The sequence below is a fragment of the Vicia villosa genome, linkage group LG5 (genome assembly GCF_029867415.1).
Source record: "Vicia villosa cultivar HV-30 ecotype Madison, WI linkage group LG5, Vvil1.0, whole genome shotgun sequence".
NCBI classification, from domain to species: Eukaryota; Viridiplantae; Streptophyta; class Magnoliopsida; order Fabales; family Fabaceae; genus Vicia; species Vicia villosa.
Genome location: NC_081184.1, coordinates 127,331,781 through 127,403,869, shown reverse-complemented (window position 1 = coordinate 127,403,869; position 72,089 = coordinate 127,331,781). Strand labels below are relative to the sequence as shown.

General features: G+C 36.2%; 4 protein-coding genes and 2 pseudogenes across 5 annotated transcripts; all 6 read right to left on the bottom strand.

The window, feature by feature from the left end:
* Positions 1–11,110, bottom strand: part of LOC131605391 (uncharacterized) — a 13,334-nt pseudogene extending 2,224 nt beyond the window's left edge.
* A 1,804-nt stretch (positions 11,111–12,914) lies between these two features.
* LOC131602417 (disease resistance protein RUN1-like) lies at positions 12,915–17,509 on the bottom strand (annotated as a pseudogene).
* A 10,548-nt stretch (positions 17,510–28,057) lies between these two features.
* Positions 28,058–31,621, bottom strand: LOC131602419 (disease resistance protein RUN1-like). Of its 2 annotated transcripts, none has more exons than XM_058874525.1 (4): positions 30,991–31,621; positions 29,813–30,920; positions 29,430–29,702; positions 28,058–29,308 (listed from the first exon to the last, which is right to left on the bottom strand). In XM_058874525.1, the coding sequence occupies exons 1-4, from the start codon at positions 31,479–31,481 to the stop codon at positions 28,193–28,195; spliced, it is 2,988 nt and encodes a 995-aa protein (XP_058730508.1). In that variant the 5' UTR covers positions 31,482–31,621; the 3' UTR covers positions 28,058–28,192. The 2 variants fall into 2 exon arrangements, with proteins under 2 accessions (XP_058730508.1, XP_058730509.1); XM_058874526.1 differs by having other exon boundaries at positions 30,987–31,223.
* A 6,977-nt stretch (positions 31,622–38,598) lies between these two features.
* On the bottom strand, positions 38,599–42,344 carry LOC131602422 (disease resistance protein RUN1-like). Its single transcript, XM_058874528.1, has 5 exons — positions 41,482–42,344; positions 39,901–40,996; positions 39,722–39,796; positions 39,548–39,635; positions 38,599–39,401 (listed from the first exon to the last, which is right to left on the bottom strand). The coding sequence occupies exons 1-5, from the start codon at positions 41,994–41,996 to the stop codon at positions 38,782–38,784; spliced, it is 2,394 nt and encodes a 797-aa protein (XP_058730511.1). The 5' UTR covers positions 41,997–42,344; the 3' UTR covers positions 38,599–38,781.
* A 3,652-nt stretch (positions 42,345–45,996) lies between these two features.
* LOC131605389 (uncharacterized) lies at positions 45,997–46,521 on the bottom strand. The gene has a single exon (XM_058877750.1). The coding sequence runs from the start codon at positions 46,519–46,521 to the stop codon at positions 45,997–45,999; it is 525 nt and encodes a 174-aa protein (XP_058733733.1).
* A 1,052-nt stretch (positions 46,522–47,573) lies between these two features.
* Positions 47,574–58,853, bottom strand: LOC131605388 (uncharacterized). The gene is made up of 9 exons (XM_058877749.1): positions 58,214–58,853; positions 57,041–58,139; positions 56,667–56,936; positions 55,303–56,585; positions 54,138–54,227; positions 51,846–52,367; positions 50,647–51,745; positions 50,267–50,545; positions 47,574–50,139 (listed from the first exon to the last, which is right to left on the bottom strand). The coding sequence occupies exons 1-9, from the start codon at positions 58,702–58,704 to the stop codon at positions 48,835–48,837; spliced, it is 6,438 nt and encodes a 2,145-aa protein (XP_058733732.1). The 5' UTR covers positions 58,705–58,853; the 3' UTR covers positions 47,574–48,834.
* Positions 58,854–72,089: the final 13,236 nt, after the last annotated feature.

The following is a 72,089-nucleotide window of genomic DNA, read 5'->3' as shown; positions in this document are numbered from 1 at the left end:
TAAATTATCTTTCAAATGAATGAAATAAAACAAAAAAATTATCTTTTTATGGCAAATCAATTCGTAAACTCTCTCGTTGATTAAACTAAAATTTTTATTTATCAATATTTTTAGTTTTTAATATAAGGAAGAGTGACATAAGAAAAATTAAAATTAAAAATATTAGTAAATTTTTTTTGTAAACATAAAAAATTTATTTCTATTAAAAATATGAGTTGAATATAATTTTACTTCATATAAAATATTCATGTTTTATTTTTTATATAGGGTAAGGATAAAAGTAAAACATTATCAAAATAAAAAATATATTTATTTTAAAATTAAATATTAAATTGATATTATGATTAAATAAATAATTTATTTTTTTAATTTGTAAATAACAAAATAATTAGGAAAAATGTCTCACCTGCAATTGCAAAAAACTAGGATTTATTTCATCATCTTAATGAATGTAGTTGTGGTTGTGTCTCATCTTCAATTGCCAAAAACTTGCGCTTCAGAGGATGCATTGTTGTTAAGTTGAAGTCTTGTAGATCCTGCTCATATACCCAACGATACCCGCATTTCTTAAACTCCACATCTACGCCTTCATTGCTACTAGTATCAGTTAGAACTTGGAAAAGATCATGCAGTGACGAAACATCATAGGAGTACTTCCTATGTATATAGACTAGCCAGATGTGATTTGAATTGACGGGATTTGAAGAGACAGTAAGATCTCCTCCATCGACAGTTACTTGAAGCTGTACTCCGTAGCTGAGTGGTGCATGCATTACTATAACAGATGTCAACTGAGAACTTGTCATTGTTGGATAATGAGGTGCTAAAGAAAATACTACACAACATAAAATGCCAACCATATTATTGCGCTTGTCCTGCATAAAGGGAGATACGATGGGTATTGAATTACCAGTGCTCTGATTTTTAACCCAACTTGGTATGTCACTTCCTGTAATGACAATACTAATGTAGAAGAAGGCAGGGTATTCTTTATTCACTTGAATGAATTGTGTCATCCATGAAAATGTCAGTCTACTGCATCGTTCCTTATCACTTATTTTAGGACAGTTGAAAATTAACAATCCTATAGTGCTCCAGTATATGCTCTTAGCAAGATCCTTCTTGTTAGAAGTAGGGAAAGGAAGCTCAGGCAAAGATTCCAACCGCTTGCAATTCTCCAAGTTCAAATATACAAGTTTGGAAAGCTCTCTAAGGCTAGGCAGTGTCACAAAATTATTCCCCCCAAGATTTAACATTTCTAACCAACGTAAACATCCAATAGCCTCTGAGAGTTGGCTTAAACCACAATAGCTAATATCAACTTCAAGCAAACAATATAAGCTAAGGAAGGAAGGAAACATTACTGATTTTGTTGTGGGAGTTGGTAACAAGGAATGGTAAGGCTTTGTGGCCCATTTGCAGATGGAGGACGTTGATTGGGAATGTGATGCACTTTCACATATATTCAAATGCCTTGTTTTGTTAAACTCTTCAAAGCTATAACATCCCGACATAGATAGATATTTAAGAGAGCTGAGACCAAATATGTTGTTTGGTACGCTTACTAGACTTTCGCAATCTTTTAAATTCAAGTAAACAAGCTTTATTAGAAGCGCAATAGATGGATCCAACTGCACAAGTTTAATACATCCTTCCAGATTTAGCTGCTCAAGATTCGGGAACTCTGCAAAATCTGGCATTTTTATTAGATTTTTGGAGTGGCTCAGATCCAAAATTCTCAGTTTGGGCAGATTCTGTGTGAAAGATGAACAAAAGTAATGGCATTACGTTCTTTTGTTTGCAGGTTTACCTTCAAAATGAGGAAAGAAATGAATTGTTTCAATTTCTGAGGAAAAAAATATGAATATTTAAAATACCTTCTTGCCTTCCCAGAGTTGTTTGATGCTGCTACACTCCAATATCAACTCAACAAGTTGATTAGGCTGAAAACTTGATGGCAAATACATGAAAGGATATGCACACCACTCAATATATCTTAATTCGTTAGAAAGACGATTGAGGCTTCCAAATACTTTCTTATTCTTGATGATGAGCAATCTAAGATTTGAAAAGTCTTCAAATATCACTGCCTCCATATCTTTATGAACCTCACTATATTCTTCATATTCATGATCCAAAACTATGGCTTCAACATTCTTTTCCTAAAGCATAGCAGAAAATTAAGAAAAGAGAACTTAAATAACTTTCAAATACAGTTAGTGTTTAAAAATGGAAATAAGTTTTTCATATCCAAACAACAACTTTACCATATTTTCCCTTATAACATCATAGAATTGTTTGTCGAACCACAACTTTCTCCATTTTCTGGGCTCTTTGCTTGTGTTTTCTGTAGCAATATTTCTGCCTAGCTCTTCCAACAAATTATGCATTACAATGCTTTTAGCTTTGATGCTTACAAGTGATTTATCAATGAGAACCCTTAACCCAATGTCAGTATGAAATTCACAACAATTTAAAACATTTTTAACATATTTTTCCATATAGTTGTTGAAAAAACAAGCAATATGAAGAAATATTTCTTTTTCTGTCTCCCTTAGGTCATCAAAACTTAATCGCAACACATCCATCACATCTTTTTCTGGACTTTCCCTCAATCTTGCCAATGCACTGCTCCATTCAGATATATCTCGACCATACAAAAATGAACCCAATACATTAATTGCCAGTGGTAGGCCATTGGCATAATGTAGTATGCCATTAACCAACCCTTCATAACTACTCAAAATATGATCAAGTTTGAAAGCTTTTTGACACAATAGTTGAAGAGAGTTCGGCCAATCCATGAGAGGAACTTGGTAGACTGCATCCACTCCATACTGTTTCAATATTTGCTCATCTCGGGAAATGATAATGATTCTGCTACCGGCACCTAACCATTCACGATGCACAGCTATTTTTTCTAGTTGTTGGACTTGACCAACATTATCAAGAATGATAAGGGCCCTTTGGCGACATAGCCTGCGCCTTATGAGATTAGTTGCGTTGTAATGATTGCATATCTGAAGGTTCTCTTGGCCAAGAGTTTGATCTAGAATTTGCTTTTGTGCACCGAGTGGACCATCATGTAATCTATAAACTTTGCTTACATCATCAATAAAACAACAAGCACCGAATTGTTTAGAGATTCGATCATATAAAGCAGTAGCAAGAGTTGTCTTCCCTATTCCTCCCATCCCGCAAATTCCTATCACACGAACATCATCAACCAAGTCCAAAAGTAAAATCTTTTCTAACTCTTCGGTAGGAGAATCCATTCCAACTAAATCTTTCGAAACACATGAAATTTTGCAATCCAATATAATAATTATCTTTTGAACAATCTCTTTGATCTCTGCGGACTGTGGCCTAAAAGTTTACACGAGTTGACACATGACACCAAATCATCACTTAAAGAAATCAAAACAAAAACAAAAAACAGTTTTTTTTTTCTTTTTATATGCATGTGAGAAGAAGGAGGATTACTTACTTTTGACGAACATCCCAACCGGAGAGATTGGCAACTTGTGTTAAAGCTTCCCTCCATCTTTGCACCATCTGAGAGTCTTGTTGAAATCTTTGTTCATGTTTGGAGAAGGCTTCAGCATAGCTTCCTTTTTGATGTCTAACATCAGAAGGATCAACATCATAGAAAATAGGCAAAATTTGTTTTCCAAATAATTGACTTAATTGAAGGATCTTTTCTAATTCTCGCAAGCACCATGTTGAAGAAGCATAGTTTATAGAGAAGACCACAACGAAAATCAGTGAGTTTTCGATTGCACGAAGGAGTTCGGGTCCTATGGATTCTCCCTCTTCAAGATCATTGTCATCCCTGAATGCAGCGACTCCTATTCTTTCCAAGGCAGCAAAAAGATGATCTGTGAAATTGAAGCGGGTATCTTTACCTCTGAAACTCACAAACACATCAAAATTCTTCCTCAACGGCAGTGTTACCAGAGCTGAAGAGGAGGAGTTGCTCCTGCTCGCCATAGCCATCTGATTTACATTTTACAGAAAACTTGCAGCATCTTTAAAGTACTTGTATCATTCATTGTATGGATTATGGAAATTCAAAAGTCATAAAAAGCAACCATGAATTATAGAAGCGGAAAACGACTTGAGGGACACTTTGTTTATAGTTGATTTTTCAATCCTACTTTATTCTAGACTTCACACACGGCTTTCAACCATTCTTGTAGGCGTAGCCCCACTTCTTATATTACACTAGTTTTCTCTAATTCAACTAAGAGTGTTGCTAAGTGTACACCAAAGTCTACACGGTATGTATCCTTTTTTATTTTTTATTTCATTTTTGGTACACGACACAAAAAAATATAGTTTTATCTTTTCGGTCCATACAATTTCAAACTATAATATAGTTTTATTTTTTCGGTCCATACAATTTCAAACAATTTTAGTAAGTCAAATTTATGTTTTTAACTAATTTAAAAAAAACGGGGATAAAAAATCAATTTTATATATTCTTACCTTTTTGTCTAACTTTTAAATTTTAACTTTAATTTTATGAATTATTGATAACGTGATTTATTATATTTTATTGATCTTGACCTTTTTGAACAAATTACTTTTAAGTTATAACTAGTAACAAATCTTTGCATACGTACGGGTTCTGTTCGGTTATGCGAATTTGGATACATCATTTATTTTAAATAAAAGTGTTTAAAAAAAATAGATAAATAATTGATTATTTCATATATAAAAATGTTTAGATTAATAATAGATTTTTTCTCGTATACGATTTTTAGTTTAAATTTTTTTTAAAATTATTTTATTTTACATAATTATAATTGGTAAAAAGTTTGGCGGGAAGGTTTTGGAGAGAGGAAGTTATGAGATTATAATTTAGTATGATGATGATGATGTTTTATTATCATTTCAATAATATATTTCCTTCTTATTATTTTTTTATCAGTGTAATTATTTTATGTTATTTTTATATATGAAATATAGTAAATAACTCAGATTTGGATTTCATTAGATATAACCAAGTTTCACAGGAATAGTCGTTGACAAAAGTAACAAAATACTTACAACAAAACTTTGAGGTTACTGGACAAGGACCCTAAACATCATAATGAATAATGTCAAACAATGCTTGAGCCCTTTTATTTTAACGAGCTAAATAAACACTACAATGATGCTTAGAAAAATGACACGATTCATAAGACAAACTCGATATTGACTATAACTGAGTACACAATCTTTTAAGAACTCCTAAAGATGGATGTCCAAGCTGGCAGTGAAACTGAAAAGGTGACATGTTGCAAATTTTGGAAGTTGTTGATGCTTGTGATAGTCCTTCTTCAAGCAGATACAATCTGTTAGATACTCGTCCTCTACGAGTAGTCCTATGTGTCAATAGATCCTGAAAATACACAAGAGTTAAGGGAAAAGTCACAACAATTTAAAGAATTAGTTATTTGACTAATTGAAAAAAGATTATAGGGGAACTGTGGTAAAAATAAGACAAATGACACATGTAAGGTTGAAACCGAGGTAGAACACACATTTCGTTTAACATGGACTTTGGAACCATTAACAAGGGTAATAGAATAATGATTACTAGAATGATTGAAAGGTGAAAAGATGCCTAAATACCCTATCATATGATTAATGGCGCCATAATCAATAACCCAATGCTGAGAAGAAAATGATAGACACATAGTAGGATTACTTGTTTGGACAAATGTGGTTGTAGAGAAAGATGGAGATGGTTGTTGAGAAATATGAAATTGTCTATATTAAATTCTTCATCACTCATAACTATTATACACCTTTTATTTTGTGAAAACTGAGGACCAGGCTGAGACATTGTGTTAGTGAAGTAAGGATTAACTTGTACATGGGGACAACAGTTTCGGTAGTCACCAAATTCTTCACAACCAAAGCACTGGACTAAATCACCACGACCACCACCCACATGAACAACGCCACGACCTCCACGAACTCCTCTACCTCTATTATGAAAAACACTACGACCCCCAGATTTCAAATCTAAATCTAAGCGGTCAGAGGAATCATTGTATGTAGTAGTAAGGTGTGCTTCCATAAAGAATGATTGCATAAGCCACGAGAAAACATTAGTAAGGTTATCAACCTGCTTACTGGAATTTTTTTTGGATTGAACCACCTAATACTATGAATCAAGACCAGAAAGGCAACTCAAGGCTATACGTTTCTTCTGTTGAGTTAACATCTCTTCGACAAATTTGCACGATATAAGAGAAGTAAACTCCTCGGTATATCTCTTAAACTTCAAAAATTAATCCATCAACTTATGTTTATCATGTTTAGGGCGGAAAATCTCTTGCACAAGAGCATAAATGAGATTCATATTATCATATTTACCAAAAATAAATTTCAAAAAATCCCACAATTTTTTCACAGTCTTGCAATGAGTAATAACCAATTGAACTCGCCTACCAATAGAATTCACAAGTAAGGCTAAACTAAGTTTATACTTTATCCTTCGTATTCTAAATTTTTGTTTCCTTTATGTAATACCCATACATAACATATGTCTAGAATAATGGCAAAAGAAGTCATGTTCCATAATACCTAATAATACAAAGTTTTGGTACATGAGCTACATAAATTCCCAAAATGAACTAAGAACATCGCAACGGATACCCAAAAGAAACATCATCTGCACCACAACTTTCAAGTTGCTTTACCTTTTCCTTTGTCCTTCTTCGAGTTTCCTGAAAATATAAACAACAACATTGGCTTAGATACTAATTTTAGTGTATTCCCATATCTTATGGATCCACGAAATTCCCTGCTGCGATTTTGAAAGCCCAATCCAGTCTAGAAGATTGGTATAAATATAAGGAAACAAACCTAATTGAAGTGTGGAACTTACGTGTGTTTTTGCTAGGGTTTATGTGCGTTAATTGTGAGCCTATCTAATATCATCTTGATATAAGAGTAGGATTGTTTCTATTATGTTGTAAGTTCAATCATTCATTCACAAGCTTTTAAGAATTGAGGGATTGTGTGTCACTCATATATGTTTTGATGCATTGAGATGACTGTGTGTAGCTTGTTTATCAAGTTATTGTTCTTGATCGAAGCTTTTAAGCAAGATCTCTCTCTCATATATATTTTTGTTTAGATATCTCTCTCATATATTTTTGCTTTCCCATTTCTCTGAGACTAACTTCAACTAGATACTTCTATTTCACGTAGTTCACACCATCCCCACCAAACTTGATGTCGGTGAGTTTTATGGAAGTTGATATTATAATAAAAGAATTATCATTGTTTTTTATTTTAAATTAAAAAAATAACTAGGAAAAATATCTCACCTTCAATAGCAAAAAACATAGGATTTATTTCATCCTCTGAAGAGTGTAATCGTGGTTGTGGTTGTGCCTCATCTTCAATTGCCAAAAACTTTCTCTTTAGAGCTAACACATTTCCGGGATGCATCTTTGTTGAGTTGAACTCTTGTAGATCATGTTTATATACCCAACGATACCCACATTTCTTCACCTCCACATCCAAGTCTTCATGGTTATCAGCTTTGACATATAAATCATTATACTGCTCAATATTGGATGACTCCCAAGGGAAATAGATTAGCCAGATGTGATTTGATTCGACAGTAATATCCATATCTTCATCGATAATAACCGGAAGAGATGCAGCGATACTTAACGGTGTATACACTGTCATCTCTACCCGAGGTCTCCATCGTTTACTTGTCATTGTTGGATAATAAGGTTCTACAGAAAATACGATACAACATAAAAAGCCAACCATATTATTGCCATTGTCCTGCATAACAGGAGATACTGGTATTGAATTACCAACTCTCTGATTGTTGAACCAACTTGGTATTTCACTTCCTGGAATGACAATACCGATTTCAAAGAATGCAGGGTTTTCTTTGTTCACTTGAATGAATCGTGTCATCCATGAAAATGTCATTCTACTGCATCCTTCCTTATCATTTATTTTAGGACAGTTGAAAATGAGAAATCCTGTTCTCATCCAATATTTGATATTACAAAGATCCTGCTCAAGAGTCGTTGGGAAAGGAAGTTCAGGCAAAGATTCCAACTGCTTGCAATGCTCCAAGTTCAAATATACGAGTTTGGAAAGCTCCCTAAGGCTCGGCATTGTCACAAAATTGTTGCCCCCAAGATTTAACATTTCTAACAAACGTAAACATCCTATAGCCTCGGGGAGTTGGCTTAAGCCACAATAACTAATATCAACTTCACGTAAACAATATATGCTACGCGAGGAAGGAAACATAATTGTGTTTATTGTGGGACTGGAAAACCAGGAATGGAAAGGCTTTGTGGTCCAATTGCAGATGGAGGATGTTGATTGGGAATGTGAAGCAGTTTCACTTATATCCAAATCCCTTGTATTGTTAAACTCTTTGAAACAACATCCAGAACACCCAGACATATTTAGATATTTAAGAGAGCTGAGACGAAATATGTTGTTGGGTATGCTTACTAGGCTTTTGCAACCTTTTAAATTCAAGGAAACAATCTTTCTTAGACCCCCAATAGATGGATCCAACAACACAAGTTTAGTACATCCTTCAAAATTTAGCCGCTCAAGATTCGGGAACTCTCCAAAATCTGGCATCTCTATTAGATTTCTGGAGTGGCTCAAATCCAAAACTCTTAATTTGGGCAGATTCTGTATGAAAGATCAACAAAAGTTAAGGCATTACTTTCTTTTGTTTACAAAATTTACCTTCAAAAGGAGGAAAGAAATGAATTGTTTCAATTTCTGAGAAAAAAATAATATGAGAATTTAAAATACCTTCTTGCCTTCCCAGAGTTGTTTGATGCTGCTATACTTCAATATCAACTCAACAAGTTGATTGGGCTGAAAAATTGATGGCAAATACATGAAAGGATATCCACTCCACTCAATATATCTCAATTTGTTAGAAAGGCAATTGAGGCTTCCTGATACACTCACAAGATCCATGATGAGCAATCTAAGATTGGAAAAGTCTTCGAATACCACTGCATCCATATCTTCATACACCAAAACTATGGCTTCAACATTCTTTTCCTAAAGCATAGCAGAAAATGATGAAAAAATAACTTAAATCATTTTCAATACAGTTAGTACTTAAAAATGGAAATAAGATTTTCATATCCAAACAACAACTTTACCATATTTTCCAATGTAACGTCGTAGAGTTGTTTGTCGAACCACAACCTTTTCCATTTTCCGGACTCTTGCTTGTGTTTTCTGCAACAATATTTCTGCCTAGCTCTTCCAACAAATTGTGCATCACAATCATTTCATTTTCAGTGCTTACAAGTGATTTATCAATGAGAACACTTAATCCAATATCAACATGTAATTCACAACAATTTAAAACATTTTTAACATAATCCTTGTCACGACCATTGAAAAAACAAGCAATATGAAGAAATATTTCTTTTTCTGTCTCCCTTAGGTCATCAAAACTTAATCGCAACACATCCATCACATCTTTTTCTGGACTTTCTCTTAATCTTGTCAATGCACTTCTCCATTCAGATACATCTCGACCAAACAAAAATGAACCCAATACTTTAATTGCTAGTGGTAGGCCATTGGCATAATGTAGTATGCCATTAACCAACCCTTCATGACTATTCAAAATGTGATCACGTTGGAAAGCTTTTTGACACAATAATTGAAGAGAGTTAGTTCTATCCAAGAGAGGAACTTGGTAAACTGCATTCGCGCCATACTGTTTCAATATATGCTCATCTCTAGAAATGATAATGATTCTACTACCGGCACCTAACCATTCACGATGCACACCTATTTTTTCTAGTTGCTCGACTTGACCAACATTATCAAGAATCATAAGGGCCCTTTGGCGATATAGCCTGCGCCTTATGAGATTAGTCATATTGTAATGATTGCATATCTGATGGTTCTCTTGGCCGAGTGTTTGATCTAGAATTTGCTTTTGTACACCGAGTGGACCATCATGTAGTCTACAAATTTTGCTTACATCATCAATAAAACAACATGCACTGAATCGTTGCGAGATTCGGTCATATAAAACAGTAGCAAGAGTTGTCTTCCCTATTCCTCCCATCCCGCAAATTCCTATCACACGAACATCATGAACCGAGTCCAAAAGTAAAAGCTTTTCTAATTCTTGGATAGCAGAATCTGTACCAACTAAATCTTTTGAAATGCATGAAGATTTGCAATCCAATATATTGATTATCTTTTGAACAATCTTTTTAATCTCTGCGGACTGTGGCCTGAAAGTTTACACAAGTTGACATATGACACCAAATCATCAATTAAGGAAATCAAAAGAAAAACATAAAACAATATTTTTCTTTTTATATGTATGTGAGAGGAAGGAGGATTACTTACTTTTGACGAACATCCCAACCGGAGAGATTGGCAACCTGAGTTAAAGTTTCCCTCCATCTTTGCACCATCTGAGAGTCTTGTTTAAATCTTTGATCATGTTTGGAAAAGGCTTCAGCATAGCTTCCTTTTTGATGTCTAACATCAGAAGGATCAACATCATAGAAAATAGGCAAAATTTGTTTTCCAAATAATTGACTTAATTGAAGGATCTTTTCTAATTCTTGCAAGCACCATGTTGAAGAAGCATAGTTTATAGAGAAGACCACAACGAAAATCAGAGAGTTTTCGATTGCCCGAAGGAGTTCGGGTCCTATGGATTCTCCCTCTTCAAGATCATTGTCATCCCTGAATGCAGCGATTCCTATTCTTTCAAAGGCAGCAAAAAGATGATCTGTGAAATTGAAGCGAGTATCTTTACCTCTGAAACTCACAAACACATCAAAATTCTTCCTCAATGGCAGTGTTACCAGAGCTGAAGAGGAGGAGTTGCTCCTGCTCGCCATAGCCATCTGATTTACATTTTACAGAAAACTTGCAGCATTTTTAAAGTACTTGTATCATCCATTGTATGGAAATTTAAGTCATTTTAATCTTTAATTATTTTTTAGCCAAAAGTCATAAAAGGCAACCGTGAATTATAGAAGCGGAAAACGACTTGAGGGACGTTATGCTTATAATTTTATAAGTCATCTTGGTAAATACCTCCAATTTATTGAGTGATGATCAAAGAAAAACCTTCTCACACGTATTTTTTAATAAGCTATATTTTAGAAGATGAAGATATACTGAATATATATAATAATCATAATTATTTTATAAAACAAGCATATCTTTTACCGTTGATTTCTTGGCACCTTTTTACATTTTGAATTTTCATTCCTTGTTCTAATCTTTATGGCATCATCAATGTTTACCAAGTCTCTGTAAGTATTAAAATATTTAATACATTTGCATTTTTCTGTAAGCATCTCTTATTCAATTTTTTTTTTAAAACAAGTTGTTGTTTGTATACATATTTTTCCAACCAAAAGTCATAGCAGGCACCCATCAGTGATAGGAGCAGAAAACGACTTGTAGACAGCTAACAAGAGTTTTTTGTTGACAAAATAGTTTTTTTGTTGCATCAACTTTGATTAGTGAAATGATTTTCAGACGACCAAATTTAGACAACTTTCACGATAATTTGTCTAGTGGTTAACTCTTTCAAATTAGTGGTTAATCATGTTCGGTCGATGGACGGTTCTTATATATATCAAGTGCCAAAACTCATTTACTAACCATAATTTTCAAGTGTTCATCGCGTCTAAACTCTAAATACATGATTAATAAAGTTAAAGGGATGGTTAATGAGTTTCAACACTTGATATATTCACTGAGCCAATATGATGAATGTTATTAGCCACGTATTTCACATGGTTGTAAAACTTGTCGAATGATGATATATTTTGTCCTCCACAAATTAACAACCGAATCAAAGGACCGTGATCACCTTCATGCATTTCAATTCTAGTTGGACTAGCCTAAACAGACTTTACTTATTAGACTATCTGTTTCTATCATATTAAATTGTATTATTGAAACTACACAGGAGGATACAATGGATTAAATATCATTGAAAATGAAGGAAGAAACAGCTGAAGCTGAAACAGTTAAAACAGAAAATAGATAACAAACAAACTAACAAGTTAATTCTAATCCTAACCCGAATAAGCCCCCCTCAAGCTGAACGATGGAGATCATAGAGACGGAGCATGGAAACAAGAGAATGAAAGAGGTTTTGGTGAGAATGTCGGTAATTTGAGTTGAGGAAGCAATCATAAGCAGATGAATGATGCCATTTTGAGTCTTTTCTTTGACAAGATAGAAATCAATCTCAATGTCTTTGGTCCTTAATGAAATATTTGAGTTATGAGCCAAGTGGGTAGTTGATACGGTATCACAATAAACCACAAATCTTTAAGAGAAAGAGACATCTAGTTCTTCAAATAAGAAATACAGCTATTGGAGATCACAAGTCAAGCTTGGCCAAGATGCAATATTCAGCTTCGGAGGTGTAGCGCGAGACCATGGATTGCTTATTTGATTTTCATGAAATGAGGGATGAACCAAGGATCACACAGTATCCAGAAACTAATCTGTGAGTGGAGGGGCAAATTGCCCAATTTGAATATGCTAATTTCCAACAGTTTAATGTAAGAAACTGAAATAAGAAAAAAACAAACATTTACCTTGAGAATTTTGAGGTACGGAAGAATGTGAATCACAGCTTGATACTGAAGTTGCTTGGTAGAGCAACAAACTGAATTCATTGTTAAACAACAAATATTACCTGTGGCCGAGTGGTGGACAAACAGAGAAGTCTACAAGTGAGTTTTCTAAACGAGGTTTCATCAAGGTATTTTTTTTATTGATTTATATGCTACTTGGTAAAAAGTTTTGCTACTTCATGACCAAGAAATATGTAAGACTTCCAAGATTTTTTATTTATTTTGAAGGTGTGATCGAGGAACTTTTTGACATTATGAATTTCATAATTGTCATCGCTAGCTAGAACAATATCATCTACATAAACACACAGAGCAGTGAGTTAACAATCCTTGATATTAGTAAACAAAGAAATTATGGTAAAAGGTTGGTTATAGCCATAAGAAAGTAAAGCATTATACATTTTAGAATACATTTCTCAACTTGCTTGCTTTAAGCCAAAGGGATTTATGTAAGCTTGGCTAAGAGTTTTTGGTTCAAAAATGGAATAAATATAATTTTTTATACAGGGAATTACAATGATACTAAGCCATCTAAATTGTATCATTTACAAAATATACCAGAAACTGTATCATCCTTTGGTAAACATTACATTCAAAATTGGAAGAAAAAAAGCAATGCCACTTGCTGACCCTGATAACAGAGATCAAAGTCACGTCATTATGGTCGTGCCTCTTCTTGAATCGCCAAAACAGTTTCAGGTCCAAGCTTATGACTTTCCTCTTTCTGCAACTCATCCATCATTGTTATGTGAGCCAAATGGTTGTTGATCCTGTTTAAATACCCAACGGTAGCCACAACTCTTTACCTCCAGAAGCAAGCCTTGGCCATTCGCGACGGAAACTTCCATTTTGATATGATCAAGTTCACATAGTGTATTATCTTTAGAGCTCAGAAAACTGATAAAATGTTCCCGATCAAAATAGATTAGCCACATGTGATTTGATTTGACCGAAATAAGATATCTAAAGAGAGTTACTGGAATGACAACATAATTGCTGTTGGCAGCACTGCTGCTCTTAAAACCTAACCGTATTACAGGTCCCCATTCATATCTTGTCGTAGACGGATCAAAAGGTTCCACAGAAAATATGGCACAGCAAGCAATGCCAATTATATTTTTGTCATACACAAAGGGATATGGGTCTATACTTATTGATCTATCCATTCTCCGATTGTTGAACCACTTTGGAATTTCTCTTCCAGGAATAACAATATCAATCTGACGAAAGGACGCAGAAGAATATTGGTTTGCTTGAATAAAGTGCATCGTCCATAAAAGTATCATGTTACTGCACTGTTCCCTCTCACCCAATTCAGGACAGTTGAAAATAAGCATTGCTGCTCCCTTATGTTTATCCTGTTTGATAGCTGCAAGTGAAGGGAGCTCAGGCAAAGATGTCAACTGCTTGCAATGCTCCAAATTTAAATATTCGAGTTTGGAAAGATCCCGGAGACCAGGCAATGTGACAAAGTTGTTTCCTCTTAAATTTAGTCTTTCTAAACAAGTTAGACATCCAAGAGCATCAGGGATTTGGCTTAGACCGCAAAAACCGACATCAAGTTCACTCAAACAAGAGAAACTAGGCAGGGAAGGCAACAAACATCTAGCAAAATCTTCACGTGCATTGAGATTGTCAAAGGCTTTGGAACAACCGCAAAGATTTAAATATTTAAGAGAGGTGAGACCAGATACTTCGTTGGGTATGCATACAAGATTTTCACAATTTTTCAAATTCAAGAAAACAAGCTCTCTTAAAAGACCAATAGATGGATCTATCTGCACAAGTTTTATACATCCTTCAAGATTTAGCCGCTTAAGATTTGGGAACTCCCCAAAATATGGCATCTTGGTTAGATTTTCAGAGTAGCTTAGATCCAAAGTCCTCAAACTGGGCAGATCCTGTGATATGAAAGACCAAAAAATGGAGGTATTAGTTTATTTTGTTTACAGTTTTACCCTCAGAAAAGGGGGCGAAAAGATGATTTTTCTTTTATTTGATTATGATTTTAAAAGGAAAATATTAGAGAGAGAACTTATACTACCTTCGTGTCAATCCATAGTTGTTTGATGCTACTATCCACCAAGATCAATTCAACAAGTTCATTGGGCTGAAAAAATGGTGGCAAATACAAGAATGGATATTCATCCCATTCAACATATCTTAATGTTTTAGAAAGATAACTGAGGATTCCTGAAAATTTAACTTCCTTGAGTATGAGCAATCTAAGATGATTCATTTTCGACAATGTTTCAGCCTTCAGTATTCCCTTTTCCCTTTCAGATCCATACAAAACCACGGCTTCAACGTTGTTTTCCTAAAGCATTGCCAAAAAGAAAGAAATACTTCAATAAATTTCAATATTTACTCTTACAGAAGTGAACATAAGTTTTCGATTTCAAACAACTACTTTACCATATTCTCCAACACAACATTGTAGAATTGTTCGTGCAGCCACAACCTGCTCCACTTTCCTGAATGTTCATGAACAATTTGTTTGCCAAGCTTTTCCAACAAATCATGCATTTCAATCTTATTTTCATTCGTTATGCTTATAAATGATTTCTCAATGAGAATAGTTAATCCTTTTTCAATAGAAAAATCACAACATTTTAAAACATTTTTAACATAATCCTTCTCACACCCATTGAAAAAACAAGCAATATGAAGAAATATTTCTTTTTCCATCATATCTAGCCCGTCAAAACTTCCTAATAATCTAGGCAACGCCCCTTTCCCTTCAGAGATAGAGATATCTTCACGAGACAAAAGTGAGCCCAATACTTTAATTGCAAGTGGTAGACCATTGGCGTAACTTAGTATGTTATGCACCAACTCTTCATGATTACTTATAACATGGTCGTGTTTTGGAAGTATTTGACAAAGTAGTTGAAGAGAATTAGCTTGATTCAAGAGTGGAACTTTGTAAATCATATTCACACCATACTCCTTCAAGATATGAGCATCTCTACAAACTATAATGATTCTACTCCCTGCAACTAACGATTCAAGATTCACAGCAAGTTTCTCCAACTGTTTCCTATGATCAACATTATCAAAAACTAATAGAACCCTACGAAGCCATTGTCTACGCGGCATCAAATTAGTTGCATCATAAATCTTGCTCACATCATTAATAAAACAGCATGCATCAAATTGATGAGAGATTTTGCCATATAAAATCCTAGCAAGAGTTGTCTTCCCTACTCCACCCATTCCACAAATTCCAACAGCCCGAACATCATCAACGGAGTCCAAAAGTAAACACTTTTCTAGTTCTTCAATACAAGAATCCATCCCAACTACATCATTTGGAAGTAAAAACTTTTCTTGTTCTTCAATACGAGAATCCATCCCAACTACATCATCATTTGGAAGTAAAACCTTATCTTGTTTTTCAATATGAGAATCCATCCCAACTACATCATCATTTGGAAGTAAAAACTCATCTTGTTTTTCAATATGAGAATCCATCCCAACTACATCATCATTTGGAAGTAAAAACTTTTTTTGTTTTTCAATACGAGAATCCATCCCTACTACATCATCATTTGGAAGTAAAAACTTTTCTTGTTTTTCAATAGGAGAATCCATCCCAACTACATCATCATTTGGAAGTGAAAACTTTTCTTTTTCTTCAGTACGAGAATCCATCCCAACCACATCATAATTTGGAAGTAAAAACTTTTCTTGTTTTCCAATACAAGAATCCATCCCAACTACATCATCATTTGGAAGTAAAAACTTTTCTAGTTCATCAATATGAGAATCCGTCCCAACTACATCATCATTTGGAAGTAAAGGCTTTTCTTGTTCTTCAATACGAGAATCCATCCCAACTACATCTTTTGGAACGGTTGAACCCAAATCCAATAGATTTATTATCTCTTCAACAATCTCTTGAACAATCTTTTCAATCACTTTATTTTGTAGCCTGAAAAAGAATCAAGATAGTCTAACTTTGTATCTATTTAATTTATGCATCAATCTCTTAGATAAACTAAAGTCAGCAAATAGTAAAGGTAAACAACCCATTTCCAAAGAGAACTTACACCCATCCAGGGAGATCGACGACCTTTCCCAGAGCCTCTCTCCATCGCCGAACCTTGTCATAGCCATGACGGTATTCATGTTTGGCGAAGGCTTCGCCATAACTCCCACTCTGATTTCGCACCTCAGAAGGTTCCACATCATAGAAAACAGGCAGAACACACTTTCCATTTAGGTTATTAACGCATTCAAGTATGTATTCCAATTCTTGCAAACACAAAGTTGAGGAAGCATAGTTGTTAGAGAACACCACAATGAAAATCTGAGAACCTTCAATTGCCCGAAGGAGCTCAGGTGTTAGGGATTGACCAAACACAGCAATGTTTTTTGTCCGGAGAGCATGGAAAAGATGATCGGTGAAATTGGTGCGAGTATCTTTGCCTCCGCAGCTGACAAACACGCAATAAGGATTACTACTACTCATGAGAGCTAAATTTATGAATAATATGAATGGAAAATGTGTTGACAGAAAATTGGTTCAAAATCAAAAGACTGGATGGATATGCTTGCGTGTCTTGTGTGGTAGTTCCCTGACTTTGAAGCTGGGAAAGTCAGGGTGCCAATTTTGACCATTCGATTAATCCAGTGCACCAAATTATGCCACATCGTGCTCTTTTTTGTTCTCTCTATTTTCTGTGTTTTTGCCTTCAACAGTAACTTTCTTCATCTAATTGAATTTTTTGTAAACAGATACTTTGACGATTTTCATAAACAGATACTTCTTTCCCTCCAACTTTGATCAAACATTAAACTGACAGAAAATATCACTGGCGGTGGTGAGTCGACGACAACATGGTGAGGAAGAAGGCATCTCAGGCTTTGTTTAAACTAATTCTATTACATTTTTTTTTAAGTGTTGTGTGGTTCAAATGTGGGGGAGTGGAGGGGGAGGGATTTTAATGGAGGGAAGGGAAAAGGAGAGATTTTTTTAAGGCTTAAATACACTTTTCGTCCCTGTAAGTTAGCGTGTTTTTGATTTTCGTCCCTGTAAGTTATTTTTTTGGGTTTTAGTCCCTATATTTTACTTTTTGCTTGAGGTTTAGTCCCTAAAGCCAAAATCCGCAGGAAAATCTGCAGGTTACCTACGAATTTTCTTGTGAAATTTCCTGCGGATTTTGATTTTAGGGACTAAAACGAACGCGAAACTGAAATATAAGGACTAAAACCCAAAAAAATAACTTACAGGGACGAAAATAAAAAACACGCTAACTTACAGGGACGAAAAGTGTATTTAAGCCTTTTTTTAATTATATATATATGTTTGGTTCAAACGAGGGGAGGGGAGAGGAGGGAAGGAATTTCGTTTAAAAATATGTATGGTTCACTAGGGGAAAGGAGAGATTTTAATAATAATTTACAATTTTATCCTTGTAATTTTATATAACTGATATGATATTCAATTGTAAAAATTTCATAAATATTTTCTTGGAAATAATATTTGTATAACTGAGTGATTAACAAGTCATAACTTATCGCATAATATTAAAAAAATTGAGTACTGTTGATTCGTATTATAACTATCAACACAAAATAAACTATGCGTTGATAACAACTTTTGAATACATAAAATAAAGGGTTAAATGCAATTCACCCCCTGCCATTAGGGCGTGTTTCAGATTTGCCCCCTTGAATCTTTTTTTTTTTAAGAAGACACCCTTATAAAAGTGTAAACCCAGTTTCACCACACCCTTTTACTACCAATGCTGACTGGGCTTTGACTGATTGGATGACGTGGCAAATGAATTATTTTTAAAATTAAAATTCGTTAACATGTCTTTATGTTTACCCCCCGTGAAATAGATTTAGCTAGGGTTCATTGTTTGTGTTGGAGAAGACGACTTGGAAGCACAAGAAAGTGGAGGAAGACGAATCAATGGACGGCAATGGCGAAAGTTCAGAGGTTAGTTCCATTAATCGATGTCTGTAACTTGTTTGTATCATGGTTTTGTAAACTTTTTTCTTACATTACATTTAACATTTCAGAACAATGTACTGTTTAATGTTGTGTTTCGACATGGAGGAGAGTTTATTGATAATAATGGTGAAACGATTTACAAGGGTGGTGTTTCTACTCTGATTTCTGGGGAACATATAAATGATTGGACAATGCATCATGTTCTTAACTTAGTAACTAGGTGGGAGTACTTAGAAGGTTCTTTTAGGTTGTGGACCAAAATATTAGACATAGACCCTAATTACTTTCAGATTAGAAATGATGGGGATGCCTATGATTTTATTGCTTATGGTTGTGCGATGCAAGTGGATGGGGAAATTTTTGTGGAACATGATCCAAGTGTAGTTGGTAATTGCCCTAAGTTTGAGTCTGATTTAGAGGTTAGTGATGAAGAGGTTGTTGAAGGTTTTAATGATAGTGAGGATGAGAGGACAACTGCCATTGTTGATGGGTTTGATGAGCTTGATGGTATTGATGTCACTGTACCAATTAGGGAGGGTCCAGTCATTGCAGGTTTGTTACCATGTCCAAAGAAGAAGAAATATGATGATGATGAGGAGGAGTACCTTAGTGAAGAGCTTCATAGTTCTGACCCTGATAACTCAGAAGATGACAAAAAGCCTAAGTTTGAAAAGTTTAAGAAAGAACAACTTACAAATGATTTTAAGTTTAAGTGGGGTATGGAGTTCACTTCCCTAGATGACTTTAGGGATGCTATACGTGAGTGGACAGTTTTAAATGGTAGGGAAATAACATTTGTAAAAAATGAGGGGTATAGGGTGAGAGTTGAATGTAAAGCCAAGTGTGGTTTTTTAATGCTTTGTTCCAAAGTGGGCCACAAGCATACTTATGCAATTAAGACTATAAAGGACACCCACACATGTGCTAGGGTTTTGGATAACAAAACTGCAAATTCAAAGTGGGTGGCCAAGGCAGTTGTAAAGAAAATGCAGACTTGTGACAACTTGAGGATCTGTGATATTATTCAAGATATGAGGCAAAATTATGGAGTGGGTATCACTGTAGGCAGGGCATGGAAAACAAAAATGATAGCAAGACAAATGATAGAAGGGGATGCAGACAAGCAATATTCAAATTTGTGGAGGTATGCAGCTGAATTGCATAGGGTGAGTGCTGGAAACACTGTAAAGATCAACATTGAGAGACCATCACCTTCCATCCAACCAAGGTTTGGTTCTTTCTATTTCTGTTTTGAGGGATGTAAAAAAGGGTTCATAAATGGTTGTAGACCTTTTATTGGGGTGGATGGCTGTCATCTGAAGACTAAGTATGGAGGTCAGTTGTTGATAGCAGTGGGAAGGGACCCCAATGATCAATATTTTCCACTGGCCTTTGGGGTTGTTGAAACAGAAACAAAAGAATCTTGGAAGTGGTTTATACAGCTGTTAATGGAAGATATTGGAACAGAAACAAGATATGTATTTATCTTAGACCAGCAAAAGGTATTGCCTCCAACATTTAATTATATGCTTTGTTATTTATGTGTTTTTAAACTGATTATGTGTTATCTATCATTGTTACAGGGTTTGGTGGCTGTATTTGAAGAAATGTTTGAGAGGATTGAGCACAGACTTTGCTTGAGGCATTTGTATGCAAATTTCAAGAAAAAGTTTGGTGGAGGAGCACTTATAAGAGATCTAATGATGGGAGCAGCCAAGGCAACATACCATCAAGCATTCTTGCAGAAGATGACTGCATTAAAGGCAGTAGATCCACAAGCTTGGGCATGGCTAATGGGAGTGCCAACTAAATCTTGGTGTAAGCATGCTTTTAGCTTTTATCCTAGGTGTGATGTTTTAATGAATAATATCTCTGAATCCTTTAATGCAACAATCTTATGTGCTAGGGATAAACCCATATTGACAATGTGTGAGTGGATTAGGAAATATCTAATGAATAGGTGTAGCCAATCTACTTTGAAACTTGATAAATGGCCACACAAAATCATGCCAATCCCTAGGAGGAGATTAGATGCTGAGGTAGCTATGAGTGGTCAGTTGTTACCAACTTGGGCAATGGGGGAAAAATTTCAAGTCACACATTCTTTTAACAGCCAAGAACTTATAGTTGACATAGCTAAAAGGTCATGCTCATGTAATTTTTGGCAGCTAGTTGGTATACCCTGTAGGCATGTTGTTGCTGCCCTAGGCTTTAGACAGCAAAATCCAGAATTGTTTGTTCATGAATGTTATAGCAGGGAGAAATATGCTTTATGCTATGGTTTTCCTATTAGTCTTATAAATGGACAAAACATGTGGCCTATAGTTGAAAGTGAAGATCTCTTGCCTCCTGACTTCAAAAGGGGTCCTGGTAGACCAAGGAAATTGAGGATTAGGGAGACTGGAGAGGAAGGTGCTAGGAGGAGGCTACCTGGTGTGTCTTACAGGTGCACTAGATGTGACAAGATTGGGCATAATATTAAGTCATGCAAGAGCAAGGTGCAAGATCCAAGTGCCTTGAAAAGAAAGGTATGATCTTAATGGATATTGATATTGCTTTTTGCTTTAAATTCTGTTACTGATAATGTAATTATGTTGCAGAAAAAGGGACAATTGAGAACTGCTACTAATGCAAGTGCAGTCACTCCAAGTGCTAGTACAGTCAACACAAATGAGGTCAATGAGGTCAAAGCAAATGTGGTCAATGAGGCCAATCCAAATGAGGTCATTAAAAGTGAGGTCAACATAAGTGAAGGCAATGCAAGTGAGGGCAATCCAAGTGAAGGCAATGCAAGAGAGGGCAATCCAAATGAAGGCAATGCAAGAGAAGGCAATCCAAGTGAAGGCAGGCCAAGAGAAGTCAAAATCAGTAAAGTCAATCCAAGTGAAGTGAAGACAAGTAAAGCCAAACCAACTCCAGCTGAAGTCAGTGCCAAAAACAAAGGAAAAGCTCAAGTGAAACCAGTGAGAAAGAGGGTCAGTGAGAGAATTAAGGAAAATTGGTTTAAAAAACCAAAACCTTTCACAGGCCCTGGGTCTGCACCAGAACAACCATCTTTGATAACAAAAGAAGAAGATAACAATGCATCACAAAGGAAGATGAAGACTACTCCTAAGAAGAATTTGAAGAAGACCCCAAAAAAGAAGTCTATCAATGACTTGTAATTTACTATGTCTGTTTACTATGTCTGTTGTACAGTTTGGTGCCTTTTGTAATGAACTAATTATGCACTATGTCTGTTTACATATGTGCTTTTGATGGTTTTCTGAATTGTGCACTTAGGTGCTTTTTGTATTGACTGAATTATGCACATTTGTGCATTAAGTGGTTTTCTGAATTATGCACATTTTGTGCTTTTGGTATCAACTGAATTATGCACATTTGTGCTTTTTGTATTCTGAATTATGCACATTTTTGCTATTGGTAATGAATCAAGTATGGATTTGGGTTATTTATATATGATTTTGAATTATGCACATATGTGCTTTTGGTTATTTCTCAATTATGCAGTAGTGCTTCTCAGTACATGTACCTCAGAAAATTGAACCAAATAAAACTGTTAACAAAATCAGCACACTCCTTCCATTAAAAACATGTTTCCAATATATTACACATCATCGAAAATTACATCATTCAACCCTAACTAAATTAGAGAAATTACATGAAATTGTAAATAAAACCAACAATCATACAACACAAAACAAGTGCTATCCTAAGCTGCATATTTTTCCTTTTCTGAACTTCAACCTTCATCTTCACTTTCTCCAATTTGTTTGACACTGATTCCAGTTTCATTTGTAGTATATCACACTTCTTGCAAAATGGTGAAGTGACAGTTTCTCCTTTGTTGAAATCGACAATTTCATCATCCCATAGAAATAGTTCACAGCTGTTCTCAGTCTACACAAAATGAGATGGAACCTGAGTTAGCATATAGAAGAATCAATATTAGATGATGAGATAATCATACTCACCCCAGCGCTTTAACATTTCCAGAATTTTCGGTTGGGGTTTTGCACTGTGTTGGCTCTCCACATCTTCATCGTTACACCACACCCACATTTGGGCAAATCATGCGATGATACTGACCCAACCGTGCTCATTCGTGAACTGCATCCAACCATGACTACGCGATGATCGAATTGAATGGACGAGGAAGAACAGGGTAAGCACAGGGATGGAATTGAAACTGGTTCGAGCAATTTTCAGATTGGGGGAGAAAGAAAACCCTAGAAATCTATTTATTTTTAAGAAGATAACACAGTCAGCATAATTCATTTGCCACGTCAGCCAATCAGTCAAAGCCCAGTCAGCATTGGTAGTAAAAGGGTGTGGTGAAACTGGGTTTACACTTTTATAAGGGTGTCTTCTTAAAAAAAAAAAAATTCAAGGGGGCAAATCTGAAACACGCCCTAATGGCAGGGGGTGAATTGCATTTAACCCTAAAATAAATTATAATAAAAAACAAAAAATTATAGTAGTTATAATTTTTATTAAATAAAAAATAAAAAATAATTTGAAGGTGAAGAATAATTATAATAAGTTGATGAAAGCAATAGAGAAAAAATCACAAAAAGAGAAGTAGAAACATGAAAGAAAATAACATTTTTAAAATAATAAAATAAAATTGAGGATATTTTAGTAAATATATTAATTTAATTAATATTAAAATTCAGATCCCCTCCCCTCCCCTTGTTGAATGCAGTATAGGGCAAGCAACAACAAAAGATTTGGAAATATTGATCCGGGAATTATCGTCCTCAGAGATGGAGAGATGCCATTCAATAGTTTCTACGGTTTCGAACTTTGGATTTGAATGACAAAAAGTAAACAAAGATATAGACAGTAAAAGAATAAACACATTCTTAGAAGAGAAATAACTTATCAGGAATGTAAATATATTCACTCTTCACAAACATACACTTACCAACCCATTATACTCAACCTACGATACTCATCTATGTCATCACGTATCTCTCACATAAGCGTCCATCTCTGGAGCACAAACGAGATCATCTCACAACTAAGGTTATCTCTAACGCGAAGTCGCGAGAACATCCGTATTCTCGCGTCGGCGATCTCTCGCACACCGCTCAAACACGAAAGCATTAAGTACAGATACCCACAGTGAATGCTAGCTCTAAATCTATCTCTAGAGTTTAAAACCAACAGATTATCATCCTAGATAAGGATTCAAGACGTTTATCTCTAAAGCAACCCAAATCCCCAGCATAGAGCAAAAATCCAGAATAATATCAACACAAATTTGTAAAGCAAGTTAAATATAACATTATAATCGGTAAATATACATAAGATTCAATAAATATACAAACAAACCCAACACAAAAGAAATACACAAAGAATAGAAGAGATAAACCAAACATCTCGCGGGTTGTCAGCTCCGGTTGATGAGAAATCCACCTCCGATCTTCCAAGTGCATGACCCGGTGTTGTTTTCTAAGCCAATTCTACTCTAAGAATGAAAATGATGGAGTTGGAACTAAAACTTTCCCAAAACCATACCCTAGAAATGTTACAAATGAAGAAATATAAAGACAATTTCTGCTACGGCCGCTTAGTGGTCAAATCTCGCTGAGCGGACTACACGTATCACAAAAATATCAAGAACAGTAAACAGGCCTCCGCTTAGCGGCCAGAGCTGCCGCTTAGCGGCCAGGGAAATTTGGTTCGCCCCTGGAAAGCGCGCTTACACGCCGCTCAGCGGCGCTCTCTGCACAAAACTTGCTTATTTGATCCAAAATCGCGCAATCGGAGCCGTGCCTTCGACACTTTATTCCTCGAGGCTCCAATAAGCATGAATACCTATAAAAACAAAGGAAAAACTATTAAACGGTATATAAAACATATGAAAACTAAAGTATTTGAATATATACACAAAAGTGGGGATTTTATTACAAAAACGAAATGAATAGAATCGACAAGTGCCACAATTATATACTCAAAATAACAACATTTTGGCACTTATCACCCCTCCAAATCCCTCCGATTCGGGGGAACGCAAAAAGTGTCATTTGGAGGGATTTTGCTCCCCTCCCCTCCTCTCCCCTCTTAAAAGTTGAACCAAACACATTTCATTTTAAATATTCCCTCCCCTCCCCTCCCCTCCCCTCCCCTCGCTCTACCTCGAACCAAACACACCATAATACTCCGCTTATTGAAAAATTTAATAAAACTGAAGGACGAGTGGTGAAATGTGGAACATGGATTAATCAAATGGGTCATATTAGCTCAAAATTAGCTCAACTTTCCCGCTTTAGAGTTAGGAATCCGCATCCCCCACTTTGAAGCGATTCTTATGAGATCGAGCAAAGACTATGTTGAATATTTCAAAACCAACAAACTAGAACGGAGTGAAATGGAATAAAGTGAAATCGAACAAAATGAATATTTTATTTTATTGTTTAAATATTTTAGGATGACTCATTTCACTTTATTATTTAAATATTTTAGGATGAAATGTAATGAAAAATATTATTCTTCCAAAATCGGATAGAACAAAAATGGGGGAAAATAATAGAATTGGATAGAATGCATTCTATCATATTCAATTTCGTTTCATCCTCTTATTACTAATTCAAACCATGAAATATAACATTATTCGAATGAATCCTCTGGAATTTCAAGGCGGTTTAGATTCAGTTAAGGCTCGTGAATGGTTGTCCAGTATAGAAAGGGTATTTCAAATTATACATTGTAGTGAGGAAAACAAGGTGGTCTATGCTTTTCATATGATGAAGGGTCCTAGCGCAAGGTGGTGGTAGAGTGATGGAGAATTTTAAGGTCACTTTTCTAGATAAGTATTTTCCAAGTACCTTTAGGACTCAAAAGGAATTTGAGTTTCAGCTTAGACAAGGTAACATATTAGTGACCGAGTATGTTGAAAAGTTTGAGGATATGACTGCTTACTCTAGGCAAACCATGTATGCACCAGATGAGAAATGGAAGGTAGACCAATTTATGTTTGGTTTAAGGGGTGAAATCTCTCATAGTATTTCTCAAAGGGAGTTCACCACTTATACAGAGTTGTTGAGACAGTGTTATGTGGCTGAGAATAGTTTAAAGAAGGTTCGAGAGAAGAGGGATCAATATAGGGTTGGGCAGAAGGACTAAGAAAGACCAAGTTATCAATTTAGGCCTAAGTCTCAACCTTTTAAGGGAAAGGAAGTTTAGAATGCAAGACTAACTCAACCTTCTCTATGCTCGTTGTGTAGGAAAGTTCACTTTGAAAGATTTGCTATTAGAGGAATAAAATGTTATCGGTGTCAAGGAGAAGGTCACATGGCTAGGAATTTTCCACAGAAGAAGGTTCAGATGCAAGGAAAGAGTGCAGGTTGGGTTTACACTTTGGATTCAAAGAAGGCCAATGATAACAATGATTTGTTCTCCATTACATGTCACTTAAATAATCACCCTTGTTTTGTATTGTTTGATTGTGGAACAATCCACTCTTTTATATTAGTTCAATATATGGAGCGCCTTGGATTGAAAGCAGTTCCTTTATCTCCTCCTATGGTGGTAACTACCGCCATGCATGAGGTTGTAGAAGCACAATGGATTTGTGAGAATTGTTTGTTATCGGTGTATGACAAAGCTTTTCAGATTGACCTTTTATGCTTACAATTTAAGAAGTTTGATGTAATCCTAAGGATGGATTGGCTTTCCTCCAATTCAGTGTTCATTGGATGCAAGGAGAAAATGATTATCATTCCATCTAATGAGTCACCCAGAAGGATGTGTTGACCACTATCTTAGAAGGTGCGGTCGATATGATAAATTGCTTGTTTGAGAAAGAAAAGTTTGTTCTCTTGGTTCTCACCAAGGAATCAAGTGATGATTTGAAAGTTGTGCAAGTTCCAGTAGTTTGTGAATTTCCTAAAGTTTTCCCTGAGGACGTCACTTATCTTTCTCCTGAAGGGGCAGTTGAATTCTTTATTGATCTAATATCGGGGATGGCTCTAACATTTGTCACTTCGTATCATATGTCACCACTTGAGCTGAGGGAATTGAAGAATCAATTGGAATAGTTGTTGAGTAAGCATTTTATCCGGCCAAGTGTCTCACCCTATGGAGCTTTGATGTTGTTACTGAAGAAGAAAGATGGTGGTATGTGCTTATGTATTGACTACGTTAATTGAATAAGGTCGCCATCAATAACAAGTATCCCTTATCGAGAATAGACGATCTGTTGGATCAATTGAAAGGAGCTTGTGTGTTCTCAAAGATTGATTTGCGATCGGGCTATCATCAAATCTGGGTTAGAAGTTCATAAACATCGAAGACTGCATTTAAAACTCGATATGGTCATTACGAGTTTCTTGTAATGCCATTTGGAGTGACAAATGCACCCGCAATCTTTATGGATTAAATAAACCGGATATTCCAACCTTATTTGGATCAGTTCGTTGTGATATTTATCGATGAGATCCTTATTTATTCTCACACTCCACAAGAGCATGAGGACCATTTGAGGATCATCCTATTAGTATTGCAAGATAAACAACTCTTTGCGATACTTAATAAGTGTGAGTTTTGGATGACCGAAGTGTAGTTTCTTGGTCATGTGATATCATAAGGAGGAGGAGCAGTGGATCCATCTAAAGTTGAAGCGATTATTAGAATGTTTTCGAAGTCAGGAGCTTTTTAGGATTGGCATGTTATTGTCAAAGGTTTATCAAAGGTTTCTCTAAGTTGGCTTTGCCGATGACTCGACTTAAGCAGAAGGAGATTCGAACCTCGCTCCTCGGACTTCCAAACAGTAAAGTCCCACATCGAGTAGAAATGGAGGAAATGCTAGGTTTATAAGAGAGTTGATCGATACCCCCCCCCCCCCCCCCACCGAGTCTGAGGAGTGAGGTTTGGAAGTGTCAATGAGCCAAACGTTCGTGGTTACAAGAGACATTGATGTCATTTATCCACCAAAAACCTTAAGGCAATAGGGGTATAGATCATCTTTCTTATAAACCCAACATTTCCTCTATTTCTAGTCAATATAGGACTTTAGCACTTTCACACTTGATACCCAACAATCTCCCGCACAAGTGTTAGTCACCCACATCACTGACATTAATCTACACTAGGATCCACTTCTGCTCTTCCTCCGAACCAATCAGACTTTGATACCACTGCTGGGGAGTCCAGGGAGTGAGATCCAAAAGTGTCAATGGGTCAAACTTTCATGTTTACAAAAGACATTGATGTCACATACTCACCCAAAACCTTAAAGCTATGGGGGTATGGATCAATTTTTTTATAATCCCAACATTTTTTTCCATTTTGGTCGTTGTAGGACTTTACCATGCTCACGTGAAACCCAACACCACATAACATACTCGATTTGTATCATTTACAAAATAGCAACCAAAACAAGAGGGGGGAATCGTATGAAAGGCAACACAAGCATCATGTAGCAAATTAGCAATAAAAAGAAAAGACACCACGTGTCTGCTTCAATTTTTCAAGTAGATGAAAATCATGTCACTGTCTCACTGTGCCTCATGTTCAATTGCCAAAAAAGTTGTGGTTCCAAGCTAACAAATTTCTGCTTGCATGTTTATTAATTTAACGGTAGTGGATATTGTTTATCTACCCAACAATACCCGCACCTGTTCACCTTCACACCCAAACCTTTGTCTACAATGAAAGCTTCTATTCTCATAGAATTGCCATCTTTATTGTCTATATCTTTCAGAATATTAAAGAATGATTCCTTAGTGAAATAGGTTAACCACATGTGACTCGATTGGTCCATAACAAGAGTTGTATCAAGTAGAATGCTAAAATGAACCTTTTTGTCATCTCTACGAAAGCTTAGATATAAGACAGGTTTCTGTCCATTTGCAGTTGTAGTTGGTTCACGACGCGCCACAGAAAATACTACACAACAAACAACTCCAATGACATTACTGTCTTCCATAATATGGTATGGGTTTATTGTCACTGATCTGCCCACCTTCTGATTGTTAAACAAGCTTTGAATATCACTGCCGGGAATAACAATTTCCATCCAATGAAAGGAGGAAGAGGATTCTTGGTTTGCTAGAACGAATTGCATCATCCATGAAAAAGTCATGCTACTGCAACTTTGCCTGTCAACCAATTCAGGACAGTTGAAAATATACATCCCTGCTCTCCAATATTTGCTGGGCTTGATAGCAGTAGGTGAAGGAAGCTCGGGAAAAGATTTCAACAGCATGCAATGCTCCAAATTCAAATATGCAAGTTCGGAAAGCTGTGCGAGACTAGGTAGTGTCACAAAATTGTTTCCCCCTAAATTTAATATTTGTAAACAATGCAGACCTCCAATAGTATCTGCTGGGAGTTGGCTTAGACCACAAAAACTAATATCAAGTTCGCACAAAGCATGTAAGCTGGCCAAGGAAAGCAATTCTAAATGGCATGGATTGTTAAACGCTTCGGAACAACTGCAATGATTTAAATATTCAAGAGAGTTGAGATGATATATGCAGTTAGGTATGCATATAAGACTTGTGCAATTTTTCAAATTCAAGAAAACAAGCTTCTTCGCAAGACCAATTGATGGATCTAACTCCACAAGCTTTACACACCCTTCAAGGTTTAGCCGTTCAAGATTCGTGACATGTCCAAAATCTTGCATCTTGATTAAATTTTCAGAGTAGCTTAAATCCAGAGTCCTCAAATTGGGCAGATTCTGTGATGCGAAAATCAACAAAACTAAAGACATTATTGTATTTTCCTTAAAAATTTACCTTTATAACCAGGTTTGTAAGTTTCTAAGAAAGGAAAAATTATACAGAAGAACTTATTAGTACCTTCTTGCCTTCCCAGAGTTGTTTGATGCTGCTATACTTCAATATCAACTCAACAAGTTGATTGGGCTGAAAACTTGATGGCAAATACATGAAAGGATAGCTCGTCCATTCAACATACCTTAATTGATTAGAAAGATTGTTGAGGCTTCCTAAAACTTTAACACCCATAAGTATGAGCAATCTAAGACGACTCATGTTTGACAATGAATCAGCCATCAATACTTCTGTATCGCTTTCATTTCCATTCAAAACTATGGCATCAACATTCTTTTCCTAAAGCATTGCAAAAGAACAAGACAGATATAAAATATTTCAATACATATATATTCAGCTTTTATTAAAAAAATGGAAATAAGTTCTACATTTTCAAACAACTACCTTACCATATTCTCTGACATAACATCGTAGCAATCTTTATGGACCCACAATCTACTCCATTTTCTTGTTTCTTCAGTTGAATGTAGTTGAACAAGTTTTCTACCTAGCCCTTCCAACATAGCATGCATTTCAATCTTTCTTTCAGCTGAAATGCTTATAAGTGATTTATCGACAAGAACTCTTAATCCAATGTCAGGATGACATCCACAACAATTTAAAACATGTTTAACAAATTTTTCCTCACGCCCGTTGAAAAAACAAGCAATGTCAAGAAATATTTGTAATTCCATTTTCTCTAGCCCGTATAAACTAAACTGCAGCGCATCCATAATAACTTTGTTTGGACTTTCTCGCAATCTAGCCAAAGCACTTTTCCATTCAGAGATACTTCGGCCAAACAAAAATGAACCTAATACTTTAATCACTAGTGGAAGGCCATCAGCATAATTTATTATGTCATTTTCCAACTCCTTATAGGTATCACTCATAATATTATCACATTTGAAGGCTTTTCGATAAAATAATTGACGAGAGTTTGTCTGATTTAAGAGTGGAACTTTGTAAAGTGCATCCACTCCATACTCTTCCAAGATATGAGCATCTCTACAAACTACAATGATTCTACTCCCTGCAACTAACGATTTACGATTCACAGCAAGTTTCTCCAATTGTTCCCTATGATCAACATTATCAAAAACTAATAGAACCCTACAACGACATAGTCTACACTGTATCAAATTAGTTGCATCATAAAGATTGTATATCTCACGGTGTTCTCCGCCTAGAATTTGATGTAGAATTTGCTTGAGTACCCCAATTGGACCGTCTTTTCGAAAAATGTTACTTACATCGTCAATAAGACAGCACACTTCGAAGTGATTAGAGACTTTCATTTTGCCATATAAAACAGAAGCAAGAGTTGTCTTCCCTACTCCGCCCATCCCACAAATTCCAACAGCCCGAACATCATCAACTGAGTCCAAAAGTAAACATTTTTCCAATTCCTCTATAGGAGAAAGCATTCCAACTAAATCATTTGGAAGATATGAAAATTTGTAACCAAACGTATCTATTATATCTTGAACAATAATTTCAATCTCTGCATATTGTGGCCTGAAATAGTTTTAGTAAAAGAGTTAACCATGAATCTATATATATCTTGAAGAGGGAAAGACTTACTTACTTATCATGTAGATCCCATCCAGAGATATTGGCTGCTTGGGTGAGAGCTTCCCTCCACCGTTGAACTTTCTCGGGGTGATGACGGAATGTTTGTTCATGTCGAGTAAAGGCGTTTTGATAACTCCTACTTTGCCTTCGCACCTCAAAAGGTCTGACACCGTAGAAAACAGGGAGAACACGTTTTTCTGATGGTTGACCGCAGTGAAGAAGAATGTGTTCCAATTCTCGCAAGCACCAAGTTGAGGAAGCGTAGTTCTTAGAGAAAACCACAATGAAAATCTGAGAGGATTCAATTGCTCGGAAGAGCTCGGGTGCTATGGATTCACCTCTGTTGATATGTGTATCATCCCTGAATGCAGCAATGCTTTTTCTTCGGAGTGCACCGAAAAGATGATCTGTGAAACTAAGGCGTGTGTCTTCACCATTGAAGCTAACGAAAACGTCATATTTTCTTTGCAGCAATGTCTTGGGAGTGATACTGCTGGAAGCCATCGGAATAACAAATTATTGAACTGAAAAGTGGCTATGGTGGCGGCAGAGAGTACCGTCAACACCTTCTGAGTTCTGAGCGTTCTATACTGATAAGATGAAAATCTAATAATGTAAGAAGATAACGTGATGTGGAAAATACATTGATGTCCTCAACTCCTATATTTTAATGATTAATATAACCAAAACATGTATGTACGTGAAGGTGGTAGGGTTAGTAAAAATTGGCCTCCTCCTTTTGAGAATAAAAACACCAATTGTGTTAATCGAAATAAGATGACATTTGTAATTATATGAGGATAAATTTTGGGGTATGACACAACCCTTAATCCTTAGGGATTGTCACACATTTGTACTTTTAGCAAGTACAATTAACACCCACCGTACGGGCCCAATGAAACCGACTTGGACCTGTTGGCGACGACAATAGTAAACTTAATCCAAAAAGGGCCATGATAATGTTACTATGGATTATTGCAATATAGTATTATTGTCGGTGACGGTTGTGTTGGACTAGTGGCTCCGAACGCAAGAGGGGTGAATTGTGATATTCAAAATTCAAGATTAATTTAAATGTTTTATTACTTAAAAACAAATTATGTTAGTATTTACAAGACTAGAGATAAACAAACAGTGTAAATAAAAACAATAAAATAAATATCATAATTTAAAGAGATAAGGGTTAGAGACATGACACCAAAGAGTTATTCAGGTTCGATCGAACGTTGACCTACTCTTGTCCCCAAAAGATCTTCTTGAGATTTCACTATAATATGGAACTTTTCTAGGTCATGCCCACAAACCTTTGATACAAGCGAATCGAGAGAGATTTTACATTGGTTTATCCCCTTAGCCAAAAGAGAGCTTTTCATTGGAAGAACTCACGAACCAATTAGATATTTTATTGGTTTATTACAATAATCAAACTAAACTTTTATCGGCTAAGTTCTGGAACCAAAAAGAGATTTTTCAATGGTTGATCTAAAGAACCAAACTTAATTCTTCAAGAGTATCAACTTCTTGAAAGTAATACAACAATGGCACGACACTAGTACAATACTTTTCTCACAAGTATTTTTCACTCACAAGACACTAATACAATTTTGGTAAAGAAAATATTTCAAGAGAGATAGAACAGAGTAATGAAATGACAAGAATTAGAAAAGTTATGTATTTTGGTGTAAGAAAAAGTATGGAAAGACCTCATTTATATAGAATTTGGCTCAAAAAGAAACAATACATGAGTCAATTAACTCACCTAAACGATTAGATCTCGAGTCTAATCGATTAGGCACTTTTAGTAATTGATTATTATGACCGAAAATGGAAGGTTTTGACGTAAGGTTGTTACCAATCATTAAGAGACTATCATAATTGATTATAGACTTGATTAAGCATCATATAATTAATTAGGTATATAATCTAATCTATTAGGTATTTGAAAAAGCTTTTCTAATTAAGCAAACAGTCCCCTAATCAATTGGCTAGTACATGAAAACATTTTTAGATGATTTTGTTAAGTAAAGAGAGGCCTTTTAAAGTATATTATATGTGTGTTAATTGCCTTACCATCTTAGGAGTTATTCTCCTACTTTTCACAAACCTTTGGTCACTCAATCAGACACGACCAGACGAGCATTCACACTTCCTCAATTTTACAACTCTGAAGCTTTCAAGTTCCTTTGCTAGATATGTCAGACATATAAGCACTCCACTAGAACCTTGATCTTCTAATTGATGAGGTTTACGAATTTTTCAACTTAATTACCTTCATCTAAGAGTTGGAAAGATATTGCCACCGAATTCAACATTCATTAGCATTATCGTCATAAAAACACTAGGAAGGCTATCAGGATGATCATTAACTTCATACCTACAGTCACATAGATCCATATTCTCCTTTTTTTTATGATGGCAACACATATCTCAAGGGATGTGGTAAAACATAAAACAGATAGATAAACTTTGGAGTTGTTAGACTCTCCCTCACATGAGTAAAGAGTATACTCTATTCTCCTGAGAGTATACTTATCCCTCTTTGGGATAATTAAAAGGAAAAAAAAATATAGCACATGGATCACATGTTTGCCTAAGTGAAGGAAACAAATTACTTAGCAAACAAGATGAACAAGGAAAGTCCCTACGGCGGGTTTAACCTTATTTCCCACATTACATGTTATATGATATCGACAAAGTAATACATTAGAAGAAGGAAATACCTTTGTCACTGCATTCATCAATGCGTTATCGGGGTCCGTAACAATTGCCTTAGGCATCTCGACTTGTTCCTTCAAAAGTGACTGACACACCTCTAATGCCCATGTAAAATTATCCTCTTTTTCGCACTCAAAGAAAAGAAAAATCAACCACATATGTCTTCTCGGTGGATTTAACACCTACCATCTCAAATAACGGAAGTCTATACTTGTTGGTCTTGTAGGTAGAATCGAGAATGAGCACTATCAAAAACGTGTAGAACAACTTTATCGAATCGGGATGAGTCCAAAAAATATCTCGGACCATAACTCCATCATCGCAAATTATGTATCGTGACACGTATTTGCTATCATCAAACAATTTGAGCATAGAGATGTCAACTTGCCTCCGTTAGCGGGGATCTCTGTGGGAATTCCCCGTTTGGAGCCCCAAAGACGAGGAATTTTTCCCACGCGGGGACGGGGATAGGGAACAAAGTCTCCCCAAAGGCACTTTGGGGACAGGGGTGGCATAAATATCCCCCTCCCCGTGGAGTCCCTGCCCCACCTAAAATAGCATAATGTCCTTAATTTATATATAATTTTAAATTATTATGTAAGTTTATTTTTCATTTCATATAATTAATATTATACACAAATTTAAAATATATTTATATATATATATATATATATATATATATATATATATATATATATATATATATATATATATATATTGTTAGTAAAATAGTGAGATCTAAAAGATTATTTCAATTTTTCTTAGTTTGAAAATTTGGTGGTCATGACACTCAATATTATAGATTAAATATTGTTAAAACAATATATTTATCATAATGGAATAATTTCTAAATTTCTTGTGGTTAGCTTTTGAAGCTTTTACTATTAATTAATTTGGTTTAAAATAAAAAATAAAAAATCATGTTTATGGATGACCGCCTGAACCTTGGGGATCCGTGGGGACCCGCGGAGACGGGGATGGGGGCAAAATCCTCCCGTTGCAGGGACCCGAAGCAGGGATGAGGAATAGATTCGAGGGCAGGGATTATGATGGGAATGTATCCCCCGCCCCGCCCCGTCCCATTGACATCCCTATTTCAGCAGTTGTTGCATCTCACTTCTATCTCCCCTAATTGCCTTATTATTGTGGTACCAGATGTTATACACTTGCCTTATATTTGATACATTCCCGGGTTCCTCCCATTTCAATGTGACAAATATATTTTTCGGTTGGACAAGATTCAAGGACATGTCACTAATACTGTCTTCTCTTTCGGTTTAAGCCGACATACACTAGGATGATCTTGTAACTTTGAACACAATTCATGGTTATGCAAACCACAAATAACACTAAATTTCCACTTCTTATTAGCCAACATGTAACCACGATATTTCATGGTTATGCAAATCACAAATAACACTAAATTAATTAAGTGTTGCAAGTAGTCTTTCAGTTTAAGGGTTTGAATGTTTTAGATATGAGAAAAATGTTGGAAAAAATGGAGTTTTTGATGATGAAACAATTATTGATGAAGTAAACAAATATTTTCATTTTGGATAACTTATAAATGTGACCACGAATATGTTATGAAAATTTTATGAGTTTTTCTTATGATGGTGTTATTTAATGCCTCACCCTAGAAGCTGCCTATTTTTATATATAACAACTAGTAATAAACCCGTGCGTTCGCACGGGTTCTAATACGGAATGCACATTTTTTTAGATATATATTTTTAATAGAAAAATGTCTGGTATCCGTGAAAAATAATAATTAAATATATAGAAAAATATCTAGTAGCCGTGAAAAAAAAAGATAATTGAATGTATAGAAAAATGTCTAGTACCCTGTGAAAAAATAACAATTGAATGTATCGAAAAATGTCTGGTATACGTGAAAAAAATGATAAATGAATATAGTAAAATGTCTGATACCCGTGAAAAAAATAATAATTGAATGTATCGAAAAATATCTGGTACCCGTGAAAAAATAATAATTGAATATATAGAAAAATGTCTGGTACCCGTTAAAAAATAATAATTGAATGTATAAAAAAATATATGGTACATGTGAAAAATAATAATTAAATGTATAGAGAAATGTCTGATACCCGTAAAAAAATAAAAATTAAATATATAAAATGTATTACATTTTAAATAAATGACAATAAATATCTTAAATTTATAATATCAGAACATAAATAGAAAGTTATTTATATGATAAAATTTAAAAAAATAAAAGTTGAAAAAAATATTTAAAATGTTATAAAAGTTATAATTATTTTATATTTATTAATTTAATTGTAATAAATATGTGTCTCACTTATTTGTTGATATTTTTTAAAAAACTATAATTAAATAAGAATATGGTAGAGTAGGAAAAGAAAAAAGTGTGTGCATAGTTAGAGTATGAAAAGAAAAAAGTTATGTTTTTAAGGTTTGTTTAATTTTTCAATTTGAAATATTCAAGCATGCATTGGAAAGAAAAAAGTTATGTTTACCAGTAAAGTTTATTTAATTATATGACCCATATTTTTCTCGTTTTTAGACAAAAATAATATATTTTTTTCGTATACAAATATTATTTTTAATAAACATTATTTATAAAAATATGTAAATTAACAATAAATATTTTTCCATATACAAAAATTATTTTTGTTTATACATCATTTATAAAATTATGTAGAACAATAGTCAATTGAAAGAAATAAAAAAATTTCATCAAATATATTTTGTCCTTAAATACTTATGAATTAAAATAAAAATTAATTTTTTTACACTTCAAAAACCCTATATTCTAGTGTTGGCGTACAATCAATTAGTTGGGATGTTTTGACTAAAATAGTAACAAATCACATCATTATATATTTCAACTAAATACATTAAATCATCTTTTATACCTATAATAATAATAATAATAATAATAATAATAATAATAATAATAATAATAATAATAATAATAAATAATTATTATTATTGACTACTATAATTATCAAATTTTTTGTAGAACATCAATCATGTGTTAAACTACAATGAATTTCTTCTTAAACGCTTACAGAATTCACACTATTAAAATTAAATGCATACCAAATTTTATAATCAATTTAAGATGCCAAAGCTTACAGAATTCACACTATTAAAATTAAATGCAGACCAAAGTTTATAATCAATTTAAGATACCAAAGCTTTATCCCCAACAAAATTTTCTTTTTTCTCCATTCCACAAAAAACCTGTCAGAAAAATAAAAAAGCACCATGAACATGAATTTTAAAACATGAAAAAATTGATGAAAAAAATAATTCCAAAAGCATAAATTATTTTCTCAACAATAATGAAATAGATGTTGCACAAAGTTGTTTCTTAAAAAATAGTAAAAAATATTAATGAAAAGAAACAAACAACTTAAAATTTTAATTTATACATGATTGATGGAACAAAAATAGTAAAAGCTCAACCTTTTTTTTATAGAATGCGATAAAAAGGTGTAAAACCACATAATATTCGTAAAACTTCAAAAGAAACTAAAATAAAAACCAGATATGTAAAAAAAAAAAAATTCACCTTAAGATATTTCTCTGTTTCCTTTCACCTGATAGATCTGAAGTTAAAAAATTGGTAGATCTCTTATAAAAATGGTAGATCTCTTCAAATATCATACATACTTGCTGCAAAATAAGAGCAACAAATTAAATCCATACAAAATCTAAAATAGAAAAAATAACAAAGAGATTGATTTGGGACTTTCATCGAACACGATGCAAGCAAGGTGCATTATATATTTTGAAAGCACATTATTGACACAAACAACTGTCACAACAACAACAACAAATAACACCATACAAATAAAATAGGAGCAAACAAAAGGAGAATCTGAACAAAAATCAAAAGTGAAAAGGAGATCCGCATTTTATCGAAACCTGCAATAACAACAACAAATATAATCAACAACATAATCATCGGTGTTTCATAGATCTAAGTAAAGAAGGATAAAATTATCATTTTTGTTGAAGAAAAGGAAGAGAGAAGAAAGAAGAAGAATAAGAGAGAGGAAGCAGAAGAGAGAAAAAGAAGAGAGGAAGAGAAAGGTAGAGGAACATAGAAGAAAGAAAAAGGGAAAGTGAGAGAGAACGTGTAGAAGAAGTGATTGGGGCATGAAAAATGAAAAAAGTTTTGGGAGCATAAAAAGTGGTTCAGTAAAAGATTTGAGGTGATTCTATCATAAAGTTAAATGATATAATATTGTTTATTTTTTAAAATCCATTAGCTTTGCAACCAAATGAAGAAAAGCAATTGAAGAAAGCTTAGACCATCCACGTGGCTAGCTATATGAGCAGCAGGGTAAAATTGTAATTGGCAGAACATAAAATTTTCTTAGATTGTAGATTAATTTTGGTTAAATAAAAGGAGTATAAGCAGAAAAATATTTGCATGAAACAAACATAACAAGTGGCTTTACAAACAACCAATCATAAATTTTTATTAATTAAAAAATAAAAATATTTTTTTCTCTTTCCTACTCAATCACAACCACCCCATGAATCCAATTAAAAAAGAAATTAAATTTTAAAGATATTGGTTGTTCCTAAGACCATCTCCAATGGTAGTTTCTTCTATTGAGTTCTCCACCTGTACCATTAATTTAATAATTAAATATTTAAAAAATTTGCCATGTCATAATAGAGTTGCATTGCAATGCAACAACTAAAAGATTGTAGTACCCAATCAAATCAAGTTATGAGGTAAAGTTGTGGGACCCATATCAGATTTTTATTATAATTAAAATTAAATAAATTCTTTTAATATGATGTGGCTTAGTGGGTTCCATAAAGAACTCAAATGTAAGTTGCACCATTAGAGATGCTCTAACACTAATGATTTATGTGCGTATCCATGCAAGTTTTTCTCGTATAAGCATTTCAAAACTCTACAGTTGATCCGTAGATTACACTTTTCTATTGCAGGGAAAAGTACATAGGGCAGCACATTTTAGTAATTTTACCCAGGATATGGCTATCACTCACATTTCACTCATAGAATCTTTCATAACTCCAATATTACCCTTACCCTTATCATTCTTGAATAATTTTTTTACTACATTACAGAACAAGCATTGGGGTTCTCATCACTAAAAATCTGTGACCCTCGTGCAGGATAAGCATAAAACTCCATACCATACCTTGGTGGATTATAATAATACTCATTTTTCTTCGTTTCCACCGCCGTGGTTTCTTCTGCACCACCACCACCACCGTCGCCGCCATCTGATTTTTTAACTCCCGGTGCAACTTCTTTCTTTTCCTCTCCATCACCACCACCGCCGCCATCTGGTTTTTCAACTCCCGATGCAACTTTCTTTTCCTCTCCATCACCACCATCGCGGCCGCCATCTATTTTTTCAACTCCCGTTGCAACTTCTTTCTTTTCCTCTCCTTCACCACTTCCTATCTCATTCTTGTCCTTCTCCTCAGTTTTCTTATTTTCTTCCTTAATTTCTCCTTCACCACTTCCTTTCTCATTCTTGTCCTTCTCCTCAGTTTTCTTCTTTTCTTCCTTAATTTCTTTTGCTTCTTCTTTCTTCTCCGGCTCTTGTTTCACAATCACAGCTTGTTTTCTGGTTCTCTTGTAAACATATTCAACTAATTTATCACTTTCAAATACTCCTTTCACTGTCACTAGTGACTTGTTCCGATCCGGTTCTGCTGATACCACTCCTATGATAATAATAATAATAATAATAAAATAAATAAACATTATTATAATAAAATGATATTGCAGTGTCGTTTTTAAATATTTAATTAAGTTAAATATTTTATAATAACGTTTTTATACTCTGAATTGTAAAAATGAAAAAACAAACCTTTGATTCTCTCGATCCGTTTTTTGATTTCTTGTGAACAAGCTTCACAATGCATGTGAACTTTCAGAATCACAGTGATAATTTGAGGCTGCAGCACAATTAAATTCAAATATTATAAACTGATTCATCACAGATTTAGAGAAATTTAAGTTTTGAAAAGTCTTAAAATATCACCGCATTGATATCTTCATCAACGTGACTATAATCTTCATGATAATGATCCAAAACTATAGCTTCAACATTCTTTTCCTAAAGCATAGCAGAAAATGAAGAAAAAATAGCTTAAATAATTTTCAATACAGTTAGGAGATAAAAATGGAAATAAGTTTTTCACATCCAAACAACAACTTTACCATATTTTCCAACGTAACATCCAACAATTGTTTGTCGAACCACAACCTTCTCCACTTTGTGGGCTCTTTGATTGTGTTTTCTGCAACAATTTTTCTGCCTAGCTCTTCCAACAAATCGTGCATTACAATCTTTTCATCTTCAATGCTTACGAGGGATTTTTCAATGAGAACCTTTAATCCAATATCAACATGAAATCCACAACAATTTAAAACATTTTTAACATATTTCTTCATATCCGTGTCGAAAAAACAAGCAATATGAAGAAATATTTCTTTTTCTGTCTCCCTTAGCCCATCAAAACTTAATCGCAGCACATTCATGATACCTTTGTCTGGATTTTCTCTCAAACTAGCCAATGTACTTTTCCATTCGGATATATCTCGGCCAAACAAAAATGAACCCAGTACTTTAATTGCTAGTGGTAGGCCATTGACATAATTTAGTATGCCATTAACCAATCCTTTATAACTATTTGAAATGTGATCGGGTTTGAAAGCTTTTCGACACAATAATTTACGAGAGTTAGTCCAACTCAAGAGAGGAACTTGGTAAACTGCATCCACCCCATACTGACTCAATATATGCTCATCTCTAGAAATGATAATGATTCTACTACCGGCACTAAACCATTCGCGATGCACGGTTATTTTTTCCAGTTGTTCAATGTGATCAACATTATCAAGAATCATAAGGGCCTTTTGACGACATAGCCTACGTCGTATCAGATTAGCTGCGTTGTATTGATTGCATATCTGATGATGCTTTTGACCGAGAGTTTGATCTAGAATTTCCTTTTGTAAACCGAGTGGACCATGTAGTCTATATATTTTGCTTACATCATCAATAAAACAACATGCACCAAATTGTTGAGAGATTTGATCATATAAAACAGTAGCAAGAGTTGTCTTCCCTATTCCTCCCTTCCCGCAAATTCCTACCACACGAACATCATCAACCGATTTCAAAAGTAAAAGCTTTTCTAATTCTTGAATATGAGAATCCATACCAACTAAATCTTTTGAAATAGATGAAGATATGCAATCCAATATACTTATTGTCTTTTGAACAATCTTTTTGCAGATTGTAGATTGTGGCCTGAAAATTTAAACAAGTTGACAAGTGACACCAAACCATCAAATAAGGAACCATAATAAAAAGGAATCATACCTAGGAAGCATATACACTTATATGACACCCGTACGACATACGTCAGAAAAGTTTGACAAGTGTCTCTTAAAAAAGTGACTTTTTAAATTTGACATTCTTTAAATTTGTGCCTAACACTCTATGATACTCATACAATATATACTTGTCAAACAATTATGACAAATGCTTCATAAAAAAGTTTTTTTCTTTGTTACAACACAACTTATGCATTTGTTGAACAAATCTCACACACCTAAAATGGTTAAACATGTTGAAGCAATGTTATTAATAAAAAATTAAAAGTATTAATTTTGATTAGAATATTTTCAAACTCTTTAAATGACTGTGTGGTAGTTTGTGCTTCATAAATCCATACTAAACAAATATTTTTCTTCTTTTAGAAAACTATTATGTTATAAGGGAAAATTTCTTACTTATGACGCAGATCCCATCCAGCGAGATTTGCAACCTGTGTTAGAGCTTTCCTCCATCTTGGCACCATCTGAGAGTCATGTTGGAATCTTTGTTCATGTTTGGCGAATGCCTCAGCATAAATTCCTTTTTGATGTCTGACGTCAGAAGGATCAACATCATAGAAAACAGGAAGAACATGTTTTCCATACATTTGAACGCATTCACATATCTTTACTAGTTCTTGCAAGCACCAAATTGAGGAAGCATAGTTCCTTGAGAAGACGACAACATAAATCTGAGAGTGTTGGATTGCATAAAGGAGCTCGGGTCTAATAGATTCACCTTTTGGAAGATTATTGTCATCCCTAAACGCAAAAATGCCTTTTGTTTGAAAGGCGTCGAAAAGAAAATCGGTGAAATTGTAGCGAGTGTCTTCACCTCGGAAGCTCACAAACACATCATAGTTAGAATTTCTTCTGGCATATGATGTCACCGTAGGTGAAGTTGAGGAGTTTCTGCTACTACTGCTAACCATCGGAATAAGCTAAAATTTTAGAGGATAGATTGTGAATCTAACTGGAATAGAAACAAGCATACGGTGAGTGGGTAGTAATGAACAAGAGCTGTTGATTTTTTCTCGGAAACTTGCTGCGTTGAAATTTCAAAGATTTTGTAAACAAATTCAACCGTTGGTTCAAGCCTGCTTTATTTGGACTCTTTCCTCCCCTCTTCCTTTTGTGTCTTTCCTCCCTCTGATAAATTCAACCCAGAGAAGACCCACCCGTTGTATTGTCTACACATACCAATCATATGAAATGACCAGAGTCGTAAATCATTTGACCCATACTTTTCTTACACCTATCCCTTTCACCATGTTTCTTCTTTCTCCAAACTACTACGCAAATGCTTACGCACGGGTTTGATAAAGGTAAGAATATACTCCATATAAATATATTTTATTAATTAAATAAATGGTATTCCTTTCATCTCAAAATAAATGTCACATTTAAAAAAAAATTTGTCCCAAAAACTTGTCACTTTATATTATTAATACAATTTTATATTTAATTTTCAATTTAAATAAATATTTTTAATTTATTGTTAATGTTAATTTGAATACACTAATAATTAATCCGGATAATTCAGTAAAATCACTATTTTTTTTCATTTATTAATGTTTTTTAATGTGTGTCAAATATTTAATTGTGGCACATAATACGGGACGAGAGAGTACTTATAAATGAATTAATATAGTTTTAACAAGAAATTAATTTAGTTTTAATATAAATAATTGTAGTTGAGATATTCTCTATCTTTTAATATAATTGAAATTCATGATTTTGTTTAAGAGAATAATAAATACATTCATTCAAATCATGAAATCATGATATATTGACATTTAAGACTATATTTTAAAAACAAATTTATTAAAGTAGCACTATAAGATATTGTTTTTAATAACCAAGTTTTATAAGAAAAATACATAACTAACTCATATTTCAAGAAAATTACTCCAATAATCATGTTTGAGGTTATTTTACACCTATGCGCCATTTCACATGGCGCCTCCTATTTTTTTAAAATTTTTTCCAGTAACCTGCGAATTTACCTGCAAATTTACTTGCAAAATATTTTTATGTTTGGTCTGCATATAAATTCGCAAGTAAATTAGCAAGTAAATTCGCAGGTAACTAAAAAAATTTTAAAAAAATAGGAGACGTTGTAGGTGTAAAACACTCCAAAACATGATTATTGGAGTAATTTTCTTAAAATATGAGTTAATTATATATTTTTCTTTTAAAACTTGATTATTAAAAAAAATTCCGCACTATGATGTAATTTTATTGGATGCATCATGCATGTGTCAAAACAGTTTATAGTGTAGGTGCATAACAATTAATCTCTTTATTTATATATTTTGAATTATTAATATTAACTTTTTCAAATTTGAAGAAGCTTTAATTTTGAGATTTAAATATTTTCTCATACTTTTATTATGTTTTAGTGACAAATATTTTCTCCTTATTTTTTTGATATTACTAAAAACAATTTGTCCCGTTGTATTTTTTATATATTTATATGAGAACATTTTTATTTTATTTATATTGGTTAATGATAAATAAATAACAAATATTTATATTAAATCAATGATTAATATTTGTGGCACACTTTATTATGCATTAATATATAATTTTTTTTTTATACTTTTCAATTATGAATATTTTTCCATTTGTATTATACATCAAGAAAAAAATTATTTCATTTTTTATTTATAATTATTGACGATAAATATTCATATTTTTTTGATAAATAATTTTAGCATGATCAAAATAGATATACATGATAAAAATATATTAACCATTATGAAGAAAATAATATTTTATTTATTTTGTATTTTATTTGTATGGATTTTTTTTTTACAAATTTTTTTTTTATGGATTGAATAGAACGAATGTGATGGTCTCTGTAAATTAGTGAGTTTGTTAAAATTCTGTTACAAAAATGCATATGTGGCTTTGATCTTAAATGTTAAAATACAAAAGCTTAAATTTTTTATTTAAGTTGAGCTCATGTCTCTTGCATTCACATAATGCTTCCTAACCATTAAGCCAAGCTTTCCTTATATATATATATATATATATATATATATATATATATATATATATATATATATATATATATATATATATATATATATATATATATGGCATATCATATGAGAATGTCATAATTATATGAGAATGTGAGAATGAATCTGAACCATTTGATTTTAAAATAAATGGTGGAGATTATAGGTGAATTTTTTTCTCTCCTACATCATTTATTTCAAAATGTAGGAGAGAGAAAAAAAAAGTCCACCTAGACTGTTAAGTCACTAACAAAATGGAATCTGGGCTGAAATAGTACGCACAGAGTCATCGATAGAACCTCACATCGGACAATATATGATTGAACATGTGCTTATAAGTGGGGGCAATCCTCACCCTACAAGCCGATTTTGCAGGATTGAGTTAGGTCCAACCACATTTCTTAACATATAATTCTATCAAACTTGTCTACATAACCTCGGATTGAAGTTCCTTCCTCTATCTTGCATGTATACAATTTGGATTAAAATAGGAGAATTTTTAACCCTACCCCATAAATCTCCCACACACCTGCGAAATGGAAAAATTGCCCTTCTGCTTCCGTATATGCATCTCTAGTAGCACATTTTTTGCATTTGCGTGAAAACGTTCCGTAGATGCACATATGGAACACTTCCGTAGATGCAACTACGGAATATATCCAGAATCAGAATACCAGAAAACACCATTTGTAACGAGAAAAGAAACATTCATTGATTAAAATCGGCATTACATCAAAATATTCAACCGAAAATTAAGAAATCTAAGAAATTACAACAGTCAAAACTATATCATCTAATCCATGCATCATTTGAATGACATCAATGTCGTTTTCCACTTCTTCCCACCAACGTTCTGTTTCTCCGGTCTTAAGCGAAGTCTTTATTTTAAGCCTCTGATTCCTTCTGATGACTTCGCCAGGTTTGTACTCTCCCTCTAACTAAGACATCAGAGCCCTTTTAAGTTGGTCCAAGGAACGAATGTGCCAAAATTTCATCGGCATCAGGGGTTTGAGAGGAGAGAAAACAACATGCCCATCCCTTTTGAAAATAATCGGTTCAGGAGCGGGAATCTTTGATGATGTTCGCTGCCATGATGGTGGCCTAGGGGATGCCATTTTTGTGTGTGTGTGTAATACAATCCTAGAAACCCTAATTTTATAAAAGCCCTTGGTATGGACCACACAACCTCTGTCATAGAGCGGTCCGTAGGTATATCCACAGAAGGGTCATAGATATTTTGCTTCTCTAGATGTACCTACGGAAAAACCAATAAAATTTTCAAAATTAGACCCTTCTGTAGATACATCTACGGAAGTTTCGCTGTTAGTTTTTTTAACAGAACATAATGCAGTAGTAGTAGAAGTAGAAAGAAAAACACATAAACACATAAATTAATACTTGACAAAAAATGATTATATTGCAATGTTAAAGAGTGCATATATTACGCTTTGAAACTAGAAAATACATCAAAAGAACTATCGCCGGCTAAATCTATTGGAGGTTTCAATCTTGACTTTTCCGCATTTGATTCCTTTTCGATGTTGTTCAACCTTTTGAATTTGTGCATCTTATCCACAAAAAGATACCACATCTCGACATTCTCGGTATGATGAAGCGTCCATTCCGGTGACGTAGGTGGTATGGGACATCTCGGTTTCAAGTAAACTTGCATAAAATGATTAGATTTTGCGAGCCATCCAACACACATAATACAATTTTTTGGATTTGTAGGAGTTGTGGTGCAGAGCGAAAAAAAGATTTCCGAAAAACCATAATGTGTCAAGTCAACGCATACCATGTCATATTCGCATGCAATAAGATGTCCATTTTTGGGAGTCTCATCCATTTTGAAATCGGTGCGTACGCGCCCAAACAAGGAACAAGAGCTTCATTAACCGATTCAAATTTAGCTTCGTCTCCAAATACCCGCGTACGAGTCTTTATGGTTCATCAACTCTTCGATAAGTTCATGACGGACAAACTTATGGACATCCTCTCCCTTATCAAGCAAAGACGATACGGCCCAGAAACCGCAATTACCGTCCCCTGCCATCTTGATGTTCCGGTCGATATATTTGTGCATAAAAAATGGCATCTTGTCGATGAATGAAATTTTTGGAGCAATATGTACCTCTTCGATTGATGGAATTTTTGGAGCAATATGTACCTCTTCGATTGATGGAATTTTTGGAGCAATAGGTGTCGGAGTCGGAACTTTCGGTGGAATAGGTGTCGGAGGCGGTTTGCTAACGCGAGCTCCTTTGTTTGAACTTTTTTGAGATTTTTGTGATTTCGGAGTAGGTGAGTCGGGAAAGAGTTTGTCGACGTGCTCACAATATGAAGGAGACCGTGTAGTCGAGTTGTCATTCGGCGTAGGCTTCACTTTCTTCGGAGCACCCTTTGTCTTAATCGGTTGAGATGGCGGTTTCATGTCGGTTTTTTATGGAAATCCGATCTTCCGCAATTGTTCTTTGATGTATAGTTTCATGTTGTCATCGGCCTTCAAAAACCTCTACTGTATCGCCTCCAATTCGGAAGTATAGAGATATTCGATTTTTCTCCTTCGATGCAACCATCATCATCAAAACTAAGTCTCTTCCAATGAGGAGTAACTTCATCCATTCTTATTGGCTCACCTAGTCTCACATTTTTTCACAGAAAAGTGATGCATAATGTGAGCAATGCAATGGTTGAAGATGAATATTTACCTGAAATTTAGTCTTTTCTTGCTCCCTTTGATTTGTTGCACCAAAAAGTTGGAGTTTTGGGGTGAAAAATGGTATTGGAGAAGTATGGTTTTTAGGTTGTGGAGAGTGAGTGTTGATGAAGAAATGTAACAATGGGGGAGTGATCAAGCTGGTTCAAACTATATCAGATACTTCCATAGATGCATCTACGAAATATTCTAGCGCTAAGTCATTCAGTAGATGCACCTATGAAATAACCCCTAAACTGAATTTATGAGTATTTTTTTCCCATATACACTCGTTTATTATACTTCCGTAGATGTATCTATGTAAGGAAACAAATTTTTTTAAAAAAGTGTTTTCGAATGTGCATCTATGGAAGTAGGGGCATAATTGGAATTCCGCGCAGTGTCATTGAGAAATTCTCTAAAATAGATCCAATTTATTAGAGTTTTTGTCATAAAATTGTTCTATAACTTTGACCACACGCCAGCCGCCATTGCTTCTTCATTTATAATGCAACATCTCTCTAAAGATTATGATGGCTCATGCTTCGAAGATCTAATTCTTCTCAACCCTCATTCTTCATCCTCACATTTTTCTTTTACGGACTAATGCCTTGTGCAACTTTTGTGAATGAGTTGTTATAGTCGTATCATAACTTATATGTGAGACTGTGAGAGGGTTAAAGAATCAGAGTAATTTAATAATCTACTCTATATATAACTATGAAGAGACTGGTCACTACAAATGAGTTTGTTTAATAATCTACCCTAGCGAAATAGATTATCCACATATGATTTGATTTTACCTTTATAAGATAGCTATAAAGAGTTACTGGAATGACAAAATAGTGGCTATTCACAACATTTCTGCTCTTAAAACCTAACCGTATTATCGGCCACCCTTCATGTCTTGTCGTGTTGGATCAAAAGGCGCCACAGAAAATATGACACAACGAACAATGCCAATGATATTATCATCGTATACAATGGGAGAGGGGTCGACGCTTATTCACTTCCAGGAATAACAATATCAACCTGATGAAAGGAGGTAGCAGCAGAATAATATTGGTTTGCTTGAATAATATTCTGAAATTCGCTGGAAGGTTTGGAGATTAAAGATTAAGAAATTCTGAAAATTAGAGTTGGCCCACTACCGAAATAGATCGAGAACAGTGGCTCTGAAGTTCGATCTCAGGAACTCTGATCTGATAGGTTGAGAGAGCTTCAAATCGATGAACCGAAGTGAATATGTTCAACTGTGGAAAACGCGGGAATCAGTAGTCCATTTCCACAGACGGTGTCATTGTTCCGGTACAGAACCAGAATTGATTGAAGAACAGTGGTTGCGACATGTTACAGCAAACACAAACTTCTGGTGCGGTGAAGGAGGGGCTCACTTGCATGATTAGAACTCTAATTCTACCACTTCTAGTGACTCTTGATGCATCATAATAACGTGTCCTCAGATTTTTCCTGCTTTATCACAAATCATTTTTCTAACTTGGGGAACTTGCATTCCTGGAATGACTATTGGGTGATATCATGAATAATATGACTTGAATGAAACATTAAAAAATAACCAAAAAGAACAGCCATATTATTATATGCAAAAATATGGATCCAAATACAGTGAAAACATATTGGACAAAAATACCTACATAAATTGTATTATCCTTATGTAAACGTTACACCTTAATCTAACAAGCTTTTGTTAACTTCAGAACCCCATTTTTCCACTTGTTGGCCTTCTTGTGACAACAGAGATGAAAATCAAGTCAATGTTTCCTCTTTGTTATCCATTTGGTAGAGACTCTCCCTGACCTTCTTGTCCATGTGTTGGTTCTTCTATATTATGAGTACAAGGGTTGCCATTTGCTTAACGTGTCTCCTAGCAATCACAATGAAAACTGGTTGAATTTTTTCTCTAATTTGATGAGCTTTTGTTTTTACCTTATTACCAAATAACACAGTGGATTGGAAAATAGTCCAACAGTCTTGAAGTTTGATCAAACTGCGTGTGAGCATAGTTGCTACAAGTTAGGATTTATTTCATCATCTGGATGAGTGCAGATGTGGTTGTGGTTGTGCATCATCTTCGATTGCCAAAAACTTGCGCTTTAGAGCTAACATCTTTTTGGGATGCATCCTTGATGAGTTGAACTCTTGTAGATCTTGTTTATATACCCAACGATACCCACATTTCTTCACCTCCACATCCAAGCCTCCAGAGATATCAGTTTCGACATGAAAAGGAGCATACAGATCATCATAAGATGACTTCCAAGAGAAATAGATTAGCCAGATGTGATTTGATTTGACAGTAATAAGATCTCCATTGACAAATAGCGGAAGACAGAGAATGTTGTCTAATGCATACAGTGTCAAATGGGACCAAGATCTTGTCATTGTTGGATAATGAGGTGCGAAAGAAAATACTACACAACATAAAAAGCCAACGATATTATTGCCTTTGTCCTGCATAACAGGAGATACGTGTATTGAACTACCAACGCTCTGATTTTTAAACAACCTCGGTATTTCACTTCCTGGAATGACAATACCAATGTTAAAGAAGGCAGGGTATTCTTTGTTCACTTGAATGAATTGAGTCATCCATGAAAATGTCATTCTACTGCATCGTTCCTTATCCCTTATTTTAGGACAGTTGAAAATGAACAATCCTGTTCCCTTCAAATATTTGTTCTTTCGAAGATCCTGCTCGACAGAAGTAGGGAAAGGTAGCTCGGGCAAAGATTCCAACCGCTTGCAATTCTCCAAGTTCAAATATACAAGTTTGGAAAGCTCACTAAGGCTAGGCAGTGTCACAAAATTATTCCCCCCAAGATTTAACATTTCTAACCAACGTAAACATCCAATAGCCTCAGGCAGTTGGCTTAAACCACAGTAGCTAATATCAACTTCACGTAAACAATATATGCTACGCAAAGAACGAGACATAACTGTGTTTATTGTGGGAGTGGGAAACAAGGAATAGTAAGGCTTTGTGGTCCATTTGCAGATGGAGGATGCTGGTTGGGAATGTGAAGCAGTTTCACTTATATCCAAATCCCTTGTATTGTTAAACTCTTTGAAACAACACCGAGAGCACCCAGACATTTTTAGATCTTCAAGAGAGCTGAGACCAAATATGTTGTTGGGTATGCTTACTAGACTTTCACAATAATTTAAATTCAAGAAAACAATCTTTCTTAGAAGCTCAATAGATGGATCCAACTGCACAAGTTTTATACATCCTTCCAGATTTAGCCACTCAAGATTCGGGAACTCTCCAAAATCTGGCATCTTTGTTAGATTTTCGGACTGGCTCAGATCCAATATTCTCAATTTGGGCAAATTCTGTATGAATGATCAACAAAAGTAAAGGCATTACTTCCTTTTGTTTACAAATTTACCTTCAAACGGAGAAAAGAATATGAGTTGTTATAATTTCTGAGAAAAAGATAATATGAGAATTTAAAAATACCTTCTTGCCTTCCCATAGTTGTTTGATGCTGCTACGCATCAAAATCAATTCAACAAGTTGATTGGGCTGGAAACTTGATGGCAAATACATGAAAGGATAATGACTCCACTCAATATATCTCAATTCATTAGAAAGACGATTGAGGCTTCTCGATAAATTCACATACTTGTTGATGATGAGCAATCTAAGATTTGAAAAGTCTTCGATAATCACTCCATCCATATCCTTATCAACGTCTTCATGATAATGACCCAAAACTAGGGCTTCAACATTCTTTTCCTAAAGCATAGCAGAAAATGAAGAAAAAAGAACTAAAATAATTTTCAATACAGTTAGTATTTAAAAATGGAAATAAGTTTTTCATATCCAAACAACTATACCATATTTTCCAACATAACATCATAGAATTGTTTGTCGAACCACAACTTTCTCCACTTTCTGGGCTCTTTGCTTGTGTTTTCTGCAACAATACTTATGCCTAACTCTTCCAACAAATTATGCATTACAATCGTTTCATCTTCAATGCTTACAAGTGATTTATCAATGAGAACCCTTAATCCAATATCAGCATGAAATTCACAACAATTTAAAACATTTTTAACATATTTCTCCCTAAGCTTGTTAAAAAAACAAGCAATATGAAGAAATATTTCTTTTTCTGTCTCCCTTAGGTCATCAAAACTTAATCGCAAAACATCCATCACATCTTTTTCTGGACTTTCTCTCAATCTAGCCAATGCACTTCTCCATTCAGATACATCTCGACCAAATAAAAATGAACCCAAAACTTTAATTGCTAGTGGTAGGCCATTGGCATAATGTAGTATGCCATTAACCAACCCTTCATAACTATTCAAAATGTGATCAAGTTTGAAAGCTTTTCGACACAATAATTGAAGAGAGTTAGTCCTATCCAAGAGAAGAACTTGGTAAACTGCATCCACCCCATACTGTTTCAATATATGCTCATCTCTAGAAATGATAATAATTCTACTACCGGCACCTAACCATTCACGATGCACGGCTATTTTTTCTAGTTGGTCGACTTGACCAACATTATCAAGAATCATAAGGACCCTTTGACGACATAGTCTGCGTCGTCTGAGATTAGCCGCGTTTGATTGATTGCATATCTGATGGTTCTCTTGGCCGAGAATTTGATCTAGAATTTTCTTTTGTACACCGAGTGGACCATCATGTAGTCTACAAATTTTGCTTACATCATCAATAAAGCAACATGCACTGAAATATTGAGAGATTCGGTCATATAAAACAGTAGCAAGAGTTGTCTTCCCTATTCCTCCCATCCCACAAATTCCTATCACACGAACATCATCAACGGAGTCCAAAAGTAGAAGCTTTTCTAATTTTTGGATAGGAGAATCCATACCAACTAAATCTTTTGAAACACATGAAGATTTGCAATCCAATATTTTAATTATCTTTCGAACAATCTTTTTAATCTCTGCAGACTGTGGCCTGAAAGTTTAAACAAGTTGACAAGCGACACATAAGGAAACTAAACCAAAAGGAAGTTTTTTCATTTTATATGCATGTGAGAGGAAGGAGGATTACTTACTTTTGACGAACATCCCAACCGGAGAGATTGGCAACGTGTGTTAAAGTTTCCCTCCATCTTTGCACCATCTGAGAGTCTTGTTGAAATCTTTGTTCATGTTTGGAGAAGGCTTCAGCATAGCTTCCTTTTTGATGTCTGACATCAGAAGGATCAACATCATAGAAAATAGGCAAAATTTGTTTTCCAAATAATTGACTTAATTGAAGGATCTTTTCTAACTCTCGCAAGCACCAAGTTGAAGAAGCATAGTTTATAGAGAAGACCACAACGAAAATCAGAGAGTTTTCGATTGCACGAAGGAGTTCGGGTCCAATGGATTCTCCCTCTTCAAGATCATTGTCATCCCTGAATGCAATGATTTCTTTACTTTGAAAAGCAGCAAAAAGATGATCTGTAAAATTGAAGCGAGTATCTGGACCCCTGAAACTCACAAACACATCGAAATTCTTCCTCAATGGCAGTGTTACCAGAGCTGAAGAGGAGGAGTTGCTGCTGCTCGACATAGCCATCTGACTTACATTTTACAGAAAACTTGTAGCATCTTTAAAGTACTTGTATCATTCATTGTATGGAAATTTAAGACATTTTAATCTTATAATTGATTTTTCAATCCTGCTTTATTCTAGAGTTCACACACGGCTTTGAACAATTCTTGTAGACCCACTTTTTGTATTACACTCGCTTTGTCAAATTCACACTCTTTATCTACTATTATTTTTAGAAGATGAAGATATATTGTATATAATAATCATAATCATTGTATAAAACAAGCATATCTTTTAGCACAGATTTCTTGGCACCTTCTCACACGTACACACACGTTCAATTTTCATTCCTTGTTCTAATCTTTATGGCATCATCAAGCACTTGTGCATAACAACTTTGTGTTTACCAAGTCTATGTAAGTATTAAAATATTTAACTCATTTACATTTTCCTGTAAGCATCTCATATTTAAGTTTTATTAGAAAAACAAGTTGTGGTTTGTATATATATTTTTCCACCCATCAGTGATTGGAGCAGAAAACGACTTGTAGACAGCCAACAAGAATTTTTTGTTGATAATTAGTTTTTTTGTTGCCTCAACTTTGATTAGAGAAATGATTTTTGGACGACCAAACTTAGACAACTCTTGCGATTATTGGTTTAGTGGTTAACACAATTCAAATTCAAGTGTTCAATTCCTGAAAATCGTGGTTCATCACATCTAAATCCATGATTAATAAAGTTAAAGTGATGGTTAATGAGTTTCGACACTTGATATATTCGGTGACCATCTCATGAATGTTATTAACCACCTACTTGAACTACGTTAACCGCTTAAACAATTGTCGTAAAAGTTGTCAAATGGAAGAGGTTTTGCGAGAATGCCAGTAATTTGAGCTGAAGAAGCAATTAGAAGCATATGAATGATGCAATTTTGAATCTTCTCTTTTATGACATGACAATCAATCTTGATGTTTTTGGTCCTTTAATGAAAATAAGAAATGCAGCCATCGGAAGTCACAAGTCAACCTGGCCAAGATGTGATAATAAGTTTTAGAGCTGGAGCGGGAGACCATGGATTGCTTCTTTGATCAGTGAGTGGAGGGGAAGTTGCCCAATTTGAATCTGCAAAACCAGAAAGTTTAATGTGAGACTTGGAAGTATAAAACAAACATTTACCTTGAGAATTTTTGAGATACTGAAAAATGTGAATTGTAGTTTGATAGTGAAATTAACTGGGCGAGAAACAAACGGAGTAGGAACATGTAGACCTCATCTTGAGACTCTCCATGCAAACAAGCATTATTCACATCCTATAAATTTCTGGCCAAGAAGTAAATCTTATATGGGTCAGATGTTAGTGCTATGAAGAGCTTCTAATTCAGCTTTCATAGTATTGTTCCAACATTCAAATATGTAAGCTTGGCTAAGAGTTTTTGGTTCAAAAATGGAAGAGATGGATAAATATAATCTTTTATATAGGGAATTACAATGATCATAAGCCATCTAAATTGTATCATTTACAAAATATACCAGAAACTGTACCATCATTTGGCAAACATTACATTCAAAACTGGAAGAAAAATAGCAATGCCACTTGCTGACCCTTGAGCAAATGATAACAGAGATCAAAACCATGTCATTGTAGTTGTGTCTCGTCTTCAATCACCAAAAGAGTTATAGGTCTGAGCTTATGATATTCCTCTTTCTGCAACTGGTCATTGTTATGTGTGTAAACAATACAATAGAGAAAAGAGACCATCTTAAGCTAACAAGTTTCAGACCCCCATTTTGCCCCCTTGCTGACCTTTGAGTGACAACAGAAAAGAAAATCAAGTCAATGTTTCTTCTCTGTTGAGACTCTTCCTGACCTTCTTGTACATGTGTTGTCTGTCTCCTAGAAATCACAATGAAAATTGGTTAAGGGTAAATGATCAAGTTGAAGCAAGTTTCATAAATTTAAAGAGTGTACCAGATATAGTATATAGAAAGATAAGTTAAAGAAATAAATGCATTTGAGTATGTAAATATTATGCAGTTGAGCATTTGTTCTCACCTTATTACCAACAAATAAAGGGAACCGGCATGCCGACGCAACATAATATGAGGCATAAGCCAATATCAAAATGAGGCTTTTTTTTTTGTTCATCCACCATAATTAAAAAAATAAACTGCATTTGAGCATTTGTTCTCACCTTATTTACAAAAAATAAAGGGAATCGGAAGGACCAGCTCAACATAATGTGAGGCATAATGAAAATATTAAAATTGCACCTTTTTTTTTCATTCACCATCATTAAAATATTTGAATTTTAGAAGATGTTCAAAAATATTGTTGGGATCTGTTATTAAACTATGTTAAAGTCGACAGTAGATATTTACATTTTTTTTATCAAGATTAAATTATCCTTCAAATGAAGGACTTCGAAAATAGAACAAAAAATTATCTTTCTATGAGAATCATGTTGTAAACTCTTCGTGCTATATTGGTTAAACCAAATTCTCTTATTTGTCAATTTTTTTTATCAAGATTAAATTATCCTTCAAATGAAGGACTTCGAAAATAGAACAAAAAATTATCTTTCTATGAGAATCATGTTGTAAACTCTTCGTGCTATATTGGTTAAACCAAATTCTCTTATTTGTCAATTTTTTTTGAAGTCTTTTATATAACGAAGAGTGACACAACAAAAATTAAATTTTACAAAACTAAAATTAAAAAAATCGTAATTATCAATAGTTTACTTTATATTAAAATTATGAGTAAAATATAATTAAATTCATTAAAAATATTCATGGTTTTTTTATATAAGGTAAGGATTAAACATTATCAAAATAAATAATATTTTAAATTTAAATATTAAGTTGATATTATTATTAAATGAATAACAATTATTTTTTATTTTTAAATAAAATAATAACTAGGAAAAATGTCTCACCTTCAATTTCCAAAAACTTGTGATTTATTTCATCATCTGAATGAGTGTAGTTGTGGTTGTGCCTCATCTTCAATTGCCAAAAACTTGCGCTTTAGAGCTAACATATATTCGGGATGTGTCATTGTTGAGTTGAACCCTTGTAGATCTTGTTTATATACCCAACGATACCCGCATCTCTTCACTTGCACATCGAAGCATGGATGGATATAAGTTTCAACATGGAAAGGAGCATACAAATCATTATAAGATGACTTCCAAGGGAAATAGATTAGCCAGATGTGATTTGATTTGACACTAATAAGGTCTCCATTGATAATTACCGGAAGATGGACAGTGTTGTTTAATGCAGACAGTTTCAACTTAGCAGAAGATCCTATTATTGTTGGATAATGAGGTGCGGAATAAAATAGTGCACAACATAAAAGGCCAACAACATTATTGTCCTTGTCCTGCATAACAGGAGATACGGGTATTGAATGACCAACACTCTGATTGTTGAACCAACTTGGTATTTCATTTCCTGGAATAACAATACTAACGTAAAAGAAAGCAGGGTATTCATTGTTCACTTGAATGAATTGTGTCATCCATGAAAATGTCATTCTACCGCATTGTTCCTTATCATTTATTTTAGGACAGTTGAAAATGAACAATCCTCTTCTCCAATATTTGTTCTTTTGAAAATCCTGCTCGATTGTAGAGAAAGGTAGCTCGGGCAAAGATTCCAACCACTTGCAATTCTCCAAGTTCAAATATACAAGTTTGGAAAGCTTCCTAAGGCTAGGCAGTGTCACAAAATTGTTCCCCCCAAGACTCAACATTTCCAACCAACATAAACATTCAATAGCCTTAGGGAGTTGGCTTAAACCACAATAGCTAATATCAACTTCATGTAAAAAAAATAGGCTATGAAAGGAAGGAAACATAACTGTGTTTGTTGTGGGAGTGGAAAATAATGAATGGTAAAGCTTTGTGGTCCATTTACAGATGGAGGATGTTGATTGAGAGCGTGGAGCAATTTCACTCATAACCAAAAGCCTTGTATTGTTAAAGTCTCTGAAACAATACCCAGACATATTTAAATCTTTAAGGGAGTTGAGACCAAATATGTTGTTGGGTATACTTCCTAGACTTTTGCAACCATTTAAATTCAAGGAAACAATCTTTTTTAGAAGCTCAATAGATGGATCCAACTGCACAAGTTTTATACATCCTTCCAGATTTAGCCGCTCAAGATTCGGGAACTCTCCAAAATTTGGCAACTTTATTAGATTTTTGGAGTGGCTCAGATCCAAAATTTTCAATTTGGGCAGATTCTGTGTGAAAGATCAAAAGGAGGAAAAAAAATGAATTGTTTCAATTTCTGGAGAAAAAAAAAACATAAGAATTTAAAGTACCTTTTTGCCTTCCCAGAGTTGTCTGATGCTGCTATCCTTCAATATCAACTCAACAAGTTGATTGGGTTGAAAACTTGATGGCAGATACATGAAAGGATATTCATTCCACTCAATATATCTCAATTCGATAGAAAGACAATTGAGGCTTCCCGATACTTTCTCATTATTGATGATGAGCAATCTAAGATTTGAAAAGTCTTCAAATATCACTGCATCCATATCTTCATTAATGTGTTCATGATTCAAAACTATGGCTTCAACATTCTTTTCCTAAAGCATAGCAGAAAATGAAGAAAAAAAAACTTAACTAATTTTCAATACAGTTAGTTTTTAAAAATGGAAATAAGTTTTTCATATCCAAACAACAACTTTACCATATTTTCCAACATAACATCGTAGATTTGTTTGCCGAACCACAGCCTTCTCCACCTTCTGCGCTCTTTACTTGTGTATTCTGCAACAATATTTCTGCCTAGCTCTTCCAACAAATTATGCATTACAATTGTTTCATCTTCAATGCTTACAAGTGATTTATCAATGAGAATCCTTAATCCAATATCAGCATGAAATTCACAACAATTTAAAACATTTTTAACATATTTTTCCATATACTTGTTGAAAAAACAAGCAATATGAAGAAATATTTCTTTTTCTGTCTTCCTTAGCCCATCAAAACTTAACCGGAGCACATCCGTGACATCTTTGTCTGGATTTTCTCTTAAACTAGCCAATGCACTTTTCCAATCGGATATATCTCGGCCAAACAAAAATGAACCCAATACATTAATTGCTAGTGGTAAGCCATCAACATAATTTAGTATGTCATAAACCAACCTTTCATAACTACTCAAAATGTGATCAAGTTTGAAAGCTTTTCGACACAATAATTGAAGAGAGTTAGTCCAATTCAAGAGAGGAACTTGATAAACTGCATCCACCCCATAGTGTTTCAATATATGTTCATCTCTAGAAATGATAATGATTCTACTACCGGCACCTAACCATTCACGACGCACACCAATTTTTTCTAGTTGTTCAACTTGACCAACATTATCAAGAATGATAAGGGCCCTTTGCCGACATAGCCTATGTCGTATCAGATTAGTTGCAGCGTAATGATTGCATATCTGACGGTGCTCTTCTCCGAGAGTTTGGTCTAGAATTTGCTTTTGTGCACCAAGTGGACCATCATGTAATCTATAAATTTTACTCACATCATCAATAAAACAACATGCACCAAATTGTTGAGAGATTCTATCATATAAAACAGTAGCAAGACTTGACTTCCCTATTCCTCCCATCCCACAAATTCCTATCACATGAACTTCATCAACTGAGTCCAAAAGTAAAAGCTTTTCTAATTCTTGGATAGGAGAATCCACTCCAACTAAATCTTTTGAAACAGATGAAGATTTGCAATCCAATATATTAATTATCTTTTGAACAATCTTTTTAGTCTCTACAGATTGTGGCCTGAAAGTTGATACACATAAGTGACAGCAAATCATGACATACACAGTAAACGAAATAGCATATGTTTTACTTACTTATGACGTAGATCCCATCCAGAGAGATTTGCAACCTGTGTTAGAGCTTCTCGCCATCTTGATACCATCTGGGAGTCATGTTGGGATCTGTGTTCATGTTTGGAAAAGGCTTCAGCATAAATCCCTCTTTGATGTCTGACGTCTGAAGGATCAACATCATAGAAAACAGGAAGAATATGTTTTCCAGACACTTGAACGCATTCACATATACTTTCCAATTCTTGCAAGCACCAAGTTGAGGAGGCATAGTTCCTTGAGAAGACGACAACATAAATGTGAGAGTGTTGGATTGCATGGAGGAGCTCGGGTCTAATGGATTCACCTTTTGGAAGATTATTGTCATCTCTAAATGCGAAAATTCCTTTTGTTTGGAGGGCGTCAAAAAGAAAATCGGTAAAATTGTAGCGAGTGTCTTCACCTCTGAAGCTCACAAACACATCATAGTTATTTCTTAGAGCTAAAGTTGAAGAGTTTCTGCTACTGCTAGCCATCGGAATAACCTAAGTTTTTAGAGGATAGATTGTGAATTTTAATACTTGAACTGAAACAAGCATACAGTGAGTGGATAGTAATGAACAAGCGTTGTTGAAATTTCAAAGATTTTCTTCAATCCTACTCCACTTAAATTGGAATGTTATCTAGATTCCATTTTGAAGAGATAAATATATGTAAATTGTTTTTTATTTCAACTCTTTCATATAAGAAAAATTATATCTATGGAAAACACATTTCTACCCATTTCTCATTTTGTTCCACATATACAAAATGCTGGTTTTTTAGTCTTTATACACCTATGACATCACTTTTATTATTAAAATAATGTTTTACCATTTTCTCTTCTATCAATGTTTACTTTAATTTGAATTTCAAAGAAGAGCTATTTTAGGGTTTAAGATGTTGTGGACACTGAACATCATACGAAGGAAACTTCCTTCTCCTCTTCAACGGCGGCTAACCCTTCTCTCTCCGAAGGCTTTTCGTTTCGTCTCTCTTCTCTTCCGATTCATCTTCCATTTTCCGTCTTCGCATGCGATGATGATTCTCTCTTTTCCGGCGAGAGACTCTCCCTTGCGCCGCTCCAAACCCCTCCGTCTCAAACCTCTCGCTCGATCTCTTCTTCCGCTTCAACTAAATCTATTTGGAAGAACACGTCGAAGGTGTTGAATGTTGGTGAAGAAACTTTCGCGTCGGTGTTTAAGCGGTGAAGTTGACGAATGCGTTTTGGCATCTGTTGCAGAGTCCAGTTGTGTTATTGTTGGTTCAGATGCGGATTTGAATGTTTGCTGATGGTGTTGTTGTTTGTTGAACGTGATGATGAACAGTTCTGATGGAGGGCTGAGTGGTTCATGATTTTAACCTTTTTGGTGAGATCGTTTCAAACCTATTCTCTTTTAATCTCTCTTCTTCTATCTCTTTACTTTCGAAAGGGTTTGATGTATTTGGAATAATTTTGCAAATATCGTTGTTTGCATCCTATATTTTCATAGCTTCCGACCCGCTCCTTTAAAATTTGATAACCTTTTGAAGTCCTCACATTAGCTCTACCGCAAGAAAATAATATATTAGTTTGTAAGCTAATAAACTCTGAATTCTAACAACAATTTCTATTAGCTTTATAATATTACATAATATAATTAGCAATGAAATATGTTAATGGTAATATTATAAAGCTAATAGAAACTTGTTGTTAGTATTCAGAAACTCAACGGTGCTATGAAGAAAAGACGTCGTCGTCATGCTTAATAATAATATAACATAATCAAGTATAAATAACATATCAATTACCAAGTAAGAAGACACCATCAGAATTGGAAAAAAAGAATTGGGAAAAAGGATTCAAGGTAGAGTGATTAATGGAGGTAGAGAGACACATGGAAAAAAATTGGGAACGCAGGAATTTCGATTATGAGAAGAGAGAGATAAAGTTGAATTTGATGAGAATGACACATGACTCAATTAAGTGGTGATTTAATCTCAACTCTTTATTTTAATCCAACGGCTGTAATTTATTCTCATATTCTCACACATATATATATATATATATACATATATATATATATATATATATACATATATATATATATATATACATATATATATATATATATACATATATATATATATATACATATATATATATACATATATATATATATATATATATGATCTTTACAAGCAGAACAGATTGCCAGCAACGATGAGGCTTGAACTTCTGGACGGTTGAGAGAAAAAAGGTGGTTGTACCTGCAAGACACTCCGATGCCAAAGTAAGTGTTTGGACAACAATGTACAACAGAAAAGTGAGAGAATTTGGGTTGAAAAATGGTTACCTTGCCCTCTGGGGTCAGATGGCTATTTATGGGAGAGTTCTGTAACGGTCAAGTCCACTTTTTTTGGGATCTATGCGTGAATAGAGGCCAGAAGACACGGGAAGCTAGCAGACGCTGAGCACTTGGCTTCAGCGTGCTCGACCCTAACTTGTTGTATGCTAAGAACGTATTGGAAGCTTGCTGCCGCATGTTTGGGCCAGGACGCGTTGGGCCAACAGAGTGGATTGGACCAATTTCGGATAATTGGGCCGGTCCGGAACAGGATCCCCCCAAGTCGTTGCTTCCGGCCGTGGAAGTGACGACTTTAAGGAAGCTGGGCAGAGGAGCTCTGCCGAGGAGGAGGACCTGGTGCCTCCGGTCGGGACAAGAACGCACGGGGAGAGGGACGGTTAGATCGGGAGCTTGGAGGCATGTCGCTTGGGAGTCATCTGTTCGAGATACGTGTCTCATTTAATGCGTAATGATGACTAGTCTAGCCGTAGGCTCCTAGGGTTAATGATGATTCTTCCACTCACAGAGGTCACGTGCGGTGCGTGTGACGTTTCTAGGCCCCTATAAGTACTTCGAACTGTCTTCTTTTTCAAACTTTTCAAGCTTGTTCCCTGTGCGTTTCTTCTTCCGTTGCTGACCACGCCTTCCGTCGTGACAATTCATCAGCTACAGTTGTCATCTTCATTAGAATCTTAATCGTAAGTTCACACCTTCGTCTCCTTTTGTTCCCTGTTTTTCCTTTTGACTGTCTAGAGTTGTATGGAATGCGGTTAGGGTAGGTTTTTAGCGTGACTTTAGATGCAAGTTCTGGGGTTTGTTGGTGGTTGACGGTGGAGAAGACTGGTTTCTCCGCCGTTAACGATTGCGAATAGTAGGCTATTTGTTGTGAACTTAGCTTCTGCTTCACTAATCTTTAGGGATTATGTGTTTCCCTTAGTGCCTTTTTATATTTGTCTCTGGAAGTGTTGCCCTAGGGGCTATGTGTACGTTTAGCCTGGGTTAGCGTGAGTGGCAGTTTGCTTGACGACTGATTCTTCGGGGAAGGGCATGGTCAGGGATCTTTCGTCCTTTGATTGTTTGTGCGCCCTTTCACTTTGAATAGTGGTGGTAGAATGGATTTGATTGTACTGTCAAATTCACTATTCTCCCCTACTTTTCAGGTGATTATGGCCGATCAAGGACGTCCTTCAACTTCGGGATTGTCGTCAGCGACGCCTCCGACCCAACGAGGGGTGTCCCCAGATTCTTGGGTGCTGAATGAGGTGCTCGAGTCTGAGAGCCACTTTGTTGAGGACCTGTCGGATATCTGCTTGGCGGTCGGGGGATGTGAACAAGAACAGATGGACCGTAGTTATCCCCAAGGAGGAGGACCGGGTGTGCGATGTGTATGCTCCCGACCAGATTCCCATGTACGAGGTGGTATTTTGGGAGATGGGCTTTCGGGTGCCTTTTACCGACTTTCAAATCGTTGTTCAATTATCTGGAACTGGCGTCCGGTTAGCTTCACCCTAATGTGATCGCCTTCATCCAGGCGTTCGAGCTGACTTGCTCCTTTTTGAAGATAGCAGCGACCAATCCGTTGTTTTTCTATTGCTTTTGCGTGCAACGGAAAGTTGCCCATGGTCGGTCTGGTTGTGTGTCTCTAAAACAGTTGAAGAAGATCTTCAAGTCGTACTCCGATTCCCTGAAGAATTACAAAACACGTTTCTACCTTATTCGTCCTTGTTCTAAGGAGGCTCGTGACTCTGTTTTTTCTCGGGAACCGACCTTGGACGTGCATGGCCGTCCGGTCCTCAACGATATAAGGGAGCCTGTTACTGATCGAAAATCGAAGTTTAGGTTTTTTTGGTCGCGTGACCATTTTGCTTATGGTACCGACCAATACATTACCAGGGCCGGGGATCTTGATGTGGATGGACGGAATGCTTTTGCCGTTCTTCAGGAATTTGTGTGGGGCCTTCCTCTGGTCACGAAGTTGGACCCAACGGGGAGGCCTATGGTTGACGATGACGGAGAGCCAGTATTGGAGCCCCGTCTCATTAATATCAAAGATCTGCTGGCGAGTGGCACGGACGAGGGCGCTTTCGCTTACCTCAGTATCTAGCCGTTGTTGTTTTTTCTTTTTTTTATTTATGTTTCTGTCCGTTATAACGAGCTAACCCTTACGTGTTTGTTTGTCAGGATCCATAGACCGGGCACGTCATGACAGGATGCTTAAGCATGCGAGCAAGTCTAACCCTTCTGCTCGCTTTCTGTTTTATGCTTTGCATTATTATATAGTTTAGCATTTCAGTTTACCTCGTTTTCTAGAATTCGGGCGCATGCGTTTGACTTCTTGGGCAGCGTGCGCGTTGTTTCCAAGGGTTCTGTAGCTATTTAATGCTTCTGTTATTCCCTATGCTTCTTTTGCCTCTTTATTCCCTTTTCTTTTTCTATAAAAGGGGGTCCCTTAGGCCTCTTCCTCTCAATTTTCTGCAGAAATGGGAGGCGTCGAAGGGAATAAGGTTTCCAAGGTTTCTTGCTCCCGTGGAGTCAAGGAAGCGAAGAAGAAGAAGAAGGTCTCTGCTGGGTCCACTTCGCGCTCTCAAGGGGTTCGTGATTCGAACGCGCGGGCTCAATCCTCGGGTGTGAGGGTTGTGACCAATGCTGATGGTTCTGAGACGGAGTGGGATAAAGACTGGTTCCAGTATCTCCATTCGAAGGAGTTTGCGCGCCGGGGTGAATGATGTATTTTCATTTGTTTTTTGTTTTTTCTTGGACTTTGTAATCTACTTAATTAATGAATAAAGTATTTTTTCATAGTTTTGTTAGTGTATTTGTTCGTAGGAGATTTGCTCGATAATAGTGTGTTGGTCTCCATGTGTGTGGAACTTTGGTCGACATCCAGGGACACGTTCCTGGAGGGGGTGAGTCGCATGCCTCTTTGTGTTGGGGTCCGAGTCTCATAGCGTGAACTATCCCTTCGCGAGTAGGGTGTTCTGCCGTCGTGGTACTTGCTTACGACGGGGTGCTCGACATTCGTGCCCCCCCGAAGGACAAGGAGTCCGCTCGATTAAGGGTGCGGGTTGTTGTAGTTTCATTCCATCATGAGGTGTTAGGCGTGTACCCGGGCCGCACCCGTGTTCCGAGCGTCTTTGGCTCCTAGCTGTAATACTTCTTGAGTTTTTCGGCGTTCCGATGTCGAGCGAGTACTTCTCCTTGTAGGTTTTCTAAGTAGTATGCCCCGTTTTCGGTCTTTGCTCAGACGCGATAGGGGCCTTGCCAGTTTGTGGCTAGCTTTCCTTAGCGAGAATCTTTGTGGTTTCTCTTGAGAACCAGATTGTCCACTTCAAATTCTCATTTGATGACTTTTGTGTCATATCTCAGAGCGATTTTTTGCTTGAGCGGTGCTTTGTGCAGAGCGGCACCTGTTCGGATCTCTTCGTCCAGATCGAGTTCTTCTCGGACGGCCTCCCTGTTTGTTTCCTCGTTGAGGGGTTCTTCAATACCTCTGGTGGGCACGTGTATCTCTACGGGGATTACGGCCTCTGTCCCATATGTGAGTCGAAAAGAGGTCTCCCCGGTTGTGGAATGGGGGATGGTTCGGTAGGCCCAGAGGAAGCTGTGGAGTTCCTCGACCCACCCTTTTTTGACCTCGTCCAATCTCCTTTTAAGGCCCCTTAGAATCACTCTGTTGGCGGCTTCTGCCTGTCTGTTTGTCTGGGGATGTTCGACAGATGCAAAGTGTTATTTCGTTCCCAACTTTCTGACAAACTCCTGGAAGTGTCTGTCGGTGAATTGGGTGTCATTGTCAGTGATGATGGCCAGGGGTACTCCAAAGCGGGCCTGAATGTTTCTTTTGTAGAAACGCAGTACGTTCAGGGATGTGATTTTGGCCAATGGTTCTGCCTCGATCCATTTGGTAAAGTAATCGACAGCGACTATGAGGTACTTGTTTTAGTAGGTTCTGGTGATGAATGGTCCGAGGAGGTCCATGCCCCACCATGCAAACGGCCAGGGGGATGATAAGGACTTAAGCTCATTGGGGGCGCGATGTGCATGTCCCTGAAACGCTGGCATTTGTCACATCTCTTTACGTATTCTTTGGCATCGTGCTGTATGGTAGGCCAGTAGTATCCTGCCCATAATGCTTTCCTAGCGAGGGATCTCCTTCCCAGGTGCTGGGAGTTGATTCCTTCGTGTATTTCTCGAAGCACGTGAGGGGCCGTGCCCTCGTCAACACATTTGAGAGGGGGATGGAGAACCCTCGTCGATATAATCAATTTTTTACCAGGATGTACGAGCAAGTCCTTCTTCTTATTATGGCGGCTTCCTTAGGATCATCTGGCAGGAGTTCGTTCGTCAAATATTTGTATACTGGGGTCATCCAGCACGACGCGTCTTCGATCGTGTTTATGTGTATTATTCCAATCGGAGATTCGGTGTAGGGTCTGGGTAATATTTCCTAGATCACGGATTTGTTGCCGCCCTTCTTCCTTGTGCTGGCCAATTTTGATAGAACATCTGCCCAGGCATTATGCTCCCGTGGAATATGTCTTACATTGGCATTTTTGAACCGGGCCATCCTTTTACGCATGAGGCTTAGGTATTCAGCAAGATGGTCGTTTTTAACTTGATATTCACCCGAGATATGGGATGCTACCAGCTGGGAGTCGGTGAACACTTCGATCTCCTCGGCTTCGAGGTCGTTGGCGAGGCGCAATCCTGCGAGAAGTGCCTCGTATTCTGCCTGGTTGTTGGAGGTGGGAAAGGATAGGGAGAGTGATACTTCTATCAGAATCCCTTCTCCATTTTCTAAGATAATACCTGCCCCGCTTCCAGACGGGCTCGAGGCTCTGTCCACATACAAAGTCCACTTTTTGGCGTCACAGGCTGACGCTTCGGGGAAAGCCATCTCGGCCACGTAGTCCGCTAGAACTTGTGCTTTCAGAGCTTTCCTCCCTTCATACCTTATGTCGAATTCTGAAAATTCTAGCGATCAGCGGAGCATCCTTTCAGCCATATCGGGACGTCTGAGCAATTGTTTTATAGGTTGCTCGGTACGTACGACTATGGTGTGTGCTAGGAAGTAGTGCCTCAATCTCTTGGCCGCATTGATTAACGCGAGGGCGAATTTCTCGATCTGTTGGTATCTGACCTCGGGACCTTGGAGTGTTTTGCTTGTGAAATAGATGGGTCTCTGTCCTTTTGGGGTTTCTCGGATAAGAGCGGCGCTGGCCGCTTTGGTGGCGACGGCTAGGTATAGGTAAAGGATTTCCTCGACGTCAGGCCTTGAGAGGACATGCGGGCGCGAGATAACTTGTTTGAGATGGGAGAGGGCGCGCTCACATTCGTCTGTCCATTCGAACGCAGATTCCTTTCGTAGAAGCTTGAAGAGGGGGAGAGCGTGATGGGCGGACTTGGCCTCGAATCTGGACAGAGACGTGAGCATTTAGTTCAAGGATTGGATAGATTTTTTTGAGTTTGGTGTAGGGAAGTTCGAGAAAGCCCTGCATTTATCCGAGTTCGCTTCAATCCCTCTTTCTGTTAAGTAGAAACCGAGGAATTTACCAGCTCGGACTCCGAATGTGCATTTTTCGGGGTTAAATCTCATTTTGCACTTCCGGGGCTGTTCGAAGACTTTTTTGAGATGGAGTGCGTGATCGGTTTCCTCTTGGGATTTGACGATCATGTCATCCATGTATATTTTGAGCATATCGCCAATTTCTGTCCGGAATACTTTGTTCATCATTCGCTGATACGTCGCTCCAGCGTTCTTTAGGCCGAAGGGCATTACGTTGTAGTAATAGTTGCCCGATTCGATCATGAAAGCCGTATATTTCTTGTCCGTTTTAGACATGGGTATTTGGTTGTACCCAGAATACGCGTTCATAAATGATAGTAATTTAAAACCGGCAGAATTATCTACTAATTTATCTATGTTCGGTAAAGGATAAGCTTCTTTTGGGCAAGCCGTATTAAGATCGGTGTAGTCAATGCACATGCGCCATTTTCCATTGGATTTTTTCACAAGTACAACGTTGGAGAGACAAGTAGTATACTTGGCTTCCGATATGAATTTAGCCTCTAAGAGGTCCCTAACAGCTAATTCGATGGCGACCGTCTTCTCTGGGGACTGCTTTCTTCTCCTCTGAGCGACGACTTTATAGGTCGGATAGATTGTCAGGTAATGGCAAGCTACTTCTGGATCGAGGCTGGGCATTTCGATTGCGCTCCAGGCAAAGAGGTCGGCATTCTCCCGGAGGCAGGCTTTGAGTTGTTTTCTGGCCAGCTCGGGCAGATCCGTCCCGATCTTGACTCCCTTGGTCGGATCTTCCCCGAGAACTATCACCTCAAAATCTCCGTCCGGAATAGGTCGTAGGCCTTCCTATGGTTTCTTCGCATCTTCTTTCCCCTTGGATTCTTTACGAAAACGACTTTCTAGGTCGACAGTATCGATGCGCGACATTGGCTTGTTGGGCTCAGGGCCCGCGTTGATCGTTGCTTTGTCTTGGAGTTGAGAGGCTGTTTTTATCGAGTTGAGGCCTTTGGCGGATGCTTCGAAACATCTCCTGGCCGCTTCGATGTCTCCGTGGAGCGTGGCTACTTTCCCCTTAGCTGTGTAATACTTGAGTTTTAGGTGAACGGTCGAGGGGACGACAATTAATTCAACTAGCGTGGGTCGTCCCAAGATGCATTGGTAGATTGAAGGGCAACCAATGACCAGGAACTGGACTTTGACGGCCCTTGCACTTTCTGCTGACCCAACCGAGACAATGAGTTCGACGAATCCCTACAGTCTCGTCACGGTGCCATTGAAGCCTTGTAGGTCGGAGCCTACGTAGGGCGTGAGGTGGCGGTCGTCAAGCTGTAACGTTTTGAACAGCTGGGAGTACATAATGTCTACTGAACTCCCTTGGTCGACCAAAATTCGGCGCACGTCAAAGTGGGCCATCTGAGCCCGAATGAGGAGAGGGATGGTGGCGTTGGGGGCACTGCCTGGCAGTTCTTCCCGATAGAATGCAATAGGGAAGGAGCCGCCCTTGGCGAGGTCGAGAGTAGCGACTTTGCTCGAGTTTGCTGAAATTAGCCCCGGAGATGACCATGGCTGAAGGGAAGAACTCCCATGGGCTGTGAGAAGAGAGGGGGGAGGACATTCTCGCCCAGTTGGGAAGGTAAAAGTTCTCTGGTCGGGTGATACTCATGGCCACTTGCATGGCAGACGTATCCTCTGCAGGCTTTTCCTCGACGACCGGTTTGACTTCCTGGGCAGCCTCTTGTTTCTTTGCTTATTGTTTTAGGTGTCCCTCCCCGACGGCTTTGAGGAAAAATGCGTCCAAAGTGTCCGGCGTTTCGATTTCGACGGCTTTGGCGAAATCTGAACGTGGTCGGAGGCCCCGTTCGAGCAAGAAATTTTTCATGTGGGCTGTTGTGGATACCTGCACGGCCTCTTTGTTGAACCTCTCTAAGTAGGCTCGGAGTGATTCGTCCTTCCCCTGGATGATGGCCTCCAGGGAGGCTTCCGATTTTGGATGCCCGCGGGAAGCCGTGAAATGTCGGGAGAAAAGCTTTCTGAGCCCTTTCCATGACGTGATGGACTCGTCGGGAAGACCCTTGTACCATGTCACGACTCCTTTGCGCAGCGTGGTCGGGAATAATCGGCATTTGATTGCGCCCGGTACTCCTCTGTAATCTAGGAGGGCGTCAATGTTCTCGATGTGTTCGTCAGGGTCCGTCGTCCTGTCGTATGTGCCCAATGGTGGGGGATTTTCGAGACCAACCGGCAGAGGCGCTTCCAAGATGGCGTGGGATATAGGACCCCAGCGTTCTTCTTCCTCGTCACTGAGGATGGGTGTGACGGACCGGCTACGGCTTCGCATGTAACATCTGTGACTATCGTCGTGCCTCCCGAGGGGTGACTTAGACCTTCTCCTTGACTGGGGAGATGATGAGCGGTGTCATGAGCGATGGTCGTCGCGACCTTTCTTAGACATGGAACTTGGGCGCTCCTTCGGGGAGGGGTAGCAATGGTGTTTCTTGGTCGTGGCCTCGCGTTGTGAGCGAAGTTTGTGGCCGGGAGAAGTTTTGGAACGTCGTTTATGTTCCAATGCTCCAATTTGATCGTTCTGCTGTTGGATTAGGGCATTTATCTGCGCAAGGGCGGCCAAGACAACAGCCATGGTCTGATCCGGGGGATTCGGACCCTTGGTCGCAAAAAGGTTTTCGGGACCCATTTCGTGGTGGTCTTTGCCACTGGTTTCTCCGTGGTGATGGGTGGCGTTATTGCGGATATCTTCCGGGGAGAGGGAAGCTGTGAGACTGTCCCGAGGATGTATAACAGTGTTGTTGGGTGGAGGAACGACGAGGGTGATGTCGTTTTTGTTGATTATTGTTGCGTCCGGAGAAGAGAAGTCTTTGCTGTTGCCAGCCATGGATGATATTTGAATGAGAGCTTTGGCTTCCGAGTTCTTGCAGATGCAAGAAAAAATCAAGAAATGCAAGAAAAATAAACGGGGGAGCTAGCGATTTCCCACACACGGCGCCACTGATCTTTACGAGCAGAACAGATGGCCAACAACGATGAGGCTTGAACTTCTAGACGGTTGAGAGAAAAAAAGTGGTTGTACCTGCAAGGCACTCCGATGCCAAAGTAAGTGTTTCGACAACAATGTACAACAGAAAAGTGAGAGAATTTGGGTTGAAAAATGGTTACCTTGCCCTCTGGAGTCAGAGGGCTATTTATGGGAGAGTTCTGTAACGGTCAAGCCCACTTTTTTGGGGATCTACGCGTGAATAGCGGCCAGAAGACACGGGAAGCTAGCAGTCGTCGAGCACTTGGCTTCAGCGTGCTCGGCCCTAACTTGTTGTATGCTCGGAATGTATTGGAAGCTTGTTGCCGCGTGTTTGAGCCAGGACGTGTTGGGCCAACAGAGTGGATTGAGCCAATTTCGGATAATTGGGTCGGTCCGGAAATATATATATATATATATATATATATGCCTCCTAGACCAAGGTGTTATCATGGGCACAATCTATTGGGCGACATCATGATTTGTTGTCGTTAATGTCCGTTCTCCGTTGTGATATAGCAAATGGACTTAAAGGAATGAAATATAAATTGATTATGGGTTGTGAGAGGGGAGTAAACTATAAGAACCAAAATTTCTCTAAAGGCACTTTTAGTAGAAAAATCAAATGTTTATTTATGTTGAGATTTGTGCTAAGCAGTAGCGGTTGGAAGATAACAGTTAGATGTGGTATTTACAAACATGAACTAGCTAAGAATTGAGTGGGTCATGACATATTAGGTCGTTTCAAGCCTCATGAAAGACAATTTGTGAATGAAATGACAAAGTAGAACATGAGGTTGAGGTTCGTAGTTATTGCTTTGAAAGATAGAGATCCTAATAACCTGGCGAGTACAACACATGTATATAAGGCAAGATCTACATATCGGTATACCATCAGAGGTTCATTCATGGAATTGCAATCAATATCTGTTGAAACTAACTCATGATGAAAAATACATGTGTTGGACTAGAAAAATAGAGGAATCAAATTTTATTGTTGATATATTTTGGACATATCTTGAGTCTGTGAAATTGTTGAACATATTTCATTTGATGTTGATTTTTTTACTGTACATACAAAACCAATAGGTATTGACTCCAACTACTTGAGATCGTTGGCGTTACGGAAGTTGACATTTTTATTTGGATAGTAATGAACAAGCATTGTTGAGTTTTTTATCGGAATGTTATATAGATTCTATTTTGAAGAGATAAATATATGTTACTGTTTTTTATTTCGACTCTTTCATTTCTGTCATGGACTTCCAAAAATTTCAAAATACTTCTTTAAAAATGTCCTTCCCATTATTTACTCTCTTTCAAATTAATATTTGGCTAAAAAATATCAATCTAAAAAATTAATAAAAAAATGAAACATTTAATAGTATATTTAAAAAATCTAGTATAACTTTTACTAATAATTACTAAAATCTCACATTTTATCGGAATTTAAAAAAGGACAAAACTTAGGTACAAGTTTTTAGATGTGGTTCTTATTATTTCTCAATGAAAATATGATAAGTATATAATTTTCTTTTACGCATATCTAAATTTCTCCTATTTTAACTCACTAAATGAGATTTAAGTATATTTGTCATATTTTCATTAGAAAATAGTAAGAATCACACCTAAAAAATTGTACCTAAGTTTTGTCATTTAAAAATTTTGGTATAATAGTTTACTAATTTCTTTACAAAATCTGGTACAGTGCAAATAGCCCAGGGGTGTTCATTGGTTCGGGTAAATCCGAACCAAACCAGAATCCAAACCAAACCATAGTATTTGGGTTGGATATTTTTTTAGTTCGGGCAAGAACCGAACCAAACCAATGAAATTCAATGACAATTGATTCGGGCATTGGATTTTCAATTTTCTACCCGCAAACCATAGTTATCAATAGCTGCCGCTATCGGCGCTATCCCGGAATATCGGCCCAAAGTGGTTACCCTCCGCTATTTGATGTTTAGCGGCCTCTATTTGATGTCTACTGAGTAGAGGGAGCATGGCGCTTCCCATATTTACCCTTCAAAAGAATAAATCTGGTTTGATTATATATCTCTTTTTCATTACCTATGTTTGTTTTAAGCAATAGTCATTTAATAACTCTATTCCTCTTCTTTGTTTTGTTCTAAAAAATAGTCAAATCGCGGTTATCTCGCTATTCCATTTTTGGGGTCGGTCGCTCCTCTATCTTGGATTAATAGCTCCGTCGCAAACCCAATTCAAATTAATCATAATTAATTATCATGAAAATTACTACCAAGCGTTCAGCTTCAAGATGTAAAAAAATAAAATATTGTTAGCTGAAGATTTCGTTTGGGAAGAATATCCTTCGAAGGTTCGAGATTCGAAGGAAGATGGTTACTGATGACCATCTTTGAAGATAAAAATGGCTACTGATGGCCATGCTTCGAGAATGATGTTTAAGTTGGAAAGAAGATAGTGAGCGCTGAAGCTAATTCGAACATGATTGTCTTTGGGACTTAAAAGTTTTTACGAAATATGTAAAGTACTGAAGCTTAGCGTACTTTCGTGGCATTCCCGATTATGATTATGTTGTCACGCGTCGAAAGAGGATTCAGGCGGGATGATTTGAATTTCGAAGTAGTTTATATAACTGCACAAAGACAGATGGCATCCCAGGGATTCTCGTGAGTAACGTGGCATCAGATTAGCGTAGGACCGTTAGGGTCGAATTTAGTATAAATAAGGGTATTAATGTTAGGATTCCGTGTGTTCATTTTGTACAAATCACTCACATATTGCTCAAGTATCAAGTGTTAAAGAGAACGAGTTCGCTGAGAAATGTACGCATGACACCAACACCATTTTAAATAAATGTGTATTTTCCTTTATTCAAGTATCTTTCGATATTACTGCATTTCGTTTATTTTCTGTCATTTACATTCCTGCACTCTTTATTTTCATTCTATCTAATTTCGAAACATTTAAGTTTCTGCACTTTAAGATTCTTGCACTTTACAGTTTTATTCATATTTTGTCTTT

Bases quoted from the DNA above. Each gene is read 5' to 3' on its own strand.
- LOC131602422 (XM_058874528.1), bottom strand. From the start codon at position 41,996: ATGGTTAGCAGTAGTAGCAGAAACTCCTCAACTTCACCTACGGTGACA. The intron at 40,997-41,481 runs GTAAGAAATTTT...TTAAATTTTCAG, and splicing joins GGATGGGATCTGCGTCATAA to GCCACAATCTACAATCTGCA. The intron at 39,402-39,547 runs GTTTGTTTTTTC...TTATTATCATAG, and splicing joins ACGGATCGAGAGAATCAAAG to GAGTGGTATCAGCAGAACCG.
- LOC131605388 (XM_058877749.1), bottom strand. From the start codon at position 58,704: ATGGCTAGCAGTAGCAGAAACTCTTCAACTTTAGCTCTAAGAAATAAC. The intron at 52,368-54,137 runs GTCAGCAAGGGG...AAGTTTTCTGTA, and splicing joins TTTTCTGTTGTCACTCAAAG to AAATGTAAGTCAGATGGCTA. The intron at 51,746-51,845 runs GTAAGTAATCCT...TTAAACTTTCAG, and splicing joins GGTTGGGATGTTCGTCAAAA to GCCACAGTCTGCAGAGATTA.
- LOC131602419 (XM_058874525.1), bottom strand. From the start codon at position 31,481: ATGGCTTCCAGCAGTATCACTCCCAAGACATTGCTGCAAAGAAAATAT. The intron at 30,921-30,990 runs GTAAGTAAGTCT...AAACTATTTCAG, and splicing joins GGATGGGATCTACATGATAA to GCCACAATATGCAGAGATTG. The intron at 29,703-29,812 runs GTAAGGTAGTTG...GCAATGCTTTAG, and splicing joins ATGTTATGTCAGAGAATATG to GAAAAGAATGTTGATGCCAT.
- LOC131605389 (XM_058877750.1), bottom strand. From the start codon at position 46,521: ATGAAACCGCCATCTCAACCGATTAAGACAAAGGGTGCTCCGAAGAAA.